This window comes from Lactuca sativa, chromosome 4 (assembly GCF_002870075.4).
Source record: "Lactuca sativa cultivar Salinas chromosome 4, Lsat_Salinas_v11, whole genome shotgun sequence".
NCBI classification, from domain to species: Eukaryota; Viridiplantae; Streptophyta; class Magnoliopsida; order Asterales; family Asteraceae; genus Lactuca; species Lactuca sativa.
In genome coordinates this window covers 198117574-198189662 of record NC_056626.2, presented here as the reverse complement: position 1 = coordinate 198189662, position 72089 = coordinate 198117574, and the positions used below count along the sequence as shown (strand labels likewise).

The 72089-nt window shown below is 35.2% G+C and overlaps 1 protein-coding gene and 1 long non-coding RNA gene across 2 annotated transcripts; one reads left to right on the top strand and one right to left on the bottom strand.

Annotated features, from left to right (window-relative positions):
* The first annotated feature begins 20899 nt into the window (after nucleotides 1-20899).
* Nucleotides 20900-23900, top strand: LOC111888485 (uncharacterized). The gene is made up of 11 exons (XR_008231749.1): nucleotides 20900-21151; nucleotides 21373-21435; nucleotides 21536-21646; nucleotides 21841-21909; nucleotides 22040-22208; nucleotides 22297-22357; nucleotides 22572-22599; nucleotides 22786-22872; nucleotides 22954-23180; nucleotides 23315-23567; nucleotides 23717-23900. It is a non-coding gene; the product is annotated as an uncharacterized LOC111888485 (long non-coding RNA).
* Nucleotides 23901-50895: 26995 nt separating this feature from the next.
* On the bottom strand, nucleotides 50896-71408 carry LOC111888482 (uncharacterized). Its single transcript, XM_052771058.1, has 5 exons — nucleotides 69923-71408; nucleotides 69780-69805; nucleotides 68044-69535; nucleotides 67609-67805; nucleotides 50896-50958 (listed from the first exon to the last, which is right to left on the bottom strand). The coding sequence occupies exons 1-5, from the start codon at nucleotides 71406-71408 to the stop codon at nucleotides 50896-50898; spliced, it is 3264 nt and encodes a 1087-aa protein (XP_052627018.1).
* Between the last annotated feature and the right edge of the window lie 681 nt (nucleotides 71409-72089).

Sequence of the window (72089 nt, the reverse complement as noted above, 5' to 3'; positions counted from 1 at the left end):
GGGTAACACAGGAACATATACAGATATACTAGAAACAATACATATACAGATATACTAGAAACAATACATATACAGATATACTAGAAACAAGTACATATACAGTCATACTAGAACGAGAAACAATACATATACATAAATACGTAATAATTGTGATCCACTGTGTCGGAGCATGCCTTAAATGTCATGACCCGAGTTGTAGCCAGAATTCTCTTGGAGGGGGAGCGTGAGTTTGCGTATAGATCTATACTGGATTGACTATCCTACACCTTGCTGCTAGCTACAGCCGGACCTGCAGGTCTGCGGGTGCCAAACGTCATTTCTTTTATTACGACCATTCATTATGTCGTTGATACCAGTCGGTAGCATGGTGCAATTTATCACAATATACCTTAATATAAATCCAGTTTAAGGTAGTAGTATTTAGTACAGCAGTAGTCTTATTATACAAAGCTACAGTACTACAATGATTTACCCATTACATATTTTAGTGATAATCTCACTTAAGCATTAGCGTACAAACTATATTTTTAACAAATGATAGTTATACTTGGGTAATTACACACTTTTACAACAGACAAGTTTACAAAACAGTTTAGCCTTGGTAGAAGGTTACTTTTATAGAAAATATAGGATTTTCTGAGAGATTCAAACTTTTACAAACATTTTCAAACATTTGTTTACATTTTTACAAACTTATACATTGAGACAGGTTCAAACGTTTTTACAAGAAACATTGACACTAAAATACTTATGAACTCACCAGCTTAATGCTGATAAACTCTTTCAAAATAACTTGTATTCTCAGGTCATCAGTAGACAGGTACCGACGCCAGCTTTTGAGAAGATGGAGTGCATTCAAGACTCATCTCATATTATTTTGTGTTGCATTATTTTTGGTGTCTATAACTGTACAGAACACACTTGTATTAAAAATATATATTTAATGAAATGGACGATGTTGTTTGCTTATTTACATTTACTGTGTTGTGATACTATACATGACGTCCTCCGCCCCAGAACGTTTCCGCCGTTCTTGGTTTTGGGGTGTGACAGATTGGTATCAGAGCATTGTTTATAGTGAATCAAGTATATCAACCCATAAAAGATATACTAATCTATAAACCCAAATGGGATTAAAACACTCTGACCAAGATTCTATACTTTAAATAATAAAATATTTAATTAAGTATACTAGTCTGCATTCATACAAAAATCAGTGTCACAATGACAAGAACAAAAGTATTACGATTGTTGAATATCACAAGTGAGCTCGGGGATGTATGGTCAGTCCTGGGAATGGCATAGCCTGATCAAATATGCTGGTCCTAGGAGTGATTAGCATATGCCCTAGAATGGTTGTGATATGTTAACAAGTCTAAAAACTTACCAACAATACCACAAGAAGATCATTAGAACTTAAACTTAAAATACTATAGGTGTATTTTGTGTTACTAGTTACACGTATACTATATTCTTATACCTCTCTTCTCGCGTAGATCTAAATGGCTGGATTCCATCATGGCGACCCATACTTTCCCAATGAAGGCAATGTCGGGTGGATCGATGAAGAGCCCGAAGATGATCATCTAATCCCTTTGGATGATCACCTCGCAGAAGGCTTTTCAGATGGATCTGACTCCGAGCCTGAAGTCAACAACCTACCGCTTGTAGGTCAAGCCCCGAACAACAACCCTCGACCAGCGTTTCCAGGTCCTACACCCATGTGGGCAAACAACCTGAACCGCTGGAGTGATGAGCAGGGTCAACCCTTACCATACTTTGGGGACCGAACCTTTTACAACATTAGCGATGGTGGCTCTACTGACAGAGCTCTGCCGGTAATCATCCGCAGAATAGCTCGTAATGACGAGCAAGGTCGAGCAGCCATCGACCGGGTCATGGAGATTGATGCCAATTCAGGCGTCAATACAGTCCGCATCCGCCGTCTTGAAGAAGACATGGAACGGACCCGGAGAACCAACGAAACTCTGCAGCAACAGCTGGCTGCCTCCCGTGCTGAAGTCTTAGAACTTCGAGCTCGTCAGAGAGCTCAGGACCGACACCTTCAAGAGGTGTTTCGCCAAGTGTCCGACCTCAGGGCTCGCCCGAGGAACTCCCATCGCCATTAGATGATGTCTAGTACATCTCTGTATTTTGATTTAGGGATAGCCTTGAACTTATGTGCTCTAAGTAGCACTTGTCTGTAAAATATTCCTAACTTTCGATACTCTAAATTAGGAATCTAAGATTGTCAGTCTTGTCCTTATGGTATGATGTAAGACCTACTGCTAGGTCGATTTTCCTTGAACTTATTACATCAGTAATACCCGTACTATTGAAATCTATCTAATCTGTGGGAAAATTTTGTACACTTGTGTATTCCTACTAATATTTCTTATTGTGATTTCAAGCACTCATTCAAACTGTTGGGCTATGGTTAGTTAGTCCATGGGTCACTCTCACGTTGCTTACAAATTGATTCTTATCATCCTTCGTGTCTTTATAAACTTATAGCTGAAGGATGCCTCCTCGCAAATCTCCCAGGACTAGGAATAATCCTGCACCTCCACCGCCTCCACCACCTGCGGTCATCGATACTGCAGCCCTGAATGCTGCCGTAGCTGCAGCAGTGGCAACTGCCATGGCTCAGTATCACTCATCAGATGCCAACAGAGGTGGAACCCCTATGGAATCTATTCCGATCGAAATCCCTGTGCGCTCAAGGGAGTGCTCTTACAAGGATTTCACAAACTGCAAGCCGAAGCCTTTCTATGGCACCGGCGGAGTCATTGCTCTCTCGCAATGGTTCGAGAAGACTGAATCAGTCTTCAAAATCTGTTCGTGCCCTGCTGCATTTAAAGTGAAATATGTCGCGTGCACCTTTGAGGATAAAGCCCTAACGTGGTGGAACGGCCACGTCAAAGCCCTAACTCTCGTCGTGGCTAACGACATGGGCTGGGCAACGATGAAGGACCTCATGACTGAGGAGTACTGCCCGAGGGGCGAAGTCCAGAAGTTAGAACATGAACTCTGGAATCTGACCATGAAGGGCACCAACGTGATCGCTTACACTGCCCGCTTTAGCGAACTGGTGGCCCTATGCCCCAATATGGTTCCCACTGAAGGGAAAAAGATTGAACGGTATGTATGGGGGCTAGTGCCTCCGTACCAGGGGAATGTCTTAGCATCCAACCCCGCTACCTTCGACAGTGCCAAGCGATTGGCACAAAGACTCATTGACCATGGAGTCAAGACCCCTGCAACCACAACCACCCAAGCCATCCCAGAACCCTCCAAACCCGCTGGCACCAAGCGGAAGTTTTGGGATGAGAAGAAGAAGCAGCGAGCTTCAAAGAAACAGCAAATCGTAGCAGTACATGCTGCGGTAGCCCCTACTGCTGTTACTGCTCCGGGGAAGCAGTATTCTGGAAGTTTGCCGAAGTGCAACAAATGCAACTTCCACCACAACGGCGCCTGCCGTGAAATGCAGTGTACTAACTGCCACAGAAAAGGACACACCGTCCGATTCTGTAAGTTCCCGGCGCAACCGATCTCCCAAGTTCCTGGCTCAGGCGTGAGCCCAACTTGCTATGGATGTGGCGAAACAGGCCACTTTAAAAGGGACTGCCCTAAGGCGAGGAATACTGGAGGAGCAGGGAGGGTACTAGCAATAGGCCACGGGGAAGCAGTTGCTCACCCGACAGTGGTGACTGGTACGTTCCTCCTTGATAACTCCTATGCATGCATTTTGTTCGATAGTGGAGCGGAGCGAAGCTTCGTAAACCACAAATTTGCTCGCATGCTTAAGCAACAACCACACGCACTTAATGAACAATTCACAGTAGAAATGGCCAATGGGAAAACTGAAAGTACTAATAGCATATACTTAGGTTGTCTTTTAACCTTAGATAACCATTCATTCCCAATCAACCTTATGCCGGTCTCAATAAAAAGTTTCGACGTTATTATGGAATATTAATTTTGATATAAAGGTTGTGTTGATGCATTGTTTAAATTCTGGGATGATGATGTGGTGCATTGTGAAAATCAGTTCTGGTAGAATGGGAAGTAGTTTAATAATAAGTTTTTGTTGGGCTATTTATGAATAAAATTTAGTATTAAATTATGAAGATATTTTAAATATAATTGAAGGTAGTTGTTAATAATGTATGTGTTGATGTATTTTTTTTTTGTAATAATGTTGTTAATATAATTCAAGGTTGTTGTTCATAATGTTGTGTGACTGGAATGTTTTTTACAGTTTTTTTGGTGCTGATATTATATAGTAAATGTTATGATTCTTGTAGAATATGTTATAGTTTTTTTATTTCCTATTAATTAGATGTGGATGACGAATGGATCTTTCAGTATAATGTACCCTTTTTGAAATTAAGTATGTGTGTGTACGTGTATAATGCATAAAAAATCAAAATATAAAACTCTTTTGGAATGGTTATGTTTAGAAAATATGAAGTCAACTTCATCGACTTCATGTATTATGTGGCTCGGCTTTTGTTATAGTTTTTTGATGCATATAGAGTAGTTTTATATTGTTATTATTCTAGCAGAATATCTTATAGTTTTTTATTTTCTATTGATTAGACGTAGATGAGAAACGTATATTTTGTTATAATGTACCCTTTTTGAAATTAAATATGTATGAGTAAAAATATAATTCAGAAAAGAAAAAAAAATGTTATAAAGAATACTTGTATGTAAATTGGATGTAGATGAAAAATGTATGTTTACTTTTATATATATATATATATATATATATATATATATATATATATATATATATATATAAAATTCTTTGGAATGAATATGTTTACGTAATATATAGTCTTTTTGAAAGAAAATATGATATAATGAATTCTTATATATAAATTGTACACATTGTTTGTATACTACACTAAGCAATAAAGCATTTTTGTTAAAATGAAAATCAATCTTAAAATGATTGAAAAAAGCTGTATAACTTGTTGTAAGTAAGGAAAATAATGAATTTATACAATTGATGGAATACGTTATATGATTATTTTTAAGTAATAATAAAAGATAAATATTGTTATATTAATTGACAATGTCATCGTCACTAGCAATCAATATGAATACTTTATTAAATGTCCTAAAAGATAACATTGAATGTGAACCGACAAAATTAAAATGAAATGTCATTTTACTAAAACCAATAAAAAAACAAACAAGGAAATTATTTATGGGCGTTTTTTACAGGACAATTTGTTTTGTCATGATGAATTATCTGTTCACATGTAGCACACTTTCTCTTAGGTTTCGAGTTTTCTTTCTCAATCATCTCTTTTGTAGATTTTAATCTTTTTCCACGACTACTGCAGCCTTTGTTATCTATATCTATAGGATTTTGAATGTCACTAACATCAGATACTATATCAGGACCTACCACGCCTAGAAGCTTCTTGAACTGTTATGCTCTGGTGGGTAGATCATGATTTGGACAATTGTCTGCAAATTTTTTTTCAACATATTTTGCTCGTCAAGGTATAACTTTAACTTAGCTGCATCATGACTCAAAAAAGACACACAACAGTCAACAGTTGAAAAAATATCAATAGCATTCATGTCAGAATTAGAATCGTCAAAAGAACTATTGAAGCGTCTTTTCAGTAATTCTAATGGAATAACATCCCTACACCAACATTTCAAAATGTACTTTTCATGAATTTGTTCAATGCCATAAAACTTAAACACACAGAATATATGTCTGCATAAGATCCTTACATGTTCAAAATGTATACAAGTACATTTGAATGAACCATCTTTGGTTGAGTGTGTGACCTGGAATATATAAGATGATTAGTGAGAATGTTTAAGTTGTAATATTTTAGTGTTTAAATTCAAATGATAAATTGAAAATTAATGTGAAAAAAAATATACCGTGTATTCAGTATCCCTTATAAGACAATTGTAATTGTATTCCTAATCTTTGTCATCAACATCGACATCATTTGTTTGCCTAGTAGTTATGTTGTTTTTTTTCTCTAAAACAATAATTTTGTCAACGCCGTTAGAAGGTATTACATTCTTTTGGAAATAATTATCTTCAGCTCTTGATATCTCTTTCTGAACCTGGTAAAAAATCTTGCGCGTATATACATTTGAAGCATGAGGTTCATTTGGACTATGGGTAATGAATTTAGGAAAAGTGGTGGCAGTATTAAAATCATTGAGAATTTGGTTATGTCTTTGTCGTTCCATGACTGATTTAAATGTCATCATAAACATGATAAGATAAGAACCAATTAATGTGGTGTTTTGAAATTACCAATTCTGAATTTCAGACAGTGATGTAGTTCGCATAAGACCAGACATTGGAATGTGCTTTAAAAATGCGGGGATCCAAGATCTTCGCAAACCATACATGGTATTCATCCAACTGTTATCAGTAATTTTAAACTCCTCCAACATCATACGCCATACATCCTCGAAGTCATGTGGTTCCAACTTAGAATTCCAAATTATAGAGTGAAAACGCTTTCGAAATTTTTGATTGGTGGCTGCATCTTCAATTGATAAAATCTGTATAAATTGATTCTGTTAGAATATGAGAAAATGAAGGTATAATATGAAAAAATAATTATAGAATCATAAAAAAAAAATAAGAGTTAAAGCAATTGATTTTGTTAAAGCAATTGATTATGTTAGAATATGAGAAAATAATTGTAGAATCATAACAAAAAATAAGAATAATAATCGTTTGATGCATACCTTATTAGGAAACTTCTTTGTTATATGTCACATACATAACCTATGATGTGCCAACGGGAAAACCTTATCTATATCTTTTTTCAAAGCTGGATCTTGGTTAGATATAACCAATTGAGGTTGTTTTCTAAAAACTTTCAAAAAAGCTCTAAGCAACCATTCATAAGAAACTCCATCTTCTTTACTTAAAAGTCCAGCACCGAATGTTACACATTTTTTGCGGTTATCAATGCCAATAACGGAACAAAAACCATATCATACCTATTTTAAAAATAAAATATTATTTTACATAACTGAAAACAATGAAATTCTTATTGTAAAAGTATCGAAGGTTAGAAATACTTTTTCATGCTGAATGTGGCATCGAGTGATACAACATCTCCGAACGAATTGTAGTTATACTTTGTTGTTTCGTCAGCCCAAAATAGAGCATTAAATCATTTGTTCAACACTTTATACTCAAAAGTAAATGATGGGAAATTTTTCTTCTTGTCATTCATCTTGTCAACAATGTATTTCACGTCCCTACCACCTATGTAACAATTAAGATTTCTCCTAGCATTCTTGAAATCAGAAACCAATCCACCTCGAAACGAAGGACCGACCTGAAGAGCACTATACAGTCTATCTGCTTTTACAGGACCAATATTTTGTGTTGACAAATTATGAATGAAAATATCTTGGGAATAATCAAGTTTTCTCTTTGAACGAGATAAGTACATATTGCCCTTGCTAAACAACTCGTGATTATGTTGCTCGACAAAATTGCTCATGACATAACTAAGAGTACCGGGAATTATTTCTAAAACAACTTTCGCTTTACTATTCCTCCTAAATAAATCTTTCCTTCTTTGAGTCTTTTTATGCTGAATGTCCAGAGTATCTATTTTACTAGTATTTTGATTACCTTCCTGATTGCATACAAGATATCTATTTGTAATAATCTCATTTTTCGTTTTTTGGAATCTTCCAAGCCTGACAACAAAACTAGATTCTAATGCATAGTTTCTATACATTGTTTCTTCTTCACCATATGAATTCAATTTTGATGAAACTTTTGGTTTGATATCGTCTGAAACAATCGGGGTCCAATACAAGGTGCCACCAGAAGAAACGTAATCATGTGTAAACATGTGGTTGTCCTGCTTAAACATAGCAAATACTAAATTATTCAGAAAGAATTATATAAATATTATTCTGAAAGAACTTTATTTTATCTGTAAAAAATTCAATATCCTGAATTTAATTTAGTACCTTCACTGAAATCGATATTAACCTCTATATCTTCATCAACGAACTGATTTTTGTCTTCTGCGTGATTTGCGTCCTCTATATGTTCATCAATGAAAATATTAACATTTAAAATTAAACATGTTTGTTACAATATATATTCTGAAATATAATGAAAAAGTAAACAAAAAATTCAAAAAGTCACCTAAATTAGGATTACTGCTTTCTCTTATTTAAAATTGGCCATTATATAGTGTATCATTATCAGGAAAATTGAAATCTTCAATTCCATTGTCATCATCACTAGCCAAATAATGTTCCTCATAAATATGATTATTGACATCTGGTTCTTGATCGCCCATACCTAAGAAATTTCGATAGTGTTTGTATATGCTTTGGAAGTTGAAATAACAAAATATTATAAACTGTGATACGAACTAAATCGGGATGAAAACGGATTATATGCAAATTAAAAGGCATGATATTAGGGATCATTGTTAAAAATACATGATTCCGATTTGATTTTTTTTAAACATGATAAAGATAAAAATATTCATAAGATACAATATTCACATTCCAAATATAAAAAATTCCAACAGTATATTAAATTAATTACTTAACAATATTATTATGTATTTTTTTTAAAAAGTTGCACAATATTTTATTAATGGCAAAATTCTATTAGAATGATATATCAATATGGATTACAAAACTCTGTATGTTATCAGAATGACATAATTCTATCAGAATACTCTAGCAATATGACTTATAAAACTTATCAATTTGTGTTACCTCGAATCAATGCACACAATGAATATCATTCTGCTAGAATAATATAGCAATATAGCTAACAAAAATGTTTACTGTAACTCTTAAACTGTTTAAGTTCAATTATTTGTATTGCTCATTGTTTAAAATTTACATTTTTTGACATTATGTGTTTTGATTTTATGAAACATAAAACATATTGAATGAAATATGACATAATGTTGGAATGAGAACTGTAATGTTTTACTCTGATATTCTGTTGGAATGATAACCTGTACGATCTTATAAACATAAATATACTAGAAAAACACAAACATCTTATTAGTTGTAAACATAATAATTAAAGAAAAACACCTAGAATTCATCAAACGATAATTTCATTACACTGAACTGAAACTTAATAATACCATATAATTCATCAAAAACATACTTTTATTTTACTGAAATCAAACTAAATAATATCTAAAAATGACGAATTTGATGAATTTATTGTAGTTCTATGCTTTCTTCAATCCAAAACGGCAGTTCCTGTTATCATGACCAAATCCAAAGCATGTTTTACATCTTTTTTTTTCTTCACAACTTCATTCACCGGATTCTTGGGATCATTGACATTACCAAAATCCTTCCCAAGATTTTGATCTTCATTTTTCTGGAAGATTATCATATTTGATACACATGTATATATAAAAAAAGAAAAATGGTGTTTGGGGACGTTTGAAAAATATCTTCATAATCATAGACAGATGTTGTTAATAATGTATGAATACATGGTTCCTATTTCCAGTATGAACATCCATCGATTGTGTAAAACAAATTGATCAGCAGCTAAAGGAATCGACAGTTGTGATCTATGTGAGGGGGACGTTTGAATCGATTATATAAAGAAAATTAAATTAATGATAACTAAATAAATCATAAATCATTGCCTAATATAAAGGGATAATAATCAGACTAAATAAAGAATTAAAATGAAAGATTACATTACTACCCGCACATATTAAATAAAATAAATACTAATTTGCTAAATTTTGAGTAGTGCATCCATGCAAGCAATACTTGTTGAAAACATTTAAACCTGACTATATATATATATATATATATATATATATATATATATATATATATATATATATATATATATATATATATATATATATATATATATATATATATATATATATATAGGGTTAGGTTCATGCGAAAACAGCCTAATTTTGTGAGACCGTGAGACGCATTTTTTTATTTTTTTATTTTATTTTATTTTTTTATTTAATTCAAGTTCCGAAAATAATATTTAAAAAAAGAATTTTTGGATTTTTCCATTTATTTTGCATTTTAAAATTACTTTTTAAGAATATGTACAGTGTAATATTTTATTAGAATATTTCACATATTTTTCAAAAAAAAAAACGGGATTTATTTTTTATTATTTTTTATTTTTCATATTTTTTTTGTTAATTCAAATTCCGAAAATAATATTTAAAAAAAGAATTTTTTGATTTTTCCATTTATTTTACATTTTAAAATTATTTTTTAGAATATTTCAGTGTAGTATTCTATTAGAATATTTCACATATTTTTAAAAAAAAAACAGGATTTTTTTTTTATTTTTTTTAGTTAATTCAAGTTCCGAAAATAATATTTAAAAAAAGAAATGTTGGATTTTTCATTTATTTTGCATTTTAAAATTATTTTTAGATTTGGTCTCACGGTCTCACAAAATTAAAATGGTCTCAAATGAACCTAAACACACACACACACACACACACACACACATATATATATATATATATATATATATATATATATATATATATATATATATATATATATATATATTTGTAAAAAAATTTGTTAGTATGATAACTAAAGTATCTCATGGATTCGTTATTACTTGGAAGTATTAATTAAAATCTATTTAAAAAAAAAGAGGTATAAATATATATTATTAGCATTAGACGATATATAATCTTATTATATATAAGTAATATCAAATTTATCTATAAGTTTGATAATTAAGTATATACGTACAGGTTCATTTGACATCATTCTAATTTTGTGAAACCATGAGACTAAATCTAAAAATAATTTTAAAATGCAAAATAAATGGAAAAATCCAAAAATTCTTTTTTTAAATATTATTTTCGGAACTTGAATTAACTAAAAAAAATAAAAATATAAAAAAGAATAAAAATAAAATAAAATAAATCCCATTTTTTTTGAAAAATACGTGAAATATTCTAATAGAATATTACACTGACATATTCTAAAAAATAATTTTAAAATGCAAAAGAAATAGAAAAATCTAAAAATTCTTTTTTAAATATTATTTTCGGAACATGAATTAACTAAAATAAATAAATAAATAAATAAATAAATAAATATCATTTTTTTTGAAAAATACGTGAAATATTCTAATAGAATATTACACTGTACATATTCTAAAAAATAATTTTAAAATGCAAAATAAATGGAAAAATCTAAAAATTCTTTTTTTTAAATATTATTTTCGGATCTTGAATTAACTAAAAAAAAAATCCCGTTTTTTTTTTTGAAAAATACGTGAAATATTCTAATAGAATATTACACTGTACATATTTTAAAAATTAATCTAAAAATGCAAAATAAATGAAAAAATCCAAAATTTTAATTTTTCAATATTATTTTCGGAACTTGAATTAACTAAAAAAAATAAATAAATAAAAAATAAAAAAATGCGTCTCACGGTCTCACAAAATATAGGTGGTCTCAAATGAACCTAACCATATATATATATATATATATATATATATATATATATATATATATATATATATATATATATATATATATATATATATATATATATATATATAAAGAGAGAGAGAGAGAGAGATGTTCAATCGAGAAAAAAAAAGTTAAGAATGGGAGAATTATTGTCAACCACTCATTTATTTTTGCCGTAAAAGCCTCTGTCGTACCAGCGGAAATGAGAAAGGAATAGACATGTATTTTCCAACAAAACATGTTTTATTAAATTATGTTAAGCATTACCTTAATATATACAAAAACATAATTTTTTCGTTTTTTTTTTTAATTTTTAAGAATATATTTTTATCGAAAAATGATTTTAAATATACCAAAACTCATGATTTTTTAATCTCTACAAATAGACATCCATATTGATATAGTTTTAAGATAAAATAATATATATATATATATATATATATATATATATATATATATTTTATATTTTCAGCTATTGTTATTCATAAGTGAATAAAAATGAATCAGATTTTTACTACAGTACATTCGTTATTCACTTATGAATAAAAACTATGATTACTTTTTTTTTACAATTTAAGTATAATTCATATATGAATATAACAAATACTAAATATAGTATATTCATATTTTTAATATTAGACGATTTATTCAGTTGTGAATATTACATAGTATATTTACTGGTAAATATTAGATAATATATTCACTTATGAATATTAGATAATATTTTCATATTTAAATATTTTTAATGTTATGAGTGTTGTTAATCACACCCCAAAATTGGGTCAAAACCACCCCAATAATTAAAAGTCAAAACAACCAAAACTTAAAACATTAAAACCCAAATTGATATGATGTATTAACCCAAACTGAAATGATGTTTCCGCTTTCCTTAATTAACTATATCTATTTTTATTTTCCATCTTTTATATTACGTTTCATTTTCCTTTTCTATTATATATATATATATATATATATATATATATATATATATATATATATATATATATATATATATATATATATATATTTCTTTTTCATCTTTTGAGTATAAACAAACGTAATATGATATTTTTATATAAGACCGATTGGTTTTGAATAAGTATACAAAAGATAATTTATTAAAATGTTTTTAAGTTTGTTTAGCACGAAAAACATACACATACATCCTAATATTATATATAAACGTCATTATAATAAAATTAAAATATAATCATATTATATACGTATATCAATTCTCATAGGGCTGGTGAACAGGAATCTATACTAAATTGCAATTCGGCCACAACTTTGTTCCGGTTTAATAGATTTGTCATGTTTTTTTTTTTACTTTTACATCCCTATTTTGCAGTCCGCGCTTTCTTTATTTTACAATTATCTCTTTTAGCAGTTAAGATAATAAATTTTTACAATTACTAGACACGTGTTGGACATTAACTGCCTTTACTTATCCTCATCTTTCATCAAAATTGCCACCTCGATTCCTAGGTCAAACCTTCGTCTCTCTTCCGGATCGTTCTTTTTCCCTCTCTTTCGCGCTTCTCCTCCAGGTTTGTGCTCTTCCATTTTTGTTGTGTTTTACCTTTTCTGTGGTTGTTCTTTGCTTTACTTTCGCGTGAATCTACTCTTTCTCTTGTATCGATTTTGCTGCCCTTTTAGCCTATGAGTGGTAAGCGTAAGAGACTTTTTGATTTGCACTTGGAGGCTTCATCTTTAGTATCGACTCCTCGCAAACGACGATATTCCCCTCCACTGGCTGCCTTCCCTCCCCCTGATATTCTGCACAAAATTATAGGAGTTAATAGAAAACTAGGGACGATATGCAATATTTTTTAGGATTATATAAACAAACGTACATCACTCGTTGAGTTTCACTGGATTGGGTTCTGCACAAAATGATTATTGGTTGATTATGCCGGATACTAGATTTCTCATTGATAATAAGTATGGTATAATCGTCTATGTTTTACACAAACAAAGTTTTTCGACATGTTTTCCGCTTTGGCATGGCTCGCAAGACATCTCACATCATAAATTTATTATTATTGTCTGCGTACATAATGGTCATTATGTAAAAGCTGATTTACAAGAATCAATTTCAATGCCTACAGTTTTGCTACTTTTGTGTCACAACAGATTAGAACGTTTTGCTGGATTAGAAATATTATATAATACTCGACTTAATGCATATATTTCACCGAATGCACCACGTAATAATTGTAATATTCATGTAGTTGGTGTCCATGATAATTAATAAAATTAAAGTATGACAGTGTTTGACAAAACAGTGGTAAATGAAAATTATAATTTTATTTATTATAGTTGTGAAAAAATATCATATTATGTCTTTTATTGTTCATGGTCATTATCTATCATTTAAGGTTAAATGAACAAATCTCTATTCATGTTTATTAAGTTCGTCTTGCAGCTCGATGTCGTTAATATTAAAACTTAAAGAAAAATTTAAAATTGAAATATTCTATGAAAATCTCTATAATGAAATTGGGATATTATACAAAATATAATTAATTATGCAATTATACAAAATAGATTATATAGGTATACAAAATTAAATTGAGATATTATATGTTAATTTCAAGGATAAAATATTTAATGGTTGAAGGTATAAATTATAAATTTAGTATATGTTAGAGGGTTATAAATGAAAGTTTCAATAAATTAACAACATCAATAATTTAGTTATAGTTAGACAGTAAAATTACTTTACTGTGTCAAATATAATAGGTAAACTGATTATGTCAATTTAATAAGTAATCATCATCTAAAATCCCATCAAAGTGGGTTACATAAATTCTAAGTGGTTTTTGACCTTTTAAAATGGTTTTTGACTTTTACAGCGGGTGTATTTAGAATCCTCCGAATATTACATAGTATATTCATTTGTGAATATTAGACGATATATTCACTTATGAATATTACACAGCATATTCACATATGAATATTACAATGTGTTTTCACAAATATATATAATTTTTATATGTTATTCACATATGAATAACATACAAACTTGCATATTCGTTTTTTTGTTTTAATAATCATATAGTGATTCAGCTAAGAAAACATATTCATATATGAATATAACATGGTAATTTAGTTTATGCATTTCATCAAACAGTTGGAGTGCATACAATTTAAGTTTTTTAAAAATATTAAAAACATGATACTTTGACTATTTAAATCTTACAAAATAGTAGATAGATAGAGAATTATATGAAAATTTTCAAAATAAAACGATTTGATCTTTTTCTAACCTCAATTTTGAAGTTTTATTTGAGAATCGATGTTGAATGAATGATATGGAGTAGATTTTTTGTTGATTACCAATGATGTTGATCTAATAATGCTGGGAGTATAATTAATCGTAGATGTTGAAGATCTGATCATATTCAAGCATATTTGAAGGTTGGATTAAAAGAACCAAAAACGAATTTTTGTTGTTAATTGTTGAATTGGGAAAGGATAAACATGTTATTGACGAAGATAGATAATTGATTAACACCGGATGATGTTGATGATGGTTAAACTGAAGAAATTTGGATGGTTGTTGAAGGTTGAAAGAGAAATCTGGATGATGAACAATCTAAATTTATGTACAGTTAAGTATTTGAGGTTGAAGGTTATTATCATATTTACAAGTTTGCCACCGTGTCTTTTTATGTTTAGATTAAATGAGTGGCTGAGAATGATTCCCCCATTTTCACCCTTTTTTATTTTCTTAATTGAACCCACCAATATATATATATATATATATATATATATATATATATATATATATATATATATATATATATATATATATATAGAGAGAGAGAGAGAGAGAGAGAGAAGAGAGAGAGAGAGGAGGGTTCAATTGAGAAAAAAAGGTTGAGAATGGGGGAATCATTCTCAGCCAATCATTTATTTTTGCCGTAAAATCCTCCAACGTACCAGTGGAAATGGGAAAGGAATGCCCATGTGTTTTCCAACAAAACATGTGTAACATCGAAAAATTTTAAATTTATATTATTCATTTTCATTTCATAAAAATGCACATTATTCCATATAAACACTTTTTTTTCAAAAATCATAAACAAGGTTTTCAGAACATTATGAATTTCTAGGATCTATATTCATCGCTCTTTTCTCTTGTGTGTGTACAATCGAGCCACCGCCTTCCCGCAAATCTGAAGAACCTGAACCACATAACACATAACACGGTAAGCACGAAGCTTAGTGAGTTCCCCAAAATACCACATCCAACACATACGCCACTCAAGGCTACAATATGACCCTCCGGTCGGTGTGTCTCAGCGGAACCCTCCAGTTCCGTATCGTTGGACCCTCCGATCCGGTCTATATCGTTGGACCCTCCGGTCCGGTCTATATCGTTGGACCCTCCGATCCGGTCTATAAACTCCGCATAGCATAAATCACAAAGAAATGATGCATAGCATATCACATATAGCATAATACTCAATGTAAGCACATAAGACCCTCTGGTCACACATAACTACCACTCAAGGTAACATATCGTGAGAAGACTCACCTACTACTGCCGACTGAAGAACAAGATCACGCTCTTCCGACCACCGTCATGAACTCCACCACTGAATCACCGAAACCAATAAATACCAATAACAACCAAAATACCCCTAGAAGTCAACTGGTCAACTCTTGGTCAAAGCCAACACCCCTGACTGACTTTACTCGCCGAGTCAACCCGCTGACTCGTCGAGTCCCCATGCTCTGAAACTCCCATAACACGACTCAACTCGCCGAGTCCCACAACTCTGAGTCAAACCGTACTCAACTCACTGAGTCATCCCTTGACTCACCGATTCTCAGCTTAACCATAAAAGGTTAGGACCTCAAGACCAGACTCACCGAGTCCAAGAACAGACTCGCCGAGTCGAAGGCTATCTTCAACCAACTCGCCGAGTTTCTGCCTATCTTCATGCAACTCGCCGAGTTCACCCATGTGACTCGTCGAGTACTACTAGCTCTTAACCCATACAGAGGCTTTCCAAGCCATGAAGGGTTTCTAATCCATAGATCTACTCTTATACAAGCCATCCATCACGTAAAGTGGCAAACTTTACGTGAATCAAAGGAGATCTAAGCATAATACACTCTTGGGCTATGGTTTGCGGCTAAAAGACTTCATCAACAGCTCTTGAACAGGGACTTTATGCTCTTTTGGATTATCACTACTCTAGATCTGAGGTAGCAACCTCAGATCTAACCTCCAAACTCAAGATAGCACTAGATATACACCCAAAAATCCCACAAATGATAGATCTAGATGGATAACAGCTCAAGCAATGAATCATTACCTCAAAAGAAGGCTCCAACAGAAGAATAAGTCAAAACCTTGAAAAGCCCCTTGCTCCAGGCCTCTTAATCTTCAAAGATCTCTTCAACAAACACTCCTTCAAGATCCAAATGTTCTTTAATTCTCTCACAACGAATATTAGGGTTTCTGGACTTCAAGGGAGATCAAAGAGGCTAGGGAGAGGGTATTATGTTCTTTATATACGACCTAATCCCTGGGATTAGGATTTTCTCCACACAGCACCAACTCGCCGAGTCCAGCCACCGACTCGCCGAGTTGGACACTAGACACGAGACCAGAATCGCGACCCTACTCGCCGAGTCTACCCATGGACTCACCGAGTTGATCATTCACATTTTCACTTTGAACCCTGAACTTTGCACCCCTGAACTTGGGATGTTACAATTCTCCCGCACTTAAATTAGGCTTCGTCCTCGAAGCCTGCGGCAACACAACTCCAGAAACTACTCTCGCAATGCACCACCTGGCATTAACCAAACCAGGTTCCTCAAAACACTACCACCAAAACCCAAAACCTAACTCTTCCCCTCCGTTGTCCTAACCATCGCCTCATCCTATGATACCCACACTTATCAACCGAGTACCACTCCATGATACTTCACTCGCTCCAAATCACAACGATCGCTTGACCCTTACACAGCTAGACATCACCCCGGACCACCGGGTCCTGACTAGGTACTAAACTGCTATCCCTTTCCTTGATTAGCATAACCTTTATCGAATTTAATTCTAGGACTCATCCCGCTTTCAATCCGAATCCAACTCTTTTCTTTCCGTGCTGATAGGATGACCCATCCTTCAGCTCTTGAACACTCTCCTGAGCTCTCCTTTGTAATCGCATACACATGTTGAGCCTGCTCTACATCCTCGGGTTGGAAAAACCCGACCTACTGACGATACCATCAGACATCCCCAGGATGAATTACCACTATATACATAACCTCCTAATCACAACTATACTCTTAATCATCCATTCTCACTACTACTTTCACTTTCATGAACCAACACTCATCCCGGAGTTACATACCTTTCTCTTTCCTTACCCAATGAGATCTACTTGTCAACCTTGCCACTTCAGACAAGTGCCACCACTACAAGAAAAATAGCCTTTAATGACGCGCAAACAATGACACTCATTGATTCACGTTACGCATTTTTGGGCGTCCTTAAAAATAATGTCAGACATCCAAAATTTAAAGGATAGTGGACACGCATTTTTGCGTGCCCTTAAATTAGTGTCTGAAGAAAAAAAAATTAAAAATACGGAGGGCGCTTTATGTTAAACGTGCGTCTTCTGTGGGTGTCGCTTTATAATTTTAAGGAAACGCGCCTTGAGAAGATAACGGGGGAAAACGAAAGCCTAAAATTTTGAAAACCCACCTTTCTTTTCTACCATTTTTTCTTCATCTTCGCAATCGACTCTCCCCTTTTGTTTCTCTATTTCAATGGTTGTTTCCCTCTTGCCCTAATCACGTCGTTGCCACGAATCACACACCGCCAGGCAGTGGAAGAAGATGATGAAGTTTGTCGTTGTCGTATGCCGCCTTCCCTCGCAGTGTCTAACTATCTCTGCCCTTTCTTTATTCTTCGCTTCTATGATCTCAGCCTCCTATTCACCGCTCTAAAGCCTTACTTGTAAGTCCACACCACGCTTGTTCTTATTTTGTTCTGGAAAATCAAGAAACATTCAAAAAACCTTAGGGTTTCTCTGTGAGGCCTCATTTCTTCTTATCAGTATCGGATTTCTTCTTGGCTGAGGGGCCAGATTGACGAGACCAGTGAGAATTCTGAGGTCGCTCCATGCTCCCTATGTGATTGTGTGAGGATATAGAGATTAATGGCTGCGACAGGGGTTAGCAAAGCTCCTTATTTCTTCTCTACCAAGTATAATAAATGTTGGGTCAAGTCTCTTCATCCTTTCACAAATCTTCTTTAAAGGAGTATTCTTTATGTGCGTTCGATTGTTCCTTGTTTAGTGCTTTTTAAAGCTTGTTGTTGCTAAGATCTGTTGGAGATTTATCAGTTTCTAAAAGGTCACACTCAGATTTGAGCATATTGTTATTGCAACAACAAGAAGAGCACTCACCCGAAGAACAAAGTTTTTAGAGATCTATTCTGAGTTTATTTCTTCCTCGTGATTTCTGTCACAATTTGGATCATGTTAATTTTATTGAATTAAGGACAATGGGTAGACTACAGTTCATCTAGCAGATCATGGTCGACTATAAATCTTAATTAAAAAACTTGAATTATCACTTTCAGGTGCAGTAATTGAAGTTTACAGAGTCAATATGGTTTAATTATAAACAGCTACACTTGTTTCCCCAAATTAATGAAAAATGGGGGTATGAAATAGTTTTGGTTCTTGAATTGGTTGGAGGAATTCATGTTTCCCCACATTTGAAATAGTTATGGTTCTTGAAAAATGGGGGTAATATATATTATAGTTTGTAGATTTGAACTATTTCATACCTAAAAAGCTATCTATTCATGTTGATTATTCTGATATTGTTTTAGAACGATGTTAATAATCTATCTATTTATTTGTAATGCAAGTTATAATCTATGTGTTATTTGTTGATAAATCATTGATTATATGTATCCGTTTAATCTCTCTTTACTACGCATGTTTAAGCTACTAATATCCCCAATCCTGTTTGAGTTATGTGCTTCCAATCTGGCATAGATCTATATATGAACTTCAAATTTCAGAGGTCTGATTTAAATTGTATATCATATGGCATGTAAGAAATGTGATACTAATAAATACTTTTCCATTTTGAGAAAGGAACACCAGCACTTGCCAATGAGATCAAAGAAGCTCTTGAAGGGAGCAATGACATGGAAAATATAGAAGCCATGGAAAAAGTTGTCATGCTTCTACTTAATGGTGAAACACCACCACATAGAAGCTTTGAAGCCATGAAGCATGACATCACAATGATGCTATTGAAGCCAGCTCTTGCTAGAGGTGAATTGCAGGCAAGTGAAATCTAATGCAATGGTTATAGACATTTTTTTAAATTTATTTATGATATCTTTATCCCAAACTTGTAGTGTATTGGTGCATTAGAAGAAGATACATCAGATGAATTAGTTGTTCAACCTGTAGTTCCAGTATCATCTGATAATAATAATAAGCAAAATAAGGCGCCGATGAAATCCTAGCAACAGGGAGTGCCTGTAAAGAAAAATATTAATAATCAGAAAGTTGTGAGTGTAGGTGTGAGCCAGAAGAGTGAAGTTACAGGTGAAACGAATGTGATGCATGACTGGGACCCGTCTGATTGGTGGTTTATGCATGAATATCCTCCACCGCCACCACCAAGTGTTGTGAAAGATGAAGGTGGTGGTGGTAATAAAGGAAAGAAACCAACAAAAACATATAACAAGAGTCATAGTAGAAGCACAGTGGTAATGCCAATGGCAGTGAAAAATCATCAAGATAAAGCCGAGGTAATACCAGAGAGGCCTACTTCTATAAAAGAGAATAATTCTACTCATTGGCAACCAAAACCTCAAGCTCAAGCAGCGGCATATAAAGGTTAAGGTGGTGGTGAGGAACATCATCATGGTGGTGAAGAGGGTAGAAGAGAGAGAAAGCCAAGAGGAGGAGGAGTACGGATTCATTCGCTAAATAATAACATTGAAGATGAAGCGCCTCCATTTGAGCAGCAGCAACAACCAGGTTTTAGGAAGTATGGGCAAAACAACCGTGGTGGTGGTGGTGGGCGGAAACATAATAGCAATAATAACGCAAACATAAACCGGGAAAAGCCGAGGCAAAATCTGCATTATGAGTATCAGCCAATCGGATCAAACAAACTGGATGCACGTACAGCTGCAGCTGCAGCTGCAACTGATGGGTCTTGGAATGCAATGGGTCAGAGGTACAAAGAGAGGAGTTTAGGTCAATTAAGACAGGGTGATGGTGGGGGTAACTTTTATGGGCGGAAAATAGTGGTGGTGATTGTAGAGAAGAGAAGACAAGTCAGATTATGTTTACTTTTTTTTTTTTTTTTTTGGGGGGGGGGGGGGGGGGGGGGTTCAGAAAATTAGTGGGTGATATGAAGGTATGAATGGGGGGTTATATTTTAGTGGTTTAATAATATCATTTTATAAATTTTGTATCGGTATGGTATGTCAGGTAGGCAATATCTTCTACAATTCCTTATCCTATTTACATGTATTTTTTTCTCCCATTAATTGTTTTCTGTTTATATGATGTCTGAATAATACTTGAGAAAATGAGTGCACACTTGGGGAAATGGAAGGATAAACTATTAGAGGGTAAATTTGTAAAACATAAGACTTAATGGTATTTATCTGATTATTTCTATTATATTGTCCTTTTTCATTAATAAAGAAGAAACACCATATAGCTTAATTGAATGATGGGTTGCTTCTTGTATACATGTTTAAGCCAAAAGAGAAATTTAAGGAAAAGAGGTTTTAAAATATCATTTATCTTAACAGGAAAAAAAGTAACACAAATGGTGTTGTGTATGCAGAGAGGTATTTGCAGGAAGCTTGGCCTATTGTGAAAGGTGCACTGAAAGAACATGTGATTTCATGTGAGCTGGATTTGGTTCTTGATCAAATGATTTTGATTGTGCATTCTCAAAACATTTCTTTTGATATTAGTTGATATTGTATGAGAATTCCTGATTTTAGGTGAATGGTCCGATGACTGTTTCCACAACTAGAAAGACATGGGATCCATATATCATCGTGAAATCTAGGGATCTGATTAAACTCTTGTCACGAAGTGTCCTTACACCTCAGGTAAGCATCACATCACATTAAGGTGATGTTTGGATGGAAGTTAGTTTCATTTCTCTGTTCCCTTTATATATATGAATAAAAATCTAAATTACAGTTTTTAATGAAAATTTTGAATATATACTTGTCACAAAATGGAATTTCGAATTCCGGTTTTCTTAGAATCTGCTTTGATGTGAAAGTGAATTTTGTTGCAGGCCATTAAGATTTTAAACGATGAAATGCAATGTGACATCATGAAGATTGGAGGTTTAGTCCGAAATAAGGTGCCATAATTTATTATTATTATTATTATTATTATTATTATTATTATTATTATTATTATTATTATTATTATTTGGAAAAGTAGATAAAAATTGCTATCAACTAACTCTGATGATTTCTTGATGTTTTTAGGAAAAATTTCGGAAACGAAGGCAGCAGCTGGTTGAGCCCAATATGTCCACTTCAAAGGCCATTGATATTATTTTACTATATTTTGGATAGATCATAGGAAAATCATGCAGAAGGACTTGTCATGTAGCATCTACAACTGCAACTTAATGCTACATTCTGTTTTCTTATGGTTAACTTTTCAAAACTATGTATTTTATATAATCTTATTTAATTCTACATTCTGTTTTCTTATGGTTGACTTTTCAACATGTGTATAGGTGTTGCTCCATCCAAGAATTGTTGAAAATGTTAGGAGTATATGTCATGTTGCCCAACCTGGTAAGTTTCAGCCTATTTATTAAATAGTGTTTTGTTTGATGGAATCAAGGAAGGAATGGAATGGTTCATTCCATAGCCACGGGAATGTAATGACTCATTCCATTATCCTCACGATTCCATTCCATCATACCATATAGAGAAAAACTTATTTTGGAGTTGATTCGTTTAGTCATGTATGGATCTAATTTGCTTTACCATACTAATGTTGTCACAGGAGGTCCAGTAAATTTAAGGCCAATAAGGTTAGTTCATAATGTTATCTTTTTCTATCTGTTAATAGTATGGATATTTTTGTCATAATGATGTTGTCAATGTAATCCTTTCTCTATAGGTAAGTGTATATATATTACTTCTCTTTTCAATTTCTTGGAAACACTTTAACAAAAAGCATTTAATAATAAATTAATTTGATCTTGGCGATGATATAGAGCAAAAACGGTGTGCTAGTTGCGTGGGAACCAACAAGATCATCAAAATGGTTGGAGATTCTTTATTGACATTGTCATTGAGAACAAGTAAGATTGTTTCTTTTCTGAACTGAATGAAAGTATTTGACAATTTTACCCTTCAAGAGACTTATGAAATGTCTTGACTAGGTACGTTGTGTGCACACCAAAAGCAATCCAATCACTCGTTTTATTTAAGAAGTTATACCCTGGACATAGAAGGAAAAAGATAAAGCTGTCAATAAGACATTTAAAAATTTGTCCAACGATTCGAAAAGTTGTCAAATTACTTGAAACACAGCTGGAAATAACATCAATGGAGGGACCTATTCCTTCTATAATATCTCTATTGACAAACTTACAAGAATTGTTACACTGTAAGTTGATTTCATGGTTGTGTTACAGAAATAGGGAGCATTTTACTTATTAACTTCATATAGAAACTTAAAACACTCATATGTTCTTGGCTACATACATACAAACTGTTTGGCATGATGTTTTAAACATTCAGGTTCCTGTAGAACATTCCAAAGAAGTCAGTGACTGTAAACATCTGATTAAGACCTTGGTTATGGGTAGCTTTTTTCCATAGTGTCTTAGTAATTTTCTCTAATGATGTCATACCATTTTCTTAATTTCTTATTTTGTTTTGTTACTAGGAATGAAAACAATAATATGGAGCGTCATACATGCACATCTACACAGATGCTGTTACCCACTTGGCCTTGCTAATGTTCTCGTTTGTCTGTTTACATGTTTGTAGGGTATGGTGGTCTTGCTAACACTGTTACCCATTCAATATTTCCTTATTCTCCTTTAAATTTTTTCCTTTGTTGTAAAGAACTAACTTTAAAAAGGAAAGAAATTAATTGTTGATGTTTTTTATTGATTAGGTGTCTTGATTAAACTGCAGGGGTAGTGGGCAGACAATTAGGAGGAATTGATGGCAAATCAAGCATTTAAAGGAATCCAACCGTTTCTACATGTCTTGTTTCTTTGTAATAAATATTATGTAATATTAGTAATGTATTACATTTTGGAATGATTATTTGTATTTGACATATTAGTGGAATGAATTATCTTTCTTATTTATTGTATTTTATTTTGTATTATGATAATTTCAATATGTTGTTTAATTTGAAAATTAGTAATTCTATCAAAAATAAATATTTTTTAAAAACATTTAAAATTATCACACGCAATGGCGTGTCATCTTCCTTTATGACAAGGGCTTCCTTGATACGCATTACGTGTCATAAACACGCGCTTCGTAAGGTTACGACACACAAATGTGTGTCGTTTTTCTTTATGACAGGGCCTTCCTTGATACGCATTGCATGTCATAACTGCGCGTCGTAAATGTGTGTCATAATTGCGCATCGTAACTAAACAACGCGCAAAAGCGTGTCGTCTCTCGTTATGACAGGGCCTTCCTTGACACGCATTTGCGCGTCGTCTGAGCGTTTTACGACGCACATTGCGCGTCATAAAAGGCTGTTTTTCTAGTAGTGCACGGTGCTCACACCCCACTCGACACTATCCCTAGCAGAGTAACCTCTACTCCATGTATCGCACATGCTCTGAATCTGCTCGCAAGGACTCTCGGGTCCATGCACCACCTCTTCACAGCAAATGGGGTTCGACCCTCCACCTATACAACAGCTCAAAGGGTGGCATACCGATGCTCAAATGATGGCTGTTGCTATAGGAAAACTCATAGAACCTCAACCCCATAGTTGAAATTCCATGGTTACCCATGACATGATTTAGAATGTCTCACTAACTTCCTTTGCGTGTCAACTATCTCGGCCCAGTGACACACAAGTCACAAAATTCTCTTTACCTCATATGGAAACTACAATCCAACCGAAGATCGACTCACTCCTGACACTTGACATCAGGCTCAAGAATTTCGTGCAACTCACTGCACTATCCCATCTGAACACTGAACCTCTGGTCTCAATTCCAGATGACAACTAACTTTTCAGAAGAGTACTCATTCTCTGAATCTGAAACCTCATATCGCCTTCCCGGCGCACTACTAAAATCAAACTCATCTTAGGAGTTTGATCAATCCCCGGGTTGGACCACTCGCCCCAAGAACCACTTATTTCGAGACTGATGACTCGCAACCCACACTTAACTCACCCATCTACAACACCCACAATTCCATCCAATCTAACCACTCCATACAATTGGGATAACCACAATCTCGTCCCTGATTAGTGCTTGCTACGGCTCCCCGTGGCATCACTACAATCTCTCTCTGATCCGTGAGTACTACGGCTCCCCGTAGTATCACCGTAACCTCTCTGATCCGTGAATACTACGGCTCCCCGTAGCATCACTACAACCTCTCTCTGATCCGTGAGTACTACGGCTCCCCGTAGTATCACCACAACCTCTCTCTGATCCGTGAATACTACGGCTCCCCGTAGCATCACTACAACCTCTCTCTCTCTGATCCATGAGTACTACGGCTCCCCGTAGTATCACCACAACCTCTCTCTGATCCGTGAATACTACGGCTCCTCATAGCATCACCACAACCTCTGCTCTAAGCCACTGAACTGCGGCTCCCCGCAATCTTACTGCACCAGCCCTTACCTCTTCATAATCCCATATGCACGTAGACGCCACACCGCGATTGTGAACTCATGCCCTGCGGACCGGCCATGCGTAGGTGTACACACCTACCCAAACTATGCACTGTGATTTCTGACAGCATCCGAACACACCTTTCCCTGCTGCAAACCACCTTCCTGAATAATCTCACCTGATGTCATTTGGCCATAGGGTTCTCACCGGAACCGTATTCACTTGATACCCACTATCTGCCTCCGTCTCACAATTCCAAAATAATCCGAACTTAGTGACAGCATATTCCGATACTTCAGGACACCATCACAACATCCCACGATGCCTTTATCAATCACTGATCTCGCACTCATAGCATGATACACAGATACTGCCTCCCTTCATTAGAATCTCGAAAACGATCCTCATCTTGCAACACTTGCAACCTCGAAGTATTCCCCTTCCAAATTGAACACAGGACATCGCCATTAACTCGTAACTCGACTACAAGGACACGAGAATTCACCCATTGCCGATCGCTACTCATACCGTCTCCGAAATTACCTAACAGACCAATTGTTGCTTTTCCTGGTGAGGAGATCACATTCTGTACATATACCTGTCAACCTCTGCTGCTGCTCTCTAACTGTCTCGTCTTGTTTAACACACTGAAATTTTGACCTGAACAACCTCTCTGACCAACGACCACCTGCCATAGAATCACTCATTCCTTCCTGATCATGCACGACAGGCATCATCTCACTTGCACCTCACCCTATCCACTAATTTAGCCTTGAACCCATGAGTCTGCCACATAATCACTGTAACTAGTCCTCTAACTTCCTCTGCACAATTCTCAAATCCCTTCAGCAATTACCTGGTTCTCCCCCACTTAGGGTTCGGACCATCGCCAATGGGTGCACTTTCAATCCATCCATAGACTGCTTCCATTAATAACATCACATCAATTCTCTGATTGAGCTACGCAACGCTTGATGACCTAGCAAAACCAAATACTCAGAATCACAGACGAAGCCCTCATAACTTCTCCTCATGACTTCCTTTAATCATTCAGGATCTCATACTGCCCCATAACTAGACATCCCAACTGCCCCGATTCACCCAAGACTCTCCGTTTCCACTATTGGCTCTATGGTACCAGAAATACTTCACACGGACAAACCGCTCAAACACCCTAAAAAGATCACCATCAGTACTACTCCACGGCCTCCAATTTGTGGAACCAGAAACTCAATAGCTCATTCTCCTCCTCAAGAACGGAAACCACGTAACTCTCTCCATAAAAGGTGATGGCTCATCCATCAGCCGATGGCTTGACTCGAACCCCGGTTCTTCAACAACATCATCCCACTTATCCTTAAGTCGTGCAGTTTCCACTGGCACCTCACAAATATAACCTCTTAAAACGAATCCCATTTCTCTTTCAAGCATACTCCATTGAACTCATTCAAATTGGCCCTCAAGCTGCATACTCTCTCATACCTGATCTCGGTATAATCAACACAATGGCATAACTGGTAGGACCAGTAACAGTAATCATCGTAGCCATGGTACTCGAACCATGACATCACTTCCCAACCTGCTTCCAAGCATGGTACTCAAACCATACAATTCCCTCTCGTCTGCCACTGATCATGGTACTCAAACCATACGATCCCCTCTCATCTGCCATTGATCATGGTACTCAAACCATACGATCCCTCTCATCTGCTACTTAGAATCCCAGGAACTTTCCATGTATCGAGTATGGGTCCTCTGCTTTCAGTAGTACGGGCTCATACTACCTGCCACATCTACCCATACTTTCCACATAAATCATTCCATATCTCCTAAGTAGCTACTCAACCTCCTCACTTACAATTTCCGCCCTGCTGGCCGCTCTTCCTGCGAATACTCTCCATTATCTGCCTACTCATCTAACAAAGATCACTTCCCAGGCTCTTCCTAGGTTCTCCCACCTTCCTGCCATTAGCTGCTGAAGAACTCCTAGTGATGTCGGCCGTCTACCTCCTGAATATCGTCATATTCACTCAGTAGCCGACTCCCATCACCGAGAATTCCACAAAGCATGAAACAAGCAGCATTCGGGCATCGATTAGTCCCCTATCAACATGTATCACCACTCTATGTTACAACTCTGCTTGCTAGACTCGTAAACAAAGACGTCACCGAGCTCAAGCAACTCCACCCCTCGCGGGTATCCGACTACCTTCTCAGAAGGCTCCTCAAATGCTCATCTAGGTATCTCTCCTAGATTACTCCTCTGCTCAAATCCTTCTCTAAATAGGATTCCTACTGGATACCCATAATCCGCACATAAACAAAAGCAATTTACAAATAACAGTAACTCCTAGGCTAAGGCATCACAAATCAGGCCACTCTAGCGCTAAAATATGAAATACCTAGCCTACTCTCTAGCATATATAACATTTCACATAATACTCGTAACACACAATGCAAGGGTATTTTTGGGAAATCACCGTTCGGGCGCTGGTTGATTGTATACACTGCTCGTTGTCTCTTTCTCTTATAAGTTCTCTTACTGATTTTTAGAAAACCCATTTGTTTTGAAAACCTTTTTCTCTATCCTCAGTTTGAGTCCGGACATACCCAAAGGTGTACCCGAATCCCTCAAACCAAGGCTTTGATACCAACTTGTAACATCGAAAAATATTAAATTTATTTTATTCATTTTCATTTCATAAAAATGCACATTATTCCATATAAACACTTTTTTTTCAAAAATCATCAACAAGGTTTTCAGAACATTTTGAATTTCCAGCATCTGTATTCATCGCTCTTTTCTCTTGTGTGTGTACAATCGAGCCGCCGCCTTCCCGCAAATCTGAAGAACCTGAACCACATAACACATAACACGTTAAGCACGAAGCTTAGTGAGTTCCCCAAAATACCACATCCAACACATACGCCACTCAAGGCTACAATATGACCCTCCGGTCGGTGTGTCTCAGCGGAACCCTCCAGTTCCGTATCGTTGGACCCTCCGGTCTGTTCTGTATCGTTGGACCCTCCGGTCCGGTCTATAACGTTGGACCCTCCGATCCGGTCTATAAACTCCGCGTAGCATAAATCACAAAGACATGATGCATAGCATATCACATATAGCATAATACTCAATGTAAGCACATAAGACCCTCCGGTCAGACATAACTACCACTCAAGGTAACGTATAGTGAGAAGACTCACCTGCTACTGCCGATTGAAGAACAAGATCACGCTGCTCTGACCACTGTCACGAACTCCACCACTGAATCACCGAAACCAATAAATACCAATAACAACCAAAATACCCCTGGAAGTCAACTGGTCAACTCTTGGTCAAAGCCAACCCTCTTGACTGACTCTACTCTCCGAGTCAACCCGCTGACTCGTCGAGTCCTCATGCTCTGAAACTCCCATAACACGACTCAACTCGCCGAGTCGCCCCAAGACTCGCCGAGTCCCACAACTCTGAGTCAAACCGTACTCAACTCACTGAGTCATCCCTTGACTCACCGATTCTCAGCTTAACTAGAAAAGGTTAGGACCTCAAGACCAGACTCGCCGAGTCCAAGGCTATCTTCAACCAACTCGCCGTGTTGTTCTTCCAACTCGCCGAGTTTCTACCTATCTTCATGCAACTCGCCGAGTTCACCCATGTGACTCGTCGAGTACTATTAGCTCTTAACCCATACAAAGGCTTTCCAAGCCATGCAGGGTTTCCAATCCATAGATATACTTTTATACAAGCCATCCATCACGTAAAGTGGCAAACTTTACGCGAATCAAAGGAGATCTAAGCATAATACACTCTTGGGATAAGGTTTGGGGCTAAAAGACTTCATCAACAACTCTTGAACAGGGACTTTATGCTCTTTTGGATCATCACTACTCTAGATCTGAGGTAGCAACCTCAGATGTAACCTCCAAACTCAAGATAGCACTATATATACACCCAAAAATCCCACAAATGATAGATCTAGATGGATAACAGCTCAAGCAACGAATCATTACCTCAAAAGAAGGCTCCAACAGAAGAATAAGTCAAAACCTTGAAAAGCCCCTTGCTCCAGGCCTCTTAATCTTCAAAGATCTCTTCAACAAACCCTCCTTTAAGATCCAAATGTTCTCTAATTCTCTCACAACGAATATTAGGGTTTCTGGACTTCAAGGGAGAGCAAAGAGGCTAGGGAGAGGGTATTATGTTCTTTATATAGGGCCTAATCCCTGGGATTAGGGTTTTCTCCACACAGCACCAACTCTCCGAGTCCAACCACCGACTCACCGAGTTGGACACTAGACACGCAACCAGAATCGCGACCCTACTCGCCGAGTCTACCCATGGACTCACCGAGTTGATCATTCACATTTTCACTTTGAACCCTGAACTTTGCACCCCTGAACTCGGGATGTTACAACATGTTTCCTTAAACTATGCTAAGCATTACCTTAATATATATAGAAAAACATAGTTTTTTCGTTTTTTTTATTTTTAAGAAACTATTTTACCGAAAAATGATTTTAAATATACCAAAATTCATGGTTTTTTTATTTTCTACAAATAGACATCCATATTGATATGATTTTAAGATAAATTAATTTTTTTTTTATATTTTCAGCTATCGTTATTCATAAGTGAATAAAAATAAATCTGGTTTTTACTACAGTACATTCGTTATTCACTTATGAATAAAAACTATGATTAATTTTTTTTTTACAATTTAAGTATCATTCATATATGAATATACCATATACTAAACATAGTATATTCATATTTAAATATTAGACGATGCATTCACTTGTGAATATTACATAGTATACTCACTTGTTAATGTTAGATGGTATATTTACTTATAAATATTATATGATATTTTCATATTTGAATATTATATAGTATTACATAGTATATCACATGAAGATAGTACATAGTATATTTGCTTGTGAATATTAGATCGTATATTCATTTATGAATAATAGTTGGTATATTCATATGTGAATATTGCACAGTATATTCATATATGAATATTACAATGTGTTTTCAGAAATATATAATTTTTATATGTAATGCACATATGAATAACATACAGACTTGCATATTTGTTTTGTGTTTTAATAATCACATATTGATTTAGGTGAGAAAACATATTCATATGTGAATATAACGTGGTAATTTAGTTTATGCATTTCATCAAACAGTTGGAGTGCATACAAGTTAACTTTTTTAAAAATGTGATAAACATGATACTTTGACTACTTAAATCTTACAAAATAGTAGATTGGTAGAGAAATATATGAAAATATCAAACAAAAAATGATTTGATCTTTTTCTAACCTTAATTTCGATGTTTTATTTGATGAACGATGTTGAATGAATGATACGAATTGAATTTTTTTGTTGATTATCGATGATGTTGTTTTAATGATGCTGGGAGTATAATTAATCGTAGATGTTGAAGATATATTCGTATTCAAACAGAATTGCAGGTTGGATTGAAAGAGCAAAAAACGAATGAATTTCAACTGTTTGTATTTGTGATTGAAGGCTATTACATATTTACAAGTTTACCACCGTGTCCTTTATGTTTAGGGGCTAATTAAATGAGTGGCTGAGAATGATTATCCGATTCTCAACTTTTTTTATTTTCTCAATTGAACCCACCTATATATATATATATATATATATATATATATATATATATATATATATATATATATATATATATATATAGGGAAGAGTTATATGGAAAATGAATGATTAGGGCAACACATATTTGAACCAATGAAAACATGACAACACATCACTTCCACAATAACTTCCACAATACATTACTTGTGAAGAAAGAAACGGACACGTGTCATTTGATTATTGGTTCCGGTAGATGTTGTCCTAGTTATTTGTTTTCCATAGAACTCATTCCTATATATATATATATATATATATATATATATATATATATATATATATATATATATATATATATATATATATATATATATATATATATATATATATATATATATATAAACTATAATATCTATTTTTATTGTAATATCAAAAATCTTATTAAAAAATATTTCATAACGACTTAAAACTTAATTAATTGTTTAAAGCAGAATCTCGTGTATCACATGAAACAATAATTTTGGTTTTCATATTGTATTTGTTCAATAAAAAATATTCTATGCTTTGATTTTGTGATCTTCTAAGTCGGACCTCATATTTCCTCACTAGTATATAATTAAAGGAAAGTAAGTCCTCAAACCACAGTTTTATAAAATGAAGTTCGATGGTCTAAATTTGTTTTTGGTTGTTCTCTTTGCATTTGCTCTCTTTTCTGCTGCTGGAAGAACCCATCAAACCACCGTTCAATCCCTAACGCATAAAGAGAAAGGTATGATTAATCACATACATCTACACCTCTTACGTCTGTATTTATACTTAATTGCATGTTTGTTTGAAGGCAATTATGTGTATATTAATTTGTGTGTGCTTATATGTTGAAGATGCAGATACTGAATCAGAACAAGTAGCTCATAAAAATGATTACGATGCATGCTCAATGGGCGGTGCTTGGGGTTGCTTGGAAAACCATAATCGTCGCCGTAGTCTCCGCTAGGATAGTTAAGGATGATGGGAATATGCATCTTTTGTTGATCTTGGTCCGAATAATTAATGGGGTGGTAAATTTGCTTTCTAATTAATGTAAACAACCATGAAAATTGTCGGTTTCCTTTAATGTTTCAAATTGTTGTCAAATGTATTACAATTATATTATTGCAACTAATATGTTGTCGATTAATTGTTGAAAATTTCATATTATTACTGAAACACAATATTTACAAAACTATATCACTACTAGAAAGTTGGGTAAATTACCGATTTTCCATCGGAAATTAGTGACAAAATTCTGACGAAACATCAACTAACATAAAAACCCAAATTGACGCTGTCAATGGGAAGAATTTGCTTCGGAAATATGTCGTATTACCGACGTAATGCAAATAAAATCTAAAACTTATGTTTTCTTTCGCTATTCGTCGATAGTCACAAACGGATTTCCCAAGCAAATGTTTTTTTACAAAAATATATCAACCCTTTTTTATTTGTATTAGTCTAAAAATAATTCAATTATCATTACTAGCATTAGTAACTATATAATTATTTACTTTTATAATTAAAATAATGTAATTATTTACCAAATAAAATTCTTCTAACTATTATAGTATTAGTATTTTTATTATTACCTCTAATTAATAAGTGATGCGACCTGGGGGCTGACCACCTTAGCTATGTATGAACGTCGTCCGGCTAGAACCTGAGAGGCCACAAAGAAAAGAAAGGCGTCGGCCGCTCTACGGGAGGAGGTCCCTGAAAGACGCTTTGACGGTCAAGTTAGTGATGTGAATATGGGGTATGAAGGTGAGTGATGGGGGTTGAATAGCCTACCTCCCAAGACAGATTGATCAGCCTTTTATACTGAAGATCTTCTTCGGTCCGTACGAGGGACAAAGGTTGCGGTTCTGACAGGATCCGTTGCTTTTAATGGAGGATCATGCCCCATGTTTGTATCTGGCTCAACGATTGGTCCAAGCGATAATGCTCTGGTCTTGTCCTTTGTCGCCTGGAGACGTTATCCTTAGACTGTAGCTAAAGGACAATATCTTGGAGAGGGCGGACTTCCTGCGCGATCGCCTCACGGGAGTCCTGCGTCGCTGAGGTAGTCGGGTCGCTGACCCGACCTGTCGCTGTGCGCGTCTCAGCAGGGGCTCGACTGCTCCTGGCCCGTTCTGAGGGGCACGTCATCAAGTCCCCCGGTCCTGTACTCATAGCGTATGCTAGCTAGCTATGATGTTCTGGACTTAACTACTAGTATACACATCATTCTTTTACTTGGTCAACACTTCATTTACGATGATATGACCTTACGGCGTACACGGCGGTTACGTCAGTCATGTCAGAGATTTTCGTAAATCCCGCTTTCTTCTCCTTTTATTTCTCTCGAGCAGTTTTCTTTTTCAGTTCCTAGACTATCTCTTTACTCCCTCTTTTCTTCTTTTCTTCTTGTTCTTTGTTATGGCGTCTGCTCAGAGTTTGACCCCTAGTTCCTCTGAATTCGACACCTTTCAGGAGGCTTACGGCCTTACTCCGGCCGATGGGGTGGAGTTTCCAGCCCCTAGTTCTTTGATCACTCGACCTCCGCCCGGGAAGCTGGGTGTTTATCTAAAACCTTTGATGCCGGTCTTCGCTTTTCGTTAACTGACATTCAAGAAGAAATACTCCGTTGTAATGGGGGCATTGTCCAGATGCTAACTCCGGGTGCTGTTCATAAGATAGTGGCCTTTGAGATGATCTGTCAGGCCAACGACATCATTCCTGACTAATTCGTCTTCAAGTTCTTTTTTCGGTTCCCCGCCACCAACGACAAATATACCTTCTCTGCCCGTCGGGGAGGCCATAATCTCGTTGTTGACAGTACGCCTCCCAAGAACTGGCAGGATAGGTGGTTGTGGGTCAACGAGGAGCTGCTCGGCCGTGAGTACCTGGGCGAATACGCTTTCCGAAACCATACCTAAACTGTTTCCTCACAACCAGGCAACTATAGATCTCTTGCGTACTCTCCAGGTAGACGTTGATGTGATGTCGGAGGCCATACTTGCCGGTGTTGGGATGAGCCCTAGTTGGCGTTCTCGGGGAGAGATGTCTATGTTTTACATTGCCTCTAACTGTGAGTCACTCTTGCTTTTCGTTTTTCTTTTCTTCTCCTTCTCCCCCTTCCTCTACTCTTTTTTTCTTTAAAAAAGGAGGCCTCGCTCACGTTTGCTTTCTCGTGGTCGTCTTTTCTGTTTTTTGGTCAGGTGTTGAATGTTTTGTTTCTATGGATTCTGTGTTGTGGGGTCGTTACCAGGGCAAGATGGAGCATCGTGTAGTGACTTTGTATGAGACTTTGCCTCCTCCCCGTCGCTTGACTGCTGTTGTTCGGGTGCCCCTACAAGCCGTGGGGAGTTCTACCGCATTGGAAAGTCAGCTAACAACTGATGGTGCGGTGGACAACAAAGCTAGGATTATGGTTGGCGATCGTTAGGTTATGGAAAAAAGGAAAGCTGTGCAGGCGATGAGTAGTCTGGCTCCTGGGGTGGTTCGGGGCTCATCGGATGGCGTGTAATGCAGCGTCGTGGTCTTATGCGCCTATTTTCGTCTACACCGTCCAGCCCAAGGGATGTATTAGTGATACCCAATGATGACGTGCAACAGTCTGAGGGTTTCGAAGGGGCGCCTCATCAGCCCATCATACCGGTTTCTTTAGGTGCTGGCGGCAGCCCTCTGTCTTTGATGTGTGTGAACTCAACTAGTTTTAAACCTACTTTTAATTATAAAATGAACACACAAAGGCAGTGGACCTATCAATTGTGGTACAGCTAAATAAGTAGGGCATCGAACACAGGGAACGGTAAATTAAAACTAAAGATTATCTAAATTAAATAACAAGTAGGGGTTTTCTGTAGTTTTACAAGACTAGAAACTTACTAACTACCACTTAAACTAAAAACTAGAAAAGCAAAGATTTAACTAAATTCAATAACGAGAAGGACTTCTGTTTAGTTCAATTCAATTGATCCTTTGGTTGATATTATGGTAATAGTGCAATGGATTTACTCTTCTATTGGCTACCGATTCAAGTGATTAGCTTTGCGTTCGCTGCACTAATCCTTAGAGAACAAACTAACTCAAACAGTGATCAGTTGTCTAATTTAATTTAATTCACTAGATTATTTATTCGGGTTAATTTAGACTTGTAATAGCTAACTAATTTGGTCCTTTAGTTAACCTCTTGCTGATGGTCATCAAACAAGCTCACACATGAATTTACCTAATCTTCTATTAATTCTAGTTTCACGTTCGTTATTCCAAGACATATGATAAAGTGGTCACATAAACATATGAGGTTGACAATTAAAAGATGTTCGTACTATTTAATTATCTTCCTATCAACAGAAAAATAGTTATCATTCACACACAAGGTTCTCTAACAAGCTAAAATCAACAAAATCACCAATATTGAATTAATCCTACCAATAATCAAACTACAGTCTCAATTTTGTATCTCCAAACAGAAGCTTAAGAGTTTTAGCTCATGATTGAGGTAATTAACAGCAACAAAACGAATTCTAATTGTCAAACCATGATTGAAAACAATAGATTAAGTAGAATGATGAGAATTTGCCTCAAATCTCCTTTAGAATTGAATTCTAGGTTGTATTTTCGCTCTTCAGATCTCTCTTGGCTCTGATTCGCAGCTTGCTTCTCCCCAAGGGTTCCAGAATACCTCGTGTCGATCTGGACAACTATTTTTATAGATTCGAACCGACTCGCCGAGTCCAAGACCGACTCGTCAAGTCCACCCCTTAATTCCCGTACACGGTAAGTCACAGAGTCTTTATCCTCTCGAATCTTCGACGCTACTCGCCGAGTAGTCGACCCTACTCACTGAGTCCCTTGTATTTTAAGTGTTTCTCTTTATTGTTCAACTCCCGAGCTTCCAACCGCTTCTCCTGCTTCCTTTTGCTTCCGAGCTTCGCTTTTGGACTGAAAACACAATTCAAACACTTTTAAGTATCTTTTGTCCATGATATACAATAAATTATCTAATAAATGATAAAAATCTATACTTATCATGATGCTAAATATGCAAATATCAATCTTCGAGGGGTAGCCCTGAGCGGTTGTTCCAGGGGCCCTCTACGTGTGGTGGCGTTGTGTAGCGTGACTGTGTTTGTTCCAGGGTAGAGCTTACATTCTGATTCCCATTTGTCTGTTTGTTCCGTTGCTTTGGATTTTACTCGTCATGCTCTTACTCCTGCCATCGTGGATGATATAGATTCGATGAGCAATGCTATCTTGGCTCATAATCTTGCATATGTCACTGCACATGCCATGACATATTTGGCCGCTGGATCAGACTGTGTGCAGCAGTTTTATAAGTTGGAGCATGTGCATTTTTCCCTTGTTGAGAGTGAAGCTGTTCTTAGGGCGAAGGTGACTGTCTTAAGCACCACCGTTGGTCGGTTAGAGGAGGAGAACAAGTCTTTGATTTCGGAGAAATTGGTATTAGAGGACGTGCTTAGTGTCTTGGAGGGTCAAGTGGGGTCTTTGACCCAAGCAAATGAAAGCCTGGAGTGGGACCTTGACGATCATGATCGTGAATTGGAGGTGCTGAGTGTGGACCGTAGTTGGCTCCTTCAGGTTGTGCTTGTGCGTATAGTGGACAATCTTCTTGAGCATCACGAGTTTGCTGGCGGTATTAGCCGTATTCGTCATGATTCCTTTGTTGTAGGGGAAGAGTCAGGTTGGGCCAACTTGAAAGCTCAGGTTAATGTTGGGACTTACGATCCATCAGCTAGCGACTCGTGGTCCGGTCATACGTCAGCCTTGGATGATGCTTTGTTGGCTTTCCCAACAATGGACTTTGCTGGTTTGCACAGGGTTACGTCACTTGGGTGTGGATGGGGTCAGGGCATTATGCACGTTTGATGAGGGTGAGGAGGATGTGGGGATGTTGGGTGTGGGTGGTGCAGGAGCAGGTGACTGTCTTAAGCACCACCGTTGGTCGGTTAGAGGAGGAGAACAAGTCTTTGATTTCGGAGAAATTGGTATTAGAGGACGTGCTTAGTGTCTTGGAGGGTCAAGTGGGGTCTTTGACCCAAGCAAATGAAAGCCTGGAGTGGGACCTTGACGATCATGATCGTGAATTGGAGGTGCTGAGTGTGGACCGTAGTTGGCTCCTTCAGGTTGTGCTTGTGCGTATAGTGGACAATCTTCTTGAGCATCATGAGTTTGCTGGCGGTATTAGCCGTATTCGTCATGATTCCTTTGTTGTAGGGAAGAGTCAGGTTGGGCCAACTTGAAAGCTCAGGTTAATGTTGGGACTTACGATCCATCAGCTAGCGACTCGTGGTCCGGTCATACGTCAGCCTTGGATGATGCTTTGTTGGCTTTCCCAACAATGGACTTTGCTGGTTTGCACAGGGTTACGTCACTTGGGTGTGGATGGGGTCAGGGCATTATGCACGTTTGATGAGGGTGAGGAGGATGTGGGGATGTTGGGTGTGGGTGGTGCAGGAGCAGGTGACTGTCTTAAGCACCACCGTTGGTCGGTTAGAGGAGGAGAACAAGTCTTTGATTTCGGAGAAATTGGTATTAGAGGACGTGCTTAATGTCTTGGAGGGTCAAGTGGGGTCTTTGACCCAAGCAAATGAAAGCCTGGAGTGGGACCTTGACGATCATGATCGTGAATTGGAGGTGCTGAGTGTGGACCGTAGTTGGCTCCTTCAGGTTGTGCTTGTGCGTATAGTGGACAATCTTCTTGAGCATCACGAGTTTGCTGGCGGTATTAGCCGTATTCGTCATGATTCCTTTGTTGTAGGGGAAGAGTCAGGTTGGGCCAACTTGAAAGCTCAGGTTAATGTTGGGACTTACGATCCATCAGCTAGCGACTCGTGGTCCGGTCATACGTCAGCCTTGGATGATGCTTTGTTGGCTTTCCCAACAATGGACTTTGCTAGTTTGCACAGGGTTACGTCACTTGGGTGTGGATGGGGTCAGGGCATTATGCACGTTTGATGAGGGTGAGGAGGATGTGGGGATGTTGGGTGTGGGTGGTGCAGGAGCAGGTGTTGGTGCTGGTGGAGTTGGCGGTGGTGATGAAAATGGTGATGGCGATGGTCCTGTTGATGGTGTTGTTGGTTATGTATGAAGTTGTTTAGAGCTACCCTTTTGGGTGTGAAAAAATCTTGTTGAAGCTTTTGTCTTCTTGTCTTTTAGTCGCTTTGTGGCCACTGAGGCTTTTGTTTGAATGTTCTTATCTTTTGACCTCTAAGGCTTTTGTGTGTAAACAAACAATGGTTTTATCTTTAGCCGGTCAACTGTTACGCTTTTTATCAATCGTATCAAACCTTCTATGTAGGTTGATTATCTGTTATGCTTTCTCTTATATTGTGTAACAACCCGACGTTTTCCATCGTCGAAAAACCCGTTCTACCCGTAAAATTCGCCGTTAATCAATTCGTTTCGTTTCCGTTTTGGGTTAAAGTAAATAAATTTATACGTTTATTATAATCCAATGAGTGTCCAAACCCTTTAGGAACTCATGAATTTAGCTCAAAAATGTTTATTTCAAAAAGTTAGAAACGTCCCCGCCGGGTGACGGAAACTTAATCGGGTGCGACCTAAAGCCCCGTTTAAGGCCGGTATCGGGTAGAATTCCTCCGTGTCCAAGTTTTGGGAACTATATAAACGTGTTAAACCTTTCATTTGAAGCTTTTTCCTTCTCTCTCTACTCTCTCTCTCTCTCTAACCTCTCTCCAAAAATCCAAGTTTAAGGGTCCAAAACTCAATTTTAAGGCCTCAAATCCCTAAGGTACCTTCCTAACCTTAATGTATAGCATATTTGGCTTCCAAATTAGGGATTTAATCATGATTTAAGACCTTGTATATGAGTTTACGGCCATGGAAGGAGCTTAGGCCGTAAACTCATAATAAGTGGGATTTTAAGCCATAAAACCCTTCCTAAACACAATTGGACCTTAGATATGGCTAGAAGGCTTTATGGAATAGACTTAGAATGCCTCAAACTATAATTTGGAGACTTGAATAGGAGTTTATGGCCAAAGAGTGTGTTTAGGCCGTAAACTCATAAATATAGGGTTTTTGAGCCCTTAAACCCCTCCTAGACAATTTTGGGACCTAGATATGATTAAATGACTTCATGAAATGGAATTATAGCACTTTAATCATGCATTTTGAAGGGTTTGAAGGAGTTTACGGCCAAGCCTCATGCTTGGGCCATAAACTCATAAAGTTGGGACTTTTATGACCTTAAACTCTTCCAAAACACTTATAAGACTTATATATGAATTTTAGGATATTAGTTTTAGCATTTTGGACTCTTGAAACATAATTTTTGAGGGATTATTGTGAGTTTACGGCCAAGGCTTGTGCTTGGGCCGTAAACTCCTTAAAACTTGGTGTAAATTCATTTTAAAGTGTTGTAAAGCCCCTATAACACCCCTAAAGCCTTGGAATGAATTTTAGAAGCCCTTACATGCAAGTTTTTAGCCTTAAACATATGGATTTACCCTCTAAGAGAGTTTACGGCCATGAGAGGGGTCTCATAGGCCGTAAACTCCAAAAAACCTCTTCAAAACATCAATAAAATGCATGTAAAGTCTTGAAACAATTTTACCAATCACATGTGATTTGTTTTAACATCATTTAACACCTTTTTCTTGGATATTTAGGAGTTTACGGCCAGGAGCCTATGCTAGGCCGTAAACTCCCATAAATAAGTCAAAATGAGGTTAAAAATCCATTCCAATACTTTAATCCAAGCCTAGAAAAATTCCCCTAAGTGTATGAAGTCATTTTTGCCCATAAACTACCCCACCATGAGTTTACGGCCGTAAACTCATGGGGAAGAGGTGTTTTAGACCTTAAACCTTTGTATAAGTTTATTCATGGGGAATAAACTCAAGTCCCAAGTCCCTAGTGTCATTTCACGTCCTTAAACGCCACCCGGGTCCCTCCAAATACTTGTATCGGGGTGTTTTCGCGACTAGAAGCAGTTGTCCCTAACAAATAATTAATCTAAGTCCTAATTAGATACAAATGTGTATCTTTAAATTATACTTAGGAACCTCGCGCATTTGCAAGCCCCGGACCAACGTTTAGCATCCGAAATCGTCACGTTTATCGTCCGGTGAGTTCATACCCCTACCTTTTTTCACTGTTTTTAACTGTTTTCAGGGGGGGAATACAAGCAAAAGTACAAGTGTATCTTGTACTTAAACTGATTTACAACTTAATGATTTTAGTTTCTAAATGTCATGATTTCCAAAGATTATGATAACTGATGTTTCGAATTGCAGGTTAATTATAGATTTCTTTTGAAAAGTGTTTTGATCTATATTGTCTTTTGTAAAAGAAATCATACTAATTATAAAGAATATAACTAATAGGATAGAACGAATGCGAATACGAATATAACTAAGTACGAATACGAATAACGAATTCGATTACTAATAGGAATACGAATACGAATACGAATATAACTAAGTATAAATACGAATACTAATACGAATACGAATGTAATTAGGAATACGAATACGAATGTAATTTAGATTGTCTACGAATACGAATACGTCTACGAATACGAATACGACAACGAACACGAATACGTCTACGAATACGAATACGTCTACGAATACGAATACGTCTATGAATACGAATACGACTATGAATACGAAATGACGCCTTTGGTTGACACTAAGACTTCGAACATACAGTTAGTGTACTCCTTGACTGTCACCAGAGTTCCGAATTTATTACGAAAATACACCTCTGGACCTCTACTGAGTTTCGAATATATCCGCCTCAGAATGTCGACAGAGCTTCGAAATTTCAACTAAGTTAGTAGATTATAGTCATCCGATTGTAGAATAACTAAGGAAGTAGAACACATAACTAATACTACTCGCATGGTAATTACTGGTATTTCGAAATCAGACTTAAGAACAAAACACCACACTTAGGAAAATATGGGATTTTCCTGGGATAACATTAAAATCAGTAACGAACCTAGATACTAATAGACAACTCAACACATAGGAAAATATGGGATTTTCCTGGGTAACACAACAGCACATAAACGAATAAAGAAACAAACGAATAACTAAAACTATAAGGAAAATATGGGATTTTCCTGGAATGTCCTAACCAACCGTTTTCGAAATTGTAACAAAGGATAACCAAACTGTTTTCATAAGAAAATATGGGATTTTCTTCATCAACAACTTTTCCCGAACGTAAAGGAACTCGTCTTTTCAAAACTAAACCGCTTATGAACTCACCAGCTTTATGCTGATTTTCAAACTGCTTGTATTCTCAGGTCAGCGTTAGACAGGTACATCACAACCTTTTGGAGAAGACGGAGCGTCCCGAAGACTCGTCTTTACTTTTGTTCATATTACATATGTAAAATACTTGTACAACTTTACTTTCAAGCAGATGTAAACAATGTTATGTTATGTAATGTAATATTTTGTGATTACTGCTTTACTATGTACACTGGATTTGATACTCAACGTGGAGTCAACCTCGGAAATGTTTCCGCCTTTGGTTTTCGGGGTGTGACATATTGTTTTTCGTTTTTGTGTACATTGTGTCTTGGATTAACTGAGTATCCTCTATGCTATATTTGTTAGAATGTTAGATGTGCTCATTGCATTACGTACTAAAGACAATGCATGTTCTTTTATTTATGTAATTCTGATACATGATTGTTTCATACAATGACTTCCTATTGGACTTCTCTAAGAGTCCATTTGTTGGTCCAGGTGATTAGTCCGGCCATGAGGTGTTTTCCTCATTTTCCCTACTGTTTAAGGGTTTACGCTTTTGCTTAAGGGTTGTGTGGCTTCGTCTTCCCTTCTTCATAGGGTCTTGTCGTTTCTTAGACGTTGAACTTCCTCAAATTCCTCGTGTTCCATGTCTTGGGTATTTGCCTTCTCTACAGGGTCTCGAGAGAGTACGACCTGTTGCGGTGCCCCTCAACCACTTTGTATGGTCCTTCCCACGTCTGGCTTAGTTTCTCGAGGGGTTGTGCATGCTTTGTCCTTCACACGTTGGCTATAGTATCTTTCCATTGTCTTTTTGTCGGCTGCCTGGCGCATGCTTGAACGTTCGCGTCCCTCCTCCAGGAGGTCTAGGTTTTCCCTTTGATTTTCGCTATTTCCTTGCTCCTGGTAGTACTCTGTTCGTATTGACCCTATCATCATCTCCGCCGATAGCATTCCTTCGGCCCCATAGGCTAGACAAAATGGCGTTTCTTTTGTGTTGGTCTGTGGTGTGGTCTGATATGACCAAAGGACTTCTGGTAGCTCGTCTACCCAATTTCCCTTTGCCTTGCCCAACCGTTTCTTGATCCATTACACGAATGTCCTGTTAGACACCTCTTTTTGTCCATAGGCTTGGGGTGAGCGACAGATGTGAATCTCTGTTCTATTCCCTTTTCTTTGCACCAGTCCTTGAAGGGGTTCTCTCCGAACTGTAGGCTGTTGTCACTGAGTAAGATCTTAGGTATTCCGAACCGTGTTATGATGTTATTTTTCAGACAAACTTGATTATCTGCCTCTCGGTAATACACACAAGCGGTTCTACTTCTATCCATTTTGTAAAGTAGTCATCCGCTACAACTAGAAATTTTAGCTTCCTCGGGGCTTCTGGGAAAGGACCGACAATGTCAATTCCCCATTGGTAGAAAGGCCAAGGGCTGATTATGCTTGTTAAATTGGATGGGGGCACTTCTTGTACTGGTGAGAAAGTCTAACATTCCATTCAAGTTCTTGTTAGCTCGACCGCATCCTGGTGTATCTCTGGCCAGTACAGACCCACGCACAACACTTTGCCTATGAGTGCCTGCGCTCCTTCGTGGGCTCTGGCTGACCCTGTGTGGGCTTCCTTCAGATCCAGTTTCCCTGCCGTGCCATCTATGCACTTGAGCCACGGGGTAGTGTGGTCTTTTCTATACAACGTCCCTTTTAAGAATGCATATTAGGGGGCTCGCACCCTCGTTTTATGGGCCTCTGCGTGGTCGTCGGGAAGGATACCGTGTTGGAGATAGTCCCTGATGGGCATCATCTAATTGGGTTGTACCACTGATAGAGAGTCAACTTGCCGCTCGTCGATGCTCCTCTTTTTTAATACTTCCACCAATACCTCCTTCGACAGGTGTCCGAAACATGTTGAGGCTAACTTGCTGAGGGCATCTGCTCGCCTGTTTATTTGATGCCAATAATTATACTAATCCACATATGTCTATCTCCCGGTACTAGTTGCAGTAATGGGAATTCCCCTATTTATTTGATGAGAAATGCGAAACTATTTAATATATAATTAATCATATATTTAGATCTATCAACCCATATGACAAATCATATGTTTTTTTAAATTGTTATATACAACTAATCAAATATTATTATATATAATCGTATATGATTATACATCCTAATATATAATTAATTTTAATTCGTACTATAAAAATGGTTAGTTGTATTTCTTATATATTATAATGCATAATTATATAATATTATAGAGTTTAATATATGATTTATCATATAAGAAACATATATGATTAAATCATATAGGCTTGTACATTGAAATATATGATCATTCATAAATTACAACATATAATCGTTTATGATTATGAAGTGTAATATATAAGTAATACAAAATCAGTTTTTTTTATTTTTTTATTTTTTTTTATTTTTTATATTTTTATTTTTATTTATGACTGAATAAAAAAATCAAAATCAATTTTCTAAATTGTAATGTAATATGTAGTATTAAAACAAACTATTTTTACCTTCAATCCAAATCGTGTTTTGAAGTTCTTCATGTTGATTTTCATAAGTTAAAGAAATTCAATCAATTTGTTTGTCGTTACGAAATGAATTGATTTCAGCCACAATAGTATCAGTTGCGATCGACTCGTCAATTTCTTTTGAATTCGACATCATTTTGATTCAATTTTCAATTGCGTTGTCGCTCACTTGAATTGCGTTGATGAATGCGACGTGTTTGTTTCTTCGATTTGAGGATTATGTCTCGTATTTATGAAAATACGAACCAATGCTCTGTTTCAATCGTTTTTTTTCAATTTAAAGATTGTAATTAATTTGATAACAAATTCAACAAAAATAGGAACTTTAAGAGGATTTAATGATTTTTGAACCTTGAATGATATGATTACGTGATTGACACCGTGAGTCAATGATTTAGTAATAAAATGATTTTTATTTTTTAGAGAAGGAAGGTATACGCTTCCTAAACATTAAGTTGGAATTTACTATTATAGCCCTGCATCATTTAATAATTGACAGAAGTTGAGGTTAGATTCCATTAGCTGATGTTTAATCTCACAATCTCTATTTATTTTTATTAATCTCAAGGGAATCATCCTCTCTCTCTCTCTCTCTCTCTCTCTCTCTCTCTCTCTTTATATATATATATATATATATATATATATATATATATATATATATATATATATATATATATATATATATATATATATATATATGTATTTGAAAAATAAACATATGACTATCATTTATGTAATATTAGGTATAGAACCAACAAAATTAATTTTATTTTGATTAAAAAACAAAAATTTCTTTCATATTTAGCTTCTTCCTATTGTTTTTGAAGTCGTCTTAATTTAGATTTCATGATTTATCTCCAACATCTATATATTTCGAATGTGTTTTTTTTATTAGACCTCTAGTAAGTTTTATAATTTCATTTTACACCTATCTTATGTATAATTGCATTGTTTTTTTTGGATGGCTTATGAAATGATGTTTATTGGGTTTTTTAATGAACACTTTTAATCTTTCACTTTAGTTTTCTTTATAAATTTCAATATGGAGACCTGTAGGTAATTGGTAAAATATATTTTTATGCACGACCTGTGTTGCAAAATTAAACTTATAAAACTCCATAAAAAATATATACAAAGGCTTAGATAATGTCTAATAGTAGATGTAAGAAAGATGGGAGAGAGATTTGATTGCATTTGGTTAAAACGATGTAGTTTTTGATGGTTCTATATCTAATATTAGGTACATAACAGACACATATTCTCTAAATCTATATATATATATATATATATATATATATATATATATATATATATATATATATATATATATATATATATATATATATGTATATATATCTTTATTACTTTTTATGAAAATTTAGTCAAAGGCTGAATTTTAAGAGGTACACACCTTAAAGCAATATATACAACCATTTTATGCAATATAATCTTAGTTTGGTCAACATATGGAAAAAGTCAAGATAACAATTAAAGAATGGTTTATCAAATTATCTTGTGGGATTTTGACCAAGTCCCCTATAATCCTAAGTTGAATAATTCATGCCTTCCCCTATATTTCAGCCGATCGTGTATATAAAATACCAAATCTTCCCATCATCCTTTATTTGTGAAACCCAAATCAACTCTAGCCACCTATTTCAGCCGTTATCCACCATCTTAACCACTATCATCCTTCGCCGCCCTAACCACCATCACTCACCATCATTGTAACCACCTTCAACCATCCACCTCCTTCTTACACATTAGAGGTAAATATTTATGGATTATGCGAAAATCTTCTTCATCTGTATCTTATTCTATTCTTCTTCCCTTCTTTCTCACAACCATCATTGTCTCAATGTCGGGACACCCTACGCTCACCTCACACCGTCGTTTGGTCTCTTTTTTTTAACCACCATCATTCTTGATTCTATTTTTACTTTCAAAAACCCATTGTTTGTTCCCTTATCTTCTTAGTTAGAAACCCTAATCTGCCCATAACCCACCGCCAGAGCAATATCAGCCATCGGTGCCGGAGTCGATCAAACCTATAAATCAATTCCATTAATGTCTTCCCTAATTTTTGAACTTTCTGATTCTCCTTAAAATTATGACTTTGTAGTGCCTCATCATCTTCTTCATCTTCCACACATGAAGCAAGCAGGTAATTGGTTTTTTACTTTTCAATTAATCCTCTTCTTCATGTTGAAATCAGTTAAAGCCTGCACATAGGAATTGGCAACTATTTTGGAGTTATTATTTCAGATTTGGCTAGGTTCTGGGTCTCGCATAGGCACAAACGGATATCATCAGGTATGCAAAAAGGCTTGATTTTTAAACATACAAATTTATATTGAAAATTGTTTCGGGTTTATTATTCCATATATTAATTTTGATTTGAACACGATTTTTAAGAAATAATTATTTTTTGTCAATATGGTTCCAGTACAAGTGCTTCTTGTGATGGTTCTTCTCGCTCTGCCTCCAAATCCGCTCTCACATAAGAAGAAGAAAAAAATCAGAATCAAAACCTTTTTAACCAAAGTAAGTTATATTTAATATGATTGTGTGTGTGTGTGTTAATATGATTGTGTGTGTGTGTGTTGTTGTGTGTTTGTATCTGAAATTGTGTATGCGGTTGTGCATGTAATTTGGTGTTTCTTTATTACTTGCATAACACACACCCCAGGTGTTTGATATAATGCATGAATGAAGGTTTTAACGTTTTTATGAATATCCAACAGGGTGTAAATGTGAGCTATGTCAAGATGCTCTCATGTTTGAATAAGGTATGCATAAAAGTTGCATATTCCATATAATTTGATAATTGAGCTGCAAGTTCTCCCAATTTGATTTTATACTTGAATTTTCTTCTTTTAATGAAAACCTTTTATGTTTTTGTTATGATATATCAAATAAGCTTTATTTTTTTTAATTAATAGTAGATGATATAAATGGACTTTTTTTTTGTAGTTGGGCTAAATGGAGAGACTTGAAATTTTGGTTAAACGAATGAGAAGGACTCAGTGTGATAAGTTGAAGTTATCGGGTTAAATTCAAAATAAAGGGCATTATGGTCTTTTTTTGTTATGGAGTTATCTAGATGTTTCCTCTTTTTTAAAGTATAATGGATTACTGGTTATAAATGTTTCTCATTTTTTGATAGGAGTTAAGTAATTGTTATATTAACACGGATATCTTATTTTCCCCCTTTCAGTTAAATGTTCACCACTTCACGGTTCATATCTGATCAAAAAAGCACTCCTCAGAGTTCTTCATTCCGTATGTATGGAACTTAATTAGGAATCCATTGAATCGCTAAGTACTTTCATTGATTGTATTTTATTTATATTAATACAAAATGTAGTAATCATTTGATCTTGGTGGGTAAGGTGGAAGGTAAAATGGACCATTTCAAACTCAAGGTTATTAATGGACAGTTTCATTTGTTCAATTCTATGTGGATGGATCCTCCATTGGCAGGTAAGTTGGAGGGTAAAATAGATTATTTCGTTGATAATGTTTGATAGTAGGTCAATCCTTGCATATGATATGCTTGATAAACCTCTACAAAACCAAAGGAAGAATGCAATTTCCATTGAGGATAAATTGGATGGAAAAATTGTCCTTTATGATATTGTTCTTGATAATTATGTGTATCAGTCATATTTATGCTTTTCTATATATTTTTTCAATTGTTAAAACTTGAGATGTCTAATGACTAATGACAACAATTTCAACTTTTTTAAGTATATTGGTTACGGTCAACAAATGTAAAGATTATTTTTTTTTCTTTGTAGTTAAATCATCTTAAATTTATTCTGGTCAAATTATGAAGCTGTTCTTTTCTATGTTTTATCACATGTAAATATTAAGTTCAAGATTTATCTACTACATGTTTTTTGAAATTTATTAAATAAGATAGTTAAAAGAATTGATTATTTTTTGGGAGGTTTGGTTCGTTTGTTGAAATTTTAACAATCTTTTTTGATGATTCTTTCCTGATTTGAAATTCCATCGTAGGAACCTAGATATGACTATCATCACTATTGTTATCAACTCAACCATCAACACTTCACAACCTTCACAACCATGAGATATGTTTTGTTTTATATCATATAAAACTTAAATACTAATCCCCTGATGTATTTTTCTAAGTAATATATGATGTATCAATAAATCAAACCTAACAATAACGTATATATTTCCAATTATTTTCATTTTCATGTTGTAATGGTAGTATTGGGGTTAATTGACAATCAGGTACCTAATTTTTGCTGCTTTTTGTAACAAATTAACTTTTATCCAAATGTAAATGTTCTCAAAGTATTTATATTGGTTGGGTAAGAAGTATGCTTAGTCGACATAAAGTATTTAAATTGGTTGTGTAACAACTCTAGAAATTACCTCTAAAGCTAATATATTTTTCATATACATTTGAATCCAAAATTGAAAGAACACAATCGGATGATCTTTGTTGTTTTTGTTTAACAAACACAAAAAGAAAGATCTTTGTTTGTTGTTTCTTTCATCATATTCTAAAAATTGTTTCCATATAAATATAATTGTTTAGACATTTTTTTGAAACCTAAAACAATATATAAATATTAAAATCTTGAAGTAGAAGTTTAAAAAAAGCAACTTATCAAAATAATTTTGGTGGCATAAAAAAGCATGAATACCACGTACATTTATTTTTAGTAATGTAAGTTATAATATAAACTTACCCAACAAAACCCTCAAGCTTCACACTATAAAAATAAAAGTCTTACTTTTTTTTAAATAAGAATAAAAGATAACAATGATAAAACTAATAGTAATGTCTTTATCGCTAAAACTAATCATATTGCATTCGGTATGGATGACGTCGGTTGCATAGCAGTTTTGGATTAAAAATCGGTTACTCGGTCTTGGAATTGGCACCTAAGTCTTAGAACATAAATTTCTTAAGTTTCCTATTAAAAATAAAAAGTATAATAGTTTAATTAATAAATAAAAACATAAACCAGACACACATTTTTTTAGAACATTTATTCTGTAAGTTTTAAACTTAATTGAAATTACATTTAATGTTTTGAATATGGATGGACTTTGAAATCGAAAATTTGTTAGCTTAGATTAAGGAGATGCTTGTTTTTCTGTTTTTTTACTGAGTGTCGATTGATACCTGCTCAACTACATTCTCGGTCGATGATAGTTGTTGCCATCATCATCACCAATTTTTTACTTAAAGTATTGAAGACTTATTCAAACCAGGAGACTCATTCAAATCGCCATATCCATTTTCCTCCATGAAATTCACCACTACACCGTCATTCATCTATTTTTTTTTACCACCATCAGTCTCAATTTTGTTTTGTCTTCAAAACCCCGTTGGTTTCTCACCTCTTTCTTCTTTGTTTGAAACACTAATATGCCTACAACCCACTTGCCACCGCCATGCTATTGCCTTCAGCAACCAACCATCATCATCTATTTCTCTCTAAAATGAACCTATACTTATGACCTCACCAAACAACATCATCAATTTTTCACATCGGCCGCATATATATCTGCTTCCCAGTTCTGCCATCTCTGTCATTTACCACCACCTTCATGATATTTGATACAGTGGTGTTGAATTCATACCTTACAGTCTCGAAAAAGGAATAAAAAAGCCCTCATTTGTAAAAAAAAAAAAAACGATTTACTAGTTTAGGGTTTGTTTGGGTTTTTGAATAACATCATATGGTGATTCTTTTCTCTTCTTTGCAAAGTTCAATCTGTTTATGCTCATCTTTCAAGATGTTAGAGGAAAATTGATGCAATTCCGATTTCAGAGTAAGAAATACTATCTCTCTATCTAGTAGGGCACATTTTTAGGGTAAACAATTGATATCAGCCGGAAACCTGGTATATCTTTGCTTTTCTCTTTAAAATCATAGACATTGTTGATTGAGTTACTTTTTGTGATTGTTTTTTTGACATATCAGACCATATTCCCCTTTCACTAATGTATGTTTCTCTTTCATTTTAAGACATTCTTGGTGGAAGTAGTTTATCAGGATCCATATCATTACGTATTGCTCATCAGATATGTTTATTTCTGATTTTGAAATAATTGTAAATTTTTCTAACATGATTGGTTTTACTAATGGACTTGAATATGGGTAGACAGGGAACAAGTTGCCACCATGATCATCATGACGAATAATTATTGGAAAAGGGGTTATGGATTGTTTTGGATTAGTAGCAAGGAATTAACTTTTGATCTTTATATTTGTTGTTTGATGGATTTGTTGGTTAACATTAATGATCTCAGGCTTATCAAATTTGTTTTCATGTAGTAAAAGGTGAGGAAGAACAGCAAGAAATAGGAAGAATTCAAGATTATGTTGAATTGGGTAACTCTTTTTACTCACTGGTTCTTATTCAATTTTCATTTTTTAATAAGAAGGAGGTATGTTTTCACCATCTCTTGGCCAACATATGTCTCCTGTGGAGTACCGAACTATCCTTCGTTACCGCCTCATGATTCCCATATTTCCAATTGACGAGATATGTCCAGTTTGTAGCAAGGCATGTTTGGATACCTTTGGGGAACACGCGGTTCATTGTAGAGAGCTCCATGGTTTCAAGCATAAACATGATGTGGTTCGGGATGTTCTTTTTGATGCTTGTCGGCGTGCTGGTATTTTTGTGAAGAAAGAAGCGCCAGTGAACTTTTTGACGGACCCGCAGGATGCAAGGTCCACACTTAGACCGGCTGACATTTTGGTCTTTGGATGGATAGGAGGGAAGCATGCGAGCGTGGATCTTACTGGGGTCTCTCCTCTCGTTGGTTTGTGGAGCGGGGGTTTCACAGTTGGGCATGCCGCATTGAAAGCCGATGCATGCAAAGTGGTAAAGCACGAGAATGAATGTATAGCAAATCAACATGCGTTTGTTCCTTTTGCATTCGATACATTTGGTTTTCTCGCACCAGAGGCAGTGGAGCTCCTCAATAGAGTCCAAAGGGTCATGCATTCTAATGTCATATCTCCTAGATCCACAAATGTAGTTTTCAAAAGAATTGGTTTTGCTATCCACAAAGGGCTAGCGACGCAACTTGTTTCCCGTTTGCCTTCAATCGATATGCATTGAACTACAATGTATTATCAATCTAAAAAATAACGTAAAAATATCAGGTAATACATTACTCAAACATAAGCCCATATTTGTGTGTTTAATTGGCTGGTGTAAAGATCTAAGAATAACTGATTTTTTTTTCGTCTAAACCCACAACAATTTGTGCATTATGATGCATTGTTCTAATTTTCAAAGATATCAATCAATGACTTGCATGGCTCTAGCAGGATAGTCATTTGGAATGATTGTGCAATGAAATGTTAAGCATGGTTAAGGGCACATAAAAATACAACTCAAGGAGTCTTTTGAAAAAATAGAGGGTTGTTGCATGATATGAATATTTTAAGCAAAATGCCCTTTTTGTTTCCTGATTTACTTGACTTAGTTCTTTCATTTGTAGAGTTATAGAGACTAATATGTTGTCTTTTCAACATGTATCTAGGATTGAGGTGGTCATTATGCCAATATTTGCTTCTATGAAGACGTTTTTTTTATGATCTGACTGAGCTTTAGGGGTGTTTGTCACACCCCGAAACCGAAGGCGGAAACATTCTGGGGCGGAGGACGTCATGAATATCACAACCAATGTACATAGTAAGCATAGTAACACAAAACGTTACATTACATAGATTCCTTTACATTGTCTGAAAACAAGAGTTACATGTGTTATACATATATATATATATATATATATATATATATATATATATATATATATATATATATATATATATATATATCATATGAAAAAAAGTAATGACGTGTCTTCTACGTACTCCGTCTTTGCCAAAAGGATCGCTGGGTACCTGTCTAATGTGGACCTGAGAATACAAGCAGTTTGAAAATCAGCATAAAGCTGGTGAGTTCATAAGTGTTTTGTTTTCTGAAAATGAACATGTTTCCTTTGATTTTCCAAAAAAGTATGTTATCCAAGAAAATCCCATATTTTCTTATAAGTATAGTTTAGTTATCTGTTTATTATACGATCTGATAATGTACAGTACAATTATACCAGGAAAAACCCTTATTTTCCTAAAAGTAAAGTTTAGTTAAATACCACAGTGTATAGTTTAATACATAAAACTATATATTGGAAACCACTGGGAATTTCCATCCAGTACAACAATAGATATTTTTAATACATAGAAATATTGATTAAAAACCATGGGAATACTATCCTGTACTAGATATAAAATAGTTTTTAATACACAAAACTATAGATTGAAAATCATGGGAATAACATCCCGTACTAGATATAGATTCAAACCCATGGGATTACCATCCCGTACTAGATATAGATTCAAAACCATGGGATTACCATCCCGTACTACATATAAGAACTCTAGATTGAAAGATAGATATAAAATCAAATCCGTGAATAAACTTATATTAATACGTATTGTGAGTCGGGTAACCATGCTGATGTGACAACGAGACCTCCTTGACGTTCGTCAGACGTCGGACGATATCTAGAATTTGTCACCCCAGGCGTGCCCGCCTAACTGTAGCTAGCAGTTTAGGTGTGGGATTGTCAGTCCCGAATAGATCTATTCACAAATTCCACGCTCTCCGTCCAGGAGACTCTGGTTACACTTCCGGGGAGGATTTGCTGATAACCCAAACGGTAATGACGAATCTCACAAGCTAGTATTAAATTATTCACGGTGTTTTCAGACGTTATCAAACATACTAATCGTTTTGAAACATAATACAGTGAAAACAGTTAAATACAATGGAATTATCTGGCAATATACTCTAAATTAAACAAAGATAAACTAAATCAGACATAGTTTATCTAAAAGCTTTACATAAATCTATGCTCGTTAAATAAGAACTAAAGATCCCAAATTATTCCCATAATAATTTGATTGATTTGATTGTTTCCTTTACTGAAATCCATGTAGTTATAATCGATAAAACATCCCTTATGCTCAGCATAATACATAAGGGGTAAAGATATCTAAAAGTTAGCCAGATATTTATAGAAATACATCAGTTTTAGGTTTTGAAAGCATTTATAGTTTGCTTGTATTCCCCCCCCCCCCTGAAAACATTGAAAAACACGGAAAAAGAGTAGGGGTATGAACTCACCAGTCGAGCAACGTGTCGTCTAGGATGCTAAGTGTCAGATCGGGGCTTTATAACGCACGAGGTTCCTATGTAATATGATATGATACACAATTGTATCTAATTAGACTTTAATTCACTAATTAGATGTGATTATCCACTCCAAGATGCGAAAACACTTCAAATCAAGTGTTTTGAGTGACCCGGGTGGCGTTTATGGACGAATAGGGCTTATATAATGAGTTTGCTCTTCAAGAGTAAACTCCTTAGGGAGTTTACGGCCCTAAGACCATGTCTACATGAGTTCACGACCGTGAACTCATGGTTGATGAGTTTTAAGGTGCTAAATGGTCAAATATCACATGGGAAATGTTGCTAAGATTTAATCTAAGGCATAGGAATGGATTTAACCACCAAAGAGACCATCAATGGGACTTTACGGCCGTGAACTAGGAGTTGACGGCCGTAAGCTCCTAAGTAACCTTTCTTTTAATGATTTGGTGGCCCTAGATTAATCATATGTGATTTGAACTTATTTTACAAGCTATATAATGGATTTAGGGCATCATTTGGCTAAGGTATAGGAGTTTACGGCCCAGGAACCTATCCTTGGGGGTTTACGGCCGCAAGCTCCTATAGGAGTGGTTTTAATCAAGTTTAAGGCCCCTAAATCGATTGTGGTTGTTTCTAGACTTTAATCCAAGGCTTAGGAGGTGTTTACATGGCATTTTAACACCTTAAAAGGAGTTTACTGCCCATGATAATGAGTTTACGGACCAAGCATGTTCTTGGGCAGTAAACTCATGTTTACTCCCCAAAAGTTGAGTTCAAGGTGTTCTAAGTCAAATCCATTAAGTCCTTCGGTCGATTCCAAGCTCCAAGAGTGATTTGTGAAGGTTTTTAGGCTCTAAAACCCAACTTATATGTGTTCACAGCCCAAGAGCATTCCAAGGCCGTAAACACATGTTTATGGTCCTAAATCATAGATTAATCACAGATTTGGAAGCTAGAAAGGTTGTACAACAAGTTAGGAAGGTTACCTTGATGAAATGGAGCTTGAATTTGAGGATTTTGGCCAAGAAATGAGTTTGTAGAGAGAGAGAGAGAGAGAGAGAGAGAGAGAGTAGTGAGAGAGGGTGAAAAAGCTTCAAATGAAGCCTTTTGCACTTTAAATATGTTTCAAGTTCGGGACACGGTGGAATTCTACCCGATACTGACGTTATACGATGCTTTTGGTCGCACCTGATAAAGTTGTCGTAACCCGATATGGTCGAAACTAAAATTTTTCTAATTGTTAATTTGGAATATTTTCTTACGTTATTAACGTGTTTTAGCACCCATTAAGTCATAATAAACGATTCAAATTTAATGACTTAATTAAATAACGTAAATGGAAATAATTCGAAAACGACGAATTTATTAACGGAACGGGTTACAATGATGGAAAGAACTTCGAATTGTCACATTATCCCCCCGTTAGAGGGTATTTCGTCTTGAAATTCAAACTTTAGATACGAATCAAAGATTTGGAAAGAGATACGGATACTTCTGTTTCATCGGATCTTCATGCTCCCAAGTGAACTCGGGTCTCCGTTTGACATTCCAGCGGACCCTCACTATCGGGATGCGGCTTTGGTTCGTACGTTTGATCTCTCGATCCATGATCTCAATTTGTTCTTCCATGGGGATTCAGACTTCCGTTGATTTCGGAATTACTAGGGTTTCGTTGGGCAGGCACTTCTAAAGATTCGAGACGAGGAAGACAGGATGGATACTACTAAGTCCTTGAGATAGTCAAAGTTTGTAGTTCACGGTTCCGATTCTGGCGGGGATTTCGAAAAGTCCGTTGTATCACGGGTGAAGTTTTCCGCGCTTCCCAAAGCATATCATTCCTTTCTGGGATAAGGCCTTCAACAGGTCATAAGCTCCAACAAGAGGGTACATCTTCATGTGGCAAGATAGTTAAGGGTTTGATGATTTTGAAAGAAATTTTTGGGTGGGTCTGCGATAATAGCCGGCGGGACCCAAGAATTGACGGGTTTCTATGGGTATCTTCGGTGCCGACTAAGTCTCTATCGCTTTGATTTTCGGCAAGGTCCGCGGGTATGGCTGCTTTGCTAACTACATGACCAGGGAAAATGGTTTGACTGAAGGGCACCACTACTAACTCGTAGTGACCATATCGAGTCCTGACCGCTGTCTTGGACACATCATCCTCACGGGGGTTTGGCTATGAGGTAGTTCCAGGGATTAGGTCGATACAAGACTTGACTAGACGTTCGGAAGGAATTCTCGGGATATCATCGGGAAGGACATCAGGGAAAGAGTTGCAAACTTCCCGTTTCCTAATGATCACATGGACGAGGAATGCATGGCACTACTTTCGTGGAAAATTTTTAAGTATTGATGCACAAAGTGATGCGAAGGTTGGATTTAGGTTTGTTGCTGAAGATCATGAGAATTGGTCCAGAGAAAAGATTTAGACGAACGACCTTTTCGAAACCAAGAATAACTGCATGAATGAGACCCGGTTATTACACGCCAATGATATCATCAAAGCATTTCATGAAAAGTTTTCCATTTGATTGAATGGAAAAGAATAATTGTCCGGATTAAGGATACAACCTATGGGTATGACGTTAGCGTTCTCTTTCTCACTGGTTAGCCATCTTGACGGTACACGTTTCGGTTGCTAACGAAGGATTAAGTTTAGAAAGGTGTTTGATTGGATAGTTAGCAAATTTCTTTCAACACTATAATCGAAAAGGATCATAGGCATAAAATTCATCGAGGAGGAATATACCTGTGGCAACGGTGGGGTCGGTGGCTGCCTCATTTTGTCCTATAGCTAGGACTCTCCCGGTGTTGCCAGATGTTGCTGCCTTAGGGCAGTTTCGCTTGAAGTTCCCAACTTCACCACAATTATAGCAGGCCTGACCGACACCCGCTCCGGAAGATTGATTAGTTAATTGGGTTGGTTTTCTGCAGCTTCGAGCAAGGTGGCCCTTCTTGCCACAGTTGTTGCAGAGACGTTCACGACATGGCCCGGGAGTACGGTGATGGTAGCTGCACTTGTTGCACCAAGAAAAGGTATCGGTATATCCGCTGGTAGGAGTCTGAGCAGTGGATCCAACAGCAGAAACAGCAGCAGGGGCAGTAGCAGTGTGGACTGCTACCATTTGCTATTTCTTAGAGGATCCTTGTGTACTTTGGGCCTTCCGCTTGTTCCAGAATTCCTTTTTACTTCCACCACTACTCTTAACCAGCTCAGGAGTGGTGGTCTCCTCATCAGGGTTATCTTCGTGATCGATCAGGGTTTGCGCCAGACATTTGGCACTGTCATAGGTGTCTGGCTTTGCAGCCAAGACATTTCCTTTGGTTGGCTGGGTCAACCCCCAGATGAACCTCTCAATCTTTTTACTCTTTTGGGTAACCATTCCTAGACAGAGTAGCGCCAAGTCATCGAATCTAGAGGTATAGGCGACGATATCGGAACCCTTCATTTTTAGATTTCATAGTTCATGTTCCAATTTCTGCGTCTCGCCCCGTGGGCAGTACTCAGCAAGAAGAAGATCCTTCATGGCCTCCCAACCCATAACGTTAGCTACATGTAGAGTTAAGGATTTGACTCGGCCGTTCCACCAAGTCAAGGCTTTATCAGTGAACATACAAGCGGCAAACTTCACCTTATCAGACTCCGAACAAGCATAGATTTCAAAGATTGATTCGATTTTCTCGAACCATCGGGAGAGGGAAATGACACCTCCAGTTCCATCAAAGGATGTGGGTTTCGCGTTCATAAAATCTTTATAGGAACACTCTTTCTAGTGTCCTTGGCTATTATCTTGGTTTTGGGGCTGGGGACCACCTCCTGAACCACCGGGGTTCATTTGCAACATGGTGGCTGCTACTGCGGCAGTAACAGCTGCCTGGAACATTATAGGATCAAATTGAGGAGGAGGTGGTGGCGGAGGAGGATTGTTGTTCTTTGAGCTGGGTCTCTTTCTTGGAGGCATCTTGATCTATAAAGATCAGGAAAGAGAGGATGGTAAGTCCTCTGAATTGAATCAAAAAATATGACGGATGTGAAAATCTTTTAAGTGATAAAGTAGGAAGGAAATATTCAAAGCAGATAAACTATCGCTAGAAGGAATGATTGAGGAGCAGCGCTTGAATGAGAATTCTCCATAACGAAGCTGGATCTAGAAATACTCCCATAGTATTTCATGATTCGTTGTGACGACGGTTCGTTGTTTTTGGGTATTGGGTAAGTTTTAGGCATGCTGCACCTCATAATCACTCCCAAGCACATGTTGGTCGTGTCCCGAATGAATATAGTTGGCCAGGCTATATTGATCCTAGACACGACTACATAACTGCCCAGGTTTAACTGCAGCGCAGAACACCCATTTACTTATGTTTGGTTCTACTTGTAGCTACGGATTTCGACGGTTAGGTATACTTGTGTACTTTTGAAAGTACTTATATTTCAAGGTATAATTTTAGTTCAGGGCACTTAGGCCCCTTAGTGTTTATAGTCTTATACCATGTAAGGTTTGGTATACTAGTTCACTATAAACAAGGGCTCTGATACCAATCTGTCACACCCCGAAACCGAAGGCGGAAACATTCTGGGGTGCAGGACGTCATGAATATCACAACCAATGTACATAGTAAGCATAGTAAACAAAAAACTTTACATTACATAGATTCCTTTACATTGTCTGAAAACAAGAGTTACATGTGTTATATATATATATATATATATATATATATATATATATATATATATATATATATATATATATATATATATATATATATATATATATATATATATGAACAAAAGTAATGACGTGTCTTCTACGTACTCCGTCTTCGCCAAAAGGATCGTTGGGTACCTGTCTAATGTGGACCTGAGAATACAAGCAATTTGAAAATCAGCATAAAGCTGGTGAGTTCATAAGTGTTTTGTTTTCTGAAAATGAACATGTTTCCTTTGATTTTCCGAAAAAGTATGTTATCCAAGAAAATCCCATATTTTCTTATAAGTATAGTTTAGTTATTTGTTTATTATACGATCCGATTATGTATAGTTCAATTATCCCAGGAAAAACCCTTATTTTCCTAAAAGTAAAGTTTAGTTAAATACCATAGTGTATAGTTTAATACATAAAACTATATATTGAAAACCTCTGTGAATTTCCATCCAGTACAACAGTAGATATTTTAAATACATAGAAATATTGATTGAAAACCATAAGAATACTATCCTGTACTAGATATAAAATAGTTTTTAATACACAAAACTATAGATTGAAAGTCATGGGAATACTATCCCGTACTAGATATAGATTGAAAACCATGGGAATACCATCCCGTACTAGATGTAGATTCAAAACCATGGGATTACCATCCTGTACTAGATATAGATTCAAAACCATGGGATTACCATCCCGTACTAGATTTAAGAACGATAGATTGAAAGATAGATATAAAATCAAATCCGTGAATAAATTTATATTAATACGTATTGTGAGTCGGGTAACCATGCTGATGCGACACCGAGACCTCCTTGACGTTCGTCAGACGTCGGACGATATCCAGAATTTGTCACCCCAGGCGTGCCTGCATAACTGTAGCCAGCAGTTTAGGTGTGGGATTGTCAGTCCCGAATAGATCTATTCACAAATTCCACGCTCTCCCTCCAGGAGACTCTGGTTACACTTCCGGGGAGGATTTACTGATAACCCAAAGGGTAATGACGAATCTCACATGCTAGTATTAAATTATTCATGGTATTTTCAGACATTATCAAACATACTAATCGTTTTGAAACATAATACAGTGAAAACAGTTAAATACAATGGAATTATCTGGCAATATACTCTAAATTAAACAAAGATAAACTAAATCAGACATAGTTTATCTAAAAGCTTTACATAAATTTATGCTCGTTAAATAAGAACTAAAGATCCCAAATTATTCCCATAATAATTTGATTGATTTGATTGTTTCCTTTACTGAAATCCATGTAGTTATAATCGATAAAACATCCCTTATGCTCAACATAATACATAAGGGGTAAAGATATCTAACAGTTAGCTAGATACTTATAAAAATACATCAGTTTTAGGTTTTGAAAAAATTTATAGTTTGCTTTGTATTCCCCCCTGAAAACATTGAAAAACACGGAAAAAGAGTAGGGGTATGAACTCACCAGTCGAGGAACGTGTCGTCTAGGATGCTAAGTGTCAGATCGGGGCTTGATAACTCGCGAGGTTCCTATGTAATATGATATGATACACAATTGTATCTAATTAGACTTTAATTCACTAATTAGATGTGATTATACACTCCAAGACGCGAAAACACTTCAAATCAAGTATTGGAGTGACCCGGGTGGCGTTTATGGACGAATAGGGCTTATATAATGAGTTTGCTCTTCAAGAGTAAACTCCTTAAGGAGTTTACGGCCCTAAGACCATGTCTACATGAGTTCACGGCCGTGAACTTATGGTTGATTGGTTTTAAGGTGCTAAATGGTCAAATATCACATGGGAAATGTTGCTAAGATTTAATCGAAGGCATAGGAATGGATTTAACCACCAAAGAGACCATCAATGTGAGTTTACAGACGTGAACTAGGAGTTTACGGCCGTGAACTAGGAGTTTACGGCCGTAAGCTCCTAAGTACCCTTTCTTTTAATGATTTGGTGGCCCTAGATTAATCATATGTGATTTGAACTTATTTTACAAGCTATAAAATGGATTTAGGGCATCATTTGGCTAAGGTATAGGAGTTTATGGCCCATGAACCTATCCTTGGGGGGTTTACGGCCGTAAGATCCTATAGGAGTGGTTTTAATCAAGTTTAAGGCCCCTAAATCGATTGTGGTTGTTTCTAGACTTTAATCCAAGGCTTAGGAGGTGTTTAAATGGCATTTTAACACCTTAAAAGGAGTTTACGGCCCATGATAATGAGTTTACGGCCCAAGCATGTTCTTGGGCAGTAAAATCATGTTTACTCCCCAAAAGTTGAGTTCAAGGTGTTCTAAGTCAAATCCATTAAGTCCTTAAGTCGATTCCAAGCTCCAAGAGGGATTTGTGAGGGTTTTTAGGCTCTAAAACCCAACTTATATGTGTTCACGGCCCAAGAGCATTCCAGGGCCATAAACACATGTTTATGGTCCTAAATCATAGATTAATCACGGATTTGGAAGCTAGAATGGTTATACAACAAGTTAGGAAGGTTACCTTGATGAAATGGAGCTTGAATTTAAGGACTTTGGTCAAGAAATGAGTTTGTAGAGAGAGAGAGAGAGAGAGAGAGAGAGAGAGTAGTGAGAGAGGGTGAAAAAGCTTCAAATGAAGCCTTTTGCACTTTAAATATGTTTCAAGTTCGGGACACGGTGGAATTCTACCCGATACTGACGTTATACGATGCTTTTGGTCGCACCCGATAAAGTTGTCGTAACCCGATATGGTCAAAACTAAAATTTTTCTAATTGTTAATTTGGAATATTTTCTTACGTTATTAACGTGTTTGAGCACCCATTAAGTCATAATAAACGATTCAAATTTAATGACTTAATTAATTAACGTAAATGGAAATAATTCGAAAACGACGAATTTATTAACTGAACGGGTTACAATGACGGAAAGAACTTCGGATTATCACAGTGTTAGTCATGGGATGGTGAATTTTAATGTGAGTTACCTTTTATGTCTCAGTTTAGTATTATTTTAGAGTAGACATTAGATAGTTCTAAATGAATTCACAACATTTTATTTTTAGAAATCCACCTTTATAGAATCCTTCGTTCGTATTTTCATCTATCTATTAATGTACTTTGTTTATTCCTAAATAAAGATATCCAGTTAGGGGTTTTTATCATTTTTCTTATTGTCTTGAACTATAACTTCAGGATACTGTGTTTGAGTTGTTTAGAATGGGGATATTTTTGTAATTTTGACTGTTGTATTTTGATGTAATGCATGATAATTAAAAAATAATATGTAGTATATAAAATATTCACTAAAGCGTGACTTTGGTGGAGAAGACGAGACTTTGCTAGATTTTTTATGCGGGTTTGTTAGGTGGTTGGAAGTGACACCATCAACTTCATCGTGTACCTTTGGCTGGATATTTTACTTGGTTGATGTGCCATTTTCTATTGTTTGTGGCATAGCTTTAGATTTTAGATACATGCACTGAACAGAAATCACAAATGTTATTTTGATTTTCATCTTATGTATAGTCATGATCCTAGATGTGAATGCATACCATGAACAAGTGTAATCAACTTAGGAAACACTATCTTTCAATGTGTTCTTTTGTCATGTAGGCCTAATATAACCTTGATCTAACTAAGCATAGATGAACAATTAATTATTTCCATGTAGTTGTTAGATTAAAAAAGGTTATGTGTTGAGAATATGGATGTAATTTGTTCATTTAAGGTGCTAAGATGCTCGACGCCAAGAGATGTTCACACAATTAATAAATAATTAATAATATCAATTAACAAGGCTACCAATAACGATAAATAGCATTAAAATGAAATTACATAATAACAACTAATAATTTAAATAAATAAAAAATCTTGATAATTTAAATAATCAATACAAAAAATCAATTCTTTGTCGACTAAACCCGTAGGAAAGGTTAAAATTGCAATGAATATGAAACATTTTTTGGAAGTTAAGTTAAGTAAACTCATCTAGATATATGGTCAGGACATGACTCTTTGTCGACTAAACTATTTAACAATTTAATTTATTATTATTAACATTCAGTAAAATGAAGTTTAGTATAAAATCAATTTCAAAAACATTTGTTTTTTGAACTACAAATATTGCTAAACTACTTCTAAATCCACATATGTTTCTAGCGAAACTTAAACCCTTGACTTCAAAGGGAGAGGCCAGCACCTAAAATATTTCATTGTTATTACACTTAAATCATGTAGATTTTTCTAATGAAATTTTCTAATATAAACACGAAAATAAAATATTAAAATAAAAAAATATGTCGATTTTTGCTATCCGCCGATAGAAAACTATTATTCTTTTGTCAAAACCACTCGTCATCCATTTCTTTACGCGATATTCACTAAACCTAAATCTGAGTCTAAACCGAAAATCATAGATAGAATGCCATAAACCATAAACGAAATTATTATAAAAGAATTTAAATTATCGGTCATATGCTGAAGGAAACTAACTAATCACGAGAAACCATTCTTCGAAAATAAGTTATTAATCGCCTCCAACTACTCATGTCAGCATCAATTGAAAGAAAATGGTATTCGAAAGGAAATGGTATATCGCTTGTCCAAAGATACTAATTGTCCTTGTATTGTGAGGGTTACAACTATTTGTTGTCGCAAAACCAACCGATGACAATATGTATATCTCATATGTAATTTCTTGAAATATAACATGTTTATGAATAGAACTAATTGCTAAAAAATTATTTGCCGCCACCAAATGGATTGTGTGACGATGCCCAAATGATATGTAAAAATTTTCAGCGCAATATCATTGATGCCGAAATAGATGTTGGTCAATATGCTAAAAAAAGGGTATACAGAACTAAAGCCTAATGAACAACTGCACCCTATGGTTTGGGGTAATTTTTGCATTTGGTCCCTAACTTATTTTTTTAACTCGAAGATCCCTACTATTTGTTTTTGTTATGCGTTTGGTCCTACAGTTTGTTTTTGTTACACACTTGGTCTCAGTCTTATCTAAAAAGACTATTATTTAAATAGGAAAAAATGGTGGGGTAGGTAAGGTAAGGTGAGAGGAGTGGGGTTGGGGTGTGCTTATTTAAATAAATTAAAAAATCAAGGGCAAAATAGTATTTTTAGGTAAGACAAGGACCAAGCACGTAAAAAAACAAACAGTAGGGACCTTTTATGTTAAAAAAATAAGTTAGGGACCAAACGTATAAATTATTCTAAACCATAGGGATCATTCATGTAATTTACTCAAGAAAGAAAATGGTTATGTTGAACTGAACAACCAGAACTACACTGTTTAAGGACTTAATGTTTAAAGGGAAACTTGTAGGAAATAACAATCTACTTTACCCTTCAAACTTATAATAGCAAATGACTTTATTGAGTGAATATATTCTTTTGAATAAAATGACATCAAACATGATATAATTTATAATTGTAATCTTTCATATTTTAGAAACTATTTATTTTATTTTATTTTAGAAAGTAACATGATTTAGTAAGATATCTTAATTCTTAAGTTTTAATTTTTCGTACTTTCGTACATTATAAAAGTACTCTTTCGTGTGTGGACATTTTATTGGAAACAAATTATAGTCATATGTATTAAAATTGATATCAAAATATAATAAGTTTATTATGGATGTAATCAGTTAGGTAGAATGTTATATTTAATCTTGATGAAAACCACAAAAAAAAATAATTAACATATCATATGATTTAAAATTATACATTTGGAAATAGTAATTAACTTCAACAACACATCCAACTTGAAGTGAGCAATTGGACCGTACCATAACCGGTGCTCGGTGCCAGAACCGTTTTGGGAAGTATGCAAGGAATGTGGATACGATCAACTATGCTATATCGATGGCTATTTTTCCAATTCTTGGATCGCTACAACATTCATTGTGTAATGGCATCTGATTGATATGTCAACAATTTCAGCACAACGTCATTGATTCTTAAATAGTTGTTCGTCAACATACTGGAAATATGATATTTTTGCCAAGGATTCATCTATTTCCGTCTAACAATGACATGTTCCCATTCAAGCTGAAGGTAAAACAATTTCCAATTCGATTATGTTTCGCTATTACAATCAGTAAAGTTCGGGGACAAACAATTCCAAATGTAGGTATTTATCTTCTAGAATCAGTTTTCTCGCATGACCAACTTTATATGCCATTATTCAAATTGATATCAAGTGCCAACACAAAAGTATTAATAAAGCTAACGAACAATTCAACAACAGTAAAGTCTATACATCAAATGTGGTGTGTAAGAAGTGTTGCACGATTAATAATGCACAATAAATCATGTGTTCATGTAGATTTGTAAAGAATCACAACTTTTCATTTTTAATTCTTATTGATTTCGTTTCTGTTAGCATAATTCTTATTGATATTTGTTTAGATGTAATAAACTATTTTGCGCAAAATAACTAATTGCCTTTACAAACTAATTTCCCTAAAAGAATTTTTCGCACCCGTCATTTGGCGCGGGTAAACGGCTAGTGTGTGTGTGTGTATATATATATATATATATACCTAATAAGAATTTAGTGTCAAATGTTGAATATTAAGAGATACACCCCTTAAAGCAGTATTTACATCAACTTTATGCATTCCTGGAAAATAGTATCTTATCCACAAGACCTCTGAAAAAGTCAAAATTAAACTTGTATTTCCTCAATTTCATCCGATTGAATCGGTCAAAATTAATTTAATCGGTAAAGATCCACATCCGCCCTATATTGCTATATCTTTGTTGGCCGTTTATATAACCCTCCCCTACTTCCATTCTTCTCTATTCCACTCCTATCTCACCTCTACCTCTGTTAATCTTCTTCATCGTTTGTTCTACAACCTACATGTTGCTTAATATAACAATGGTCACATCTACTCTAAGAAGCCCCACTCTTTAAAAGCCTTAATCTCACCGGTTACATCCACCGCCTCCACACCACTGACATCGCTGCTTCATTTTTCCAACACAAACCTGCTCCTCCATTCTCCTCCTCTCTTATTGTCCTTTTTTCTCTCACGAAGAACTTGGTTGCCTGACCGTTACCCTTTACTTGACGATCAACTGATACGGATTCACCAAGGTTCCTCCTTAATCTTCGTATTTGGGATCACTTTTCTATTAGAAATCCTACTAAAAACCCTAGCACCACCATGCTGACTGTTACTGGTACCAATATCCACCGTTTTCACCGTCACTGGAAAACCACATAACCATCTATGTTCCTCTTCTGATTACAGAAATAAGAGAAACAAACTTCTTTAACATTTAAACATAAGGTGTTTGATGTAACTAGTTAAAGAGTTGTTTTTCTTTTTATATTTTTTTGTTTTTAACATGGATAATAACGGCTTTGGAAAGAGGTAAGATTTTGCACCTGAATTTGAAGACCAAGAGTTAACCAATAAGTCTATTTCCATGATTTTTGTTTTCTTTTGATTTCTCATAAATATGATGTGTGTGTTATGTCGGGAGAGTGTGTGTGACTATGTTTGGCTCTATGGGTGTATCTTATTATCTGAGTGCAATTATCTTATTTGGATATTAACTTACACACTAGGTTCCAACATGAGTGCTAAACTTTGGTGTTTTTGGCATTGATTTCCGAAGAGATCTTTTCCTGGTTATATTGTATGTTGGTCATGTTTTGTGGTTCAACAACATTTGACAGGTATATATGTTAGTATATCCCATCATAAAATGTGCAATGTTTAAGCTTTCTTTTTATTTAGATTTGTGTAGGTTATAAGTGACCATCTAAATTCATTAATTTATGTATTTTTTTTGACAATTTTAGTTAGTCTTATGTATGTTCAGTTGTTTTTTTGTCCGTAAAGAAGGTGAGGAAGGCAACAAGAACAGAGTTCATGTCTTCCTGATATCTTTTGCTACATATGATGTTTCTCAGATAACTCTCTATTCTAATAAAAGAATAGTTTTAATCTTCTTTTGACATGTGTCATCCTATTAGTTCTCTTAATTAATGCATATTTTATTCTTTTTTTGACATGTGTCACCCTATTAGGCCTCCTAATTAATGCATGCCACTTGTTAATCTATTCATTCTCCATTTCAAATTTCAAATTTCAAATTTTAAATTTACCACTCTAATTAAATTAAATTAATAATATTAGAATAAAATTAAAATAAAATTAATAAAATTATAAGATGATATAATTTCACATATTTATTTAAATTAACGATTATAATTTTATACAACTAAAAATATATCTCTTAATTAATAATATATTTAAAATAATTTATTAATAATTTTGAGTTCTCATAATAAAGGTTTAATTAATTTTATAACTGTGATTCCCACGAGTTATAGACTAGTATAGGAATACATATGTATGAAAATTGATGTGATAATTTATATTATATATGTATTTATTTGTTTCTTTAGGGAACTATTCCATTCTTCAGGTGATGGTCTATTTTTTTGGTAACGTTGCATTATGGTGAAAGGTAACTTTAACAAATGGCACAACCAAGGAAAGTTGGACAAAACTGAGAAAGTTTTGGACTATAATGCTTTAAAAGGTATACTTTTTCAAATTACAATAAACATGTTCTTTGATAATGGCTTTGCAGGTTGCAGCCAAGCATGTTCTTATGTTGCTGGTTATTTCTACAGAAAAAAAAAGTGAGACTCTGTTATATTTTTGTCTATTGACAATGTTTTTGTTAAAAAACTACAAACTCATTTTTCCCAACATCTTCATTTCTTATATCATTATAGGATAAAGAAACAGAAGGTTTTCAAGAACTTACATAAAAAACCTCACTACATAAAACCTATTCTACTCTCACAATAAACACTCAAACCCTAATCTAAAAGATTATCAAATATGAACAATCGAGACATAAAAAACCAGAATATGAACAATGATCAGAAAAAATACAACATATCTAGTTCTCGATCTATGTAATCTGTAAGAAACCCTTACAAACAGAGCTTACAGAAGAAGCTTGCATCAGAGAGAAGAATAAGATGAAAAAATATCTTGACTAATTGATCTCTTCCCACTCTCTCTCTTCTTTTATATCTCACCTGCATAAAACGGATCTAATAACCCGACCCAGTTTTAGGTCCGCGCCTTTTTCCTTTTTCACACCTGCAATCACTTATACAATATGTATATATATACGTATAAAAATAAATATAAGATTGTACTTTAACTCATAATATTTTCAACATCCCCCCTCAATCGAAATATTTATTTTTCACTTTTAAAAACATCAACAACACCCATTTTCTTAATTAGAAAATCATGCTGTTTTATAGTTAAAGATTTTGTTAAAATGTCTGCAGTTTGTTCAGAAGAACAAATTTTAACCATTTTTATCACTCCATTAGAAATTTTTTCACTAATAAAATGCAAATCAATTTCAAAATGTTTTGTTCTCTCATGAAACACAAGGTTTAAAGCCAATTTGATAGTTGACTCGTTATCACAAAAAACTGAAACAGGAGTTAAATCTTTAATTTCTAATTCAAACATAATTTTTAAAATCCAAATTATTTCACAAGTAATAGACCCTAAAGCTCTATATTCAGCTTCAGTAGAGGATCTAGAAATAGTAGACTGTTTCTTACTTTTCCAGGAAATTAGACAGTTATTAAAATAAATCAAATATCCAGACACTGATTTCCTTGTAATCAAACACTTAGCCCAGTCAGCATCTACATACCCTTTAAGCTCAAACTTATCAGATTTGGTTATAACTACTCCTCTTCCAGGACTGTTTTTTAGATATCTTAAAAGTCTAAAAATAAGTTTAAGATGAGACCTTTTTGGTCTATGCATGAATTGACTAAGTACCTGGACAGCATATGAAATATCTGGCCTAGTAATTGTCAAATATATCAATTTACCAATAAGTTTCTGAAACTCAGTTTTATTACTTAACAGTGGATTTTCATTTTCTTTTTCATTTTCATCAGCTTTTATCAAAAAATTTGCTTCCAATGGAGTATTTACAGGTTTACACCCAAGCATACCATACTCATGTAACAATTCTAAACAATATTTTCTTTGATTTAAACACAAATCATCATTAAATTTTATTACCTCAATTCCCAAAAAAATATTTTAAAATTCCAAGATCTTTAATTAAGAATTGAGTTTTCATAAATTCCTTAACTTTCTGTAATTCATGCTCACAACTTCCAGTCAAAATAATATCATCTACATATACAAGCAAAACAGTTAATGACCCTTCAAATTTCCTTACAAATAATGAATAATCACTTATACTTTGCTTAAAACCAAACATAAACAGGGAAGAACAGAGTTTTTCATTCCACTTCCTAGGAGCTTGTTTTAGACCATACAAAGATTTTGTAAGTTTACAAACTCTAGAATCACCAACAGAAAAATATCCAGGAGGAAGAGACATATAAACATCTTCAGTTAAGTCACCATATAGGAATGCATTATTAATATCTAACTGATACAAAGGCCAAGAATTTTGTATAGATAGTGAAACAATTATTCTAACAGTTACAATTTTTGCAACAGGAGAGAAAGTTTCTTCAAAATCAATTCCTTCCCTTTGATTATATCCTTTAGCTACTAAACGAGCCTTATATCTTTCTACTTCACCATTAGACTTGTATTTAATTTTAAATACCCACTTACAGCCTATTGGTTTTCTGTTCTTAGGTAAACATGTAATTTCCCAGGTATTATTTCTATGGAGAGCTTCCATCTCTTCATTCATAGCTTTAACCCAATTCGGATCAGTTAAAGCTTCCTTATAATCTTTAGGCTCAACAGTTTTATTTAAATTTGAAATAAAACATTTAGTATTATTGTCTAAAGAAGAATAATTAACAGTCCTTTCTATTCCATATTTATACTTGCCTTCAACAACATAATCTGAAAACTTAACAGGCATATGAGTCTCACGTCTAGACCTAGAAGACCCTAAAGACTGTTCAACAGAAGGGATTAAAGATAACTGACTACTTTCCTCAGAAATGTTAGAAGAAGAAGGAACAAAATCATCAGAAGGAGGCACAACTGCCTCGCCACTACGATTAATATCATTATCAGAAATGATATCATCCAGGTGAATGGCTGCATCAGTACCATCCAGTTGTGATTCTACTCTCAGCTCATCAAGATTAATAGAATCATTTAAGTATTCATTAGTATCAAACTCATCATAGGAAAATGGATCATTAGGGCCAAAATCAGAAAATTTTTTGTCAACATTAGTTGACTTCAATTTAAATGGAAAAACAGATTCATAAAATTTCACATCCCTGGACATAAAAGAAGTATTAGTATCAAGACTAAGAAGTTTATAAGCTTTTTTATCAGAAGAATAACCTAATAAAATACATTTTTCAGCACGTTCAGAAAACTTATCAGAAACATTTTGTTTAACAGCAAAACAAAGACAACCAAAAACTCTCAAATAATCAAACACAGGTGTTTTTTTATAAACAAATTCATAAGGAGATAATCCATTTAAAACTGATGTAGGCATTCTATTTATTAAAAAAACTGCAGTTAACACAGCATCTCCCCAATATTTTACAGGAACAGCTGACTGAAACAAAAGTGACCTTGCAACATTAAGAATGTGTTTGTGCTTCCTTTCCACAACTCCATTTTGTTGTGGAGTGTAAGAACAGGAAGTCTGATGAATAATACCTTTTTCAACACAAAAGTATTTCATTTGATTATTCACAAACTCAGTACCATTATCAGACCTCACAACCTTAATACTAACATTAAACTGATTTAGTAAAATATTCACAAAAGTCTTAAAACAATCAAAAACTTCACTTTTAGATTTTAAAAGAAAAACCCAAGTAGCCCTTGAGAAATCATCCACAATAGTCAGAAAAAAACTTGAACCCTTCTACAGATGATAGTCTATAGGGACCCCAAATATCTAAGTGAATTAGTTCACCCAACTGAGTTGAACTATGTTGACTAGGAGAGAAAGACTCCCTAGTCTATTTAGCCCTATGACAGACTTCACAAGGAGGAAGAGAATCATTTCCTAGATTCAATTTATCTTTCAAAATATTTAAAGCCTGATTAGCTGGATGACCTAATCTACTATGCCAAGTTAGCTTCGAAACACAACACTTAGAATTAGTTAGATTTACTGAATTACCTGAGGGAACATGATCTAGATAATATAACCCCCCAGATTCTCTACCATTCTCCACCATCTTCTTTGATAGTGAATCCTGAATTTTAAAATTATGTTCAGAGAAAACAACTTCACATCCATTATCCTTACATAATTTATGTACAGACAAAAGGTTAACACTAAAATCTGGCACAGCAAAAACATCAAATAAAGTAAGATTAGAAGACAGTTGAACATTCCCAATCTTATTTATTTTTGCAGAAGAACCATTTGGATGTTTTACAAGTAGATTTAGTTTAGACACATCCACAGTGTCTTGGAGTTGTGATTCTGAGGCTATCATATGTTGATTTGCTCCAGAATCAACAATCCAACTTTGAGATTTATTTTGAATAACACAAGAGTTAAAACAATACGTTGTTGTACCTGCCATATTTGCAGCAGCAGGTACATCCTCACTACCAGAATTCTCATTTATAAGACGAAGAAACTTTGAATATTGTTCACTAGTAAGATAATGACATTCACTACCAGACTCAGAAGCAACCACAGAGCTGCTGTTAGGACCAACAGAAGAAGAATTCACAGAAGCAGATTTGTTTTGATTATTATTTCCATTTCTTTGTTTAAAATCCTTAGGATATCCAATCAATTTAAAACACTTTTCTATTGTATGACCTTTAAGATTACAATGCTTACACTGTAATCCTTGATTTCTGAATCTATTCTGACCTTGACCTCTTTTAAAATCATTAACCTTAATATTAAAAACAGACACTTGAGGTTTTGAAGAACTAACAGAACTCAAGGACCCATTCTTTTGAAGAGACTCTTCTCTAGAGAGAATTGAGAAAGCAGTTTTAACAGTAGGTAATGGTTCCATTAAAAGAATGTGACTTTTAACTTGATTATATACATCATCAAGACCACTTAAAAATTGCATTAATTTCATCATTTTAGAATGATCATTTAGTTTATTTGCAGCCTCACAAACACATTCAGACAAACTAGTCAAGCCATTAAACTCTTTCCATAAAGAATCAAGTTTATTATAATAGTCTGAAAGAGAAGAACCACTTTGTTTTAAATTGTTTATTTGCTGATGAATATTAAAAATCACAGAACCATCAGCCTTATTATAGGTTTCAAACAACTCATCCCAAATATCTTTAGCATTATCAGAATAAACATGACTAGCATATATTGCTTCAGATATAGATCCTAACAACCAATTACACACAACAGCATTCACACGTTCCCATTTAGATTTTTTTGTTTCATCAGTTTTTTCAAGAACAATAGTTCCATCCACAAAACCTAATTTATTTCTAGCTTTAAGGCCTCTAGTCATTGCACTACGCCATAAACGAAAATTTTCATTACCAGTCAACTTGATAGTTATTATGGAAGTGACTGCATTATCAGATGGATGTATGTATAAGGGATCATCAAAGTCAACTGAAGAATCCTTAGGGACACCACTTCCCTCAGGTATATCTCCAGCCATAACAAATCACAAAAACAATACCAATTAAAACAGACAAGAACAAAATTGAACAGGTAAAGAAAAAAAAACAACACTTGTGTTGGCTTAAAGTCCAGATGGTCACCACAGTTTGTCGGGGCCCAAGACAACCAAAGCACAAGGTGAACAAAGGCAAAACATCAATCAACAATTTTCAGACAACAACTAACTGATGTACCAGATCTTGTACATCTATAACCAAACAAGAGAAAGGGAACAAGAAACCCTCACAGTGCTTTAAGGCAAGTTATTTGTTTATGAAAAAATCGACTCCCTGAATCTTTTACTCAACGGGTTTATCGGTGATGAAATCCGACCCCAAAGAGAAGATTAGAGGGATTAATCGATAACTGATACTTGTGACTTTCAGTTCCACTCAGATCTTAGCACCAGCAGGAAACTCAATCTGCAAGAACAACAAAAAATTCTCGCAGTACCAGGATCTAAAAGAATATAAAGAAAAAAACGAAACCCTAAGTCTAATACAGAGTAACTCAAAACGAGGTTAATCGATGAACAAAAAATCTAACCTCATAACATCGATGACTCAGATCATAGTCACGAACACCAGAAGATGCGTCAAGAACAACGAGACGACGAGCCTTATGCTCTGATACCATGTTAAAAAACTACAAACTCATTTTTCCCAACATCTTTATTTCT

What these genes read in the sequence shown, in the direction of transcription:
- LOC111888482 (XM_052771058.1), bottom strand. Translation starts at nt 71,408, where the DNA reads ATGGCTGGAGATATACCTGAGGGAAGTGGTGTCCCTAAGGATTCTTCA. An exon ending in TCTAGATCATGTTCCCTCAG is followed by an intron (nt 69,806 to 69,922) that starts GTAATTCAGTAA and finishes AATTGAATCTAG; the next exon opens with GAAATGATTCTCTTCCTCCT. An exon ending in ATTCTCTTCCTCCTTGTGAA is followed by an intron (nt 69,536 to 69,779) that starts GTCTGTCATAGG and finishes TTACTAAATCAG; the next exon opens with TTTAATGTTAGTATTAAGGT.